At 38.1% G+C, this 72,089-nt stretch overlaps 1 protein-coding gene across 1 annotated transcript; it reads right to left on the bottom strand.

The window, feature by feature from the left end:
• Positions 1–37,761: 37,761 nt before the first annotated feature.
• On the bottom strand, positions 37,762–71,597 carry MOXD1 (monooxygenase DBH like 1). Its single transcript, XM_026705393.2, has 12 exons — positions 71,184–71,597; positions 59,870–60,016; positions 58,366–58,533; positions 57,458–57,541; positions 48,568–48,747; positions 46,813–46,915; positions 45,305–45,471; positions 43,027–43,218; positions 42,519–42,578; positions 41,225–41,367; positions 39,363–39,531; positions 37,762–38,228 (listed from the first exon to the last, which is right to left on the bottom strand). Exons 1-12 carry the CDS (start codon positions 71,595–71,597, stop codon positions 38,064–38,066), a joined length of 1,992 nt encoding a protein of 663 aa, XP_026561178.2. The 3' UTR covers positions 37,762–38,063.
• Positions 71,598–72,089: the final 492 nt, after the last annotated feature.

Raw genomic sequence — 72,089 nt, 5'->3', positions numbered from 1 at the left:
AGAGAACATAGTTTGAAAAATCCTGTCTTAACTTACCCACTTTGCTAAACTAAAGGGATCTTTGTTTCACAAAGTTAACATTGTACATGGTTTGCTTTTCAGATAGAAAGATTGAAAATCCCACTGGCCATATTTAACCTCTTTGGCATGATTGAAACTATCTATTTTAATCTTGGCTGTTGATTATATATAATGTACAGATTTAGTTGTTGCACCAAGGACATTCTGAGTTGAAATCAGTAGCACATTTTCATATTCCTACATGAATCTGGGTTGGTCAACAATACCAGTTTTTGAGAAACATCACAAGAATGGCTTTTTAGCACTGGACCTTTAGAATGGATACTTCTTCATTGGCCCATGGAATTGTCCACCTCCCTCTGAGGATCCATGAGGCCTTGTGTTTCTCTTCATTTTTGGCTACCCTACAGAGCAGCTGAGTTATTCTGTTCCCTCAGATAGCTGCTTGCTTGCTTTGTTTTTTATTGTTTCATCTCCATGGACAGCAAACATGGAGAGGTGAAGTTCAAAGATGGGGCTGGAGGCCAGCTGCCTGCTGCTTTTTGCCCTTCACATTGTCCAGCTGGAGGAAGAATTCACTGGCTTGGTGTGGGAACTGAGTAGATGTAAATAACGTTCAGAGCAGCCTTGTGTGTTACCTCATATTTGTGTTTGTTACAACATTGCTGGAAAGAGCTAGAGTGGAAAAAAAAAACGGGTGATGTATCCATAGTATGCCATTGTGGAGCAAACAAAAAGTTAGTGTCAGTCTTAGGTTTCTCAAGAGGAGCACTGAATACTTCCCATTGAATGAAGCATACAGTTCACTTGCGACTATGGTTTCCCTCTATTCAGGCCTGTTTCTTAGTAAATGTGTTTGCAATTTGCAACGTCTGAGATCACAGGAATGTTAGAACTCCAGTAACAATCTTCAGATACCATGTCCTCAACCATGCATGCTTTGTTCCATTTATGCCTGGATCTTATTGCTTTCATCAGAATAATGGAGCGTGGGTCATGAGACCATGCTGCCCCTTTGATATATGCATACAATGTCACAATGCATACGTAATAGAAGCAGGGCTTGTGTGGCAATGCTGCAAGATCTATTTAGTCAACCCAACTCCTCTTGCCATGTCATAGACTCTGCTGAAAATAAGATGCCCCAATTTCTTTGCAAGCAGTAACTTTACAGGCCTCGCTGCCAGCATGGTAAAAAGGATGGTTGTTGAAGTAGCAAGCTGAAAAACAAGATACTTTCTTCTCACGGAAATGGCAGGACAGCATATCAATGTAGTTTCAGCATTTTTAAAAAGGACAATAACTCTAACCCTCTGTTTTACAGGAAATGCATATAATAATTGTTTTTAAAGCTAACAATCAACTATCAGTTCAGAAATCAAAATACCTTCAAATCTTCTTGGGATAAATGGGCTGTGAAATTGAAGATGGCAGATCTATCCAGTTTAGTTTAACCTACAAGTAGTCCTTAGCCACAATTGGGACCAGAATCTTGGTTACTAAGTAAAATGGTTATTAAGTGAGATGTTCACATGACCTTTTTGTTCAACCACTGTAATCCCAGCAATTCAACTTGCAGTCATTAAACAATTGTATTGGTTATTAAGCAGAGCTTAGGGGTGTGTCGGGGGAAGAGGGTCCTCGAGGAGCTGAAAATCCACCCTACTGAAATCCAAGCTGGATTTTTTAGCCCTTGAGCGGAGAGACACTTGCACCCAGCTGGCACCAGACTTTCTAGGATTTCCCTCCCACTCCACCCTCTGAGGCACCCCACCCTCCTTTCCTTAACATGGATTTCAACTATCTCTTGTCCCTGAGGGCTGGATAAAAGAGCTGCCTGCCAAAGGATTTCAGCTTCTGCCTGTTTGGATTTGAAATCCTCCTGAAAAAGAGTTGCCTCCCCAAAGACTTTGAGCTTTGAATTGTGTGTGTTGCCTAAAGCAGGGGTCTCCAACCTTGGCAACTTTAAGACTTGTGGACTTCAACTCCCAGAGTTCCTCAGCCAGCAAAGGAACTCTGGGAGTTGAAGTCCACAAGTCTTAAAGTTGCCAAGGTTGGAGACCCCTGGCCTAAAGCATGACATGGGCATATTATTAATGATATTATTAATATTAGACTTTCAGATGTTCTCTGCGTGCTTATGAGGCAATTTAATACAGCATACAACTATATTACAGCCTTAGTGAAACAGCTGAATACTCTGTTGGCAAGATATATTGTGGCATGAAAGGTTTTAGAAGAATTTGTTATAGTTTTCTTCAGACATTTTCTGATGTGTTCTTGTTGGCTTCAGAGCTATCTGACCAATACAAGAGCAAAGCTGTCCAGAGCTTATATACTGGATTATAGGAAAAAAACTCTTTTCATATGTTGGGGTTGGACTGTTTATGTAGCCAAAAGTAAAAATTACTGAAAATATTACTGCTGTATTTCAGATATCTCCTGTTAAGGAAACATTGAGAAAATTAATGACCCTGATTATCTTAAAATAGTATTTAAAAGGGTAGCTAATTGAAATAGCATATGAGCCACTGTGGCACAGTGGTTAGAGTGCAGTACTGCAAGTTACTTCTGCTGCAGCCAGCTGCCTACAATTTGGCAGTTCAAATCTCATCAGGCTCAAGGTTGATTCAGTCTTCCATCTTTCTGAGGTCAGTAAAATGAGGACCCAAATTGTTGAGGGCAATATGCTGACTCTGTAAACTGTTTAAAGAGGGCTGTAAAGCACTGTAAAGCGGTATATAAGCCTAAGTGCTATTGCTATTGCTATATGGACAATACATCACCTCTCCCACAGATGTATTCCTGTTTCTTTTCAGAGTTGGCAGAGAAAAGGACATTCTAAACAGCAGCTTTTTCATTCATTCATCACAAGAGCTACACTGCTAGATGTCTCTCCATGGGTGGCACGAGAGTCAGAAGTGAGAGAAATACCAAGCTGTGTAAGAACAAGACAGCAAAAGTCCAATTATTTACTGTATTTTAAGCTCCCCACAGAAAGTAATAGAATGACTCTGAAGTCCCTGCTTAAGAGGTACAGCAACGTAAGGCAAAAGGCTGGTCCCTAAAGCAGAAAATCTTGGTGCAGATCTTCCAGTTATAGTAAATCTCATTCATACTAACCTAAGGGCTGTGTGCTGTGCCAAGAAAACAAATATGCAGTATTGCCCTCAAAGGACATTGTGCTGCTTGGGAGATTCAGCTCCAGAAGTAGTGAGTGTGCACCTTTTCCCCTACTGACCATTAGGGGAACCCCAAAAAAAGAGGATGGTTTTTTCCTTGTTTATTTAATAAAGCAGAACATAGAAGAGAGAGAAAAAATAATAAAAGGGAGCAAACAAAAGAGAAAGGGAGAAAAAACAACAACATGACAATAAGAGTAATCGAATTTTAGTGCTTCTTGTGCATACACACATGCATGCACACACTCACTCACACACATATAAAAGTTTTACATAGTAGTTTCCATAAAAGATCATTATATTTTATTGTAAATCACTGTGCATCAGCTACATCTACGGGCACTGTGTTCATAAGGCACAAGTAACATCAGGTATTCATTCCACAGATTAATTGGCATCATTAATTTTCTCTTAAAATGTTAATGTTGAAGAACTAACCTTTTTGCATAATAATGTCATGAAGAATCTATTTCTGTGTCCAACTGGCAATTTCTTTGTGGGAAGGATGTAGTTGAAAAAAAATATGTGTGTGAGAACATTAAACATTGTCTCAAAGTCAAATTAATAGATGTAATCACTTCTTAGAGAGACGCTGTGGCTCAGTGGCTAAGACGTTGAGCTTGTCAGTCAGAAAGGTCAGCAGGTTGGTGGTTCGAATCCCCAGCACCGCATAACAGAGTGAGCTCCTGTTATTTGTCCCAGCTTCTGCCAACCTAGCAGTTTGAAAGCATGTAAAAATGCAAGTAGAAAAATAGGGACCACTTTGGTGGGAAGGTAACAGCATTCCATGCACCTTCGGCATTTAGTCATGCCGGTCACATGACCACGGAGACATCTTCGGACAACGCTGGCTCTTCGGCTTTGTAATGGAGATGAGCACCGCCCACTAGAATCAGGAACGACTAGCACGTATGTGCGAGGGGAACCATTACCTTTTACCTTTTAATTACTTCTTTTCTATTATAACTTTAGATTATTGCCAAAAGACATATTTTAATGAAGCATTATTCCTACATGACTGGTTGTTTTATAATCATTTGGACTTACATGGGCCTTGAAATGGATTCTTTATAGCAATTTCTGAGAGAAACTAGCACTGGATGACAAGTGACAGGTGATATTTATATTTTAACACAGAAAATGAGAAAATTAATCAGTATCATCCACTAATTAATTCACTATAAAATGATGCACTATTCACTAATTGATTCACTATAAAGATTCATCCAAATCTTCTATAAACAAATTGTTTATTAATTTGCAGTCTGGATTTTCTCTCGGCATCAATTTACCATGAGAAAAAGGATTAAATATAACATTTTTCTAAAAATAATATACCAGAGTTTTCAAACCAACAGTAATACTGATAGGAGATACATATCTATCTATTATATTTTGAATTTCAAATAGACCAATTGGCTAAAGGTGTTTAAATATTTTAATAGAGTTTAGGAAACTGATTTTGCACTAAGGAAGGTGTCCAAAATTTGGTATTAATCAAAGAATGTACATAGAGGTAGAATTCAAAATTCTGAAAACTAAAACCACAGGGAAGCAAAAACATGTCATTTTTCTTAATAAACCTTACATCTCCTTTTTGATAGCAGTTCTGGTTCCTTATTACATGGAAGCTGCACTGTATGTCTTGCTGATAGTAACTACTCACATCCAAGTGATTTTTCTTCTTCTCCAGCAGCCCTACCTTCCTTCTCAGGCTTCTTAGCTGGGTCGCCTTCTGGCCCACTAAAGAAACTTTCAGAGGAATGACCACAGGAAAGGAAGGAATGAGATATATTCAAACTTTATTCTGTTCAATTAAGAAAATATTTATGGGACATTTGCATATTATCTAAGGCACAGGTCAAGGGGAAGTGGTGGTGCCAGAGATGTTGTAGACCAATAGCAATCCAAGACTACGTGGCCAATACTGAGGAATGCTGGGAGATGGAACACTTTGCTTTCTTCTATAAATCTCCTGGAATAATCATCTGCATAACAATTACATACTAGCATACCTTTTCTTCAAATCTGATACAGGCCAGGAAAAAGTGTCCAACATCAACTGCCCTCAACAGAACACTGGGTGGGTTTTGATGGCTCTTTTTGGGATGGGGTGGAGGATATAAATGATAAAATAATGCTGAAAATGAGAATGCAAGATTTTTAGGAGATGGCTTTCCCATTTTTATCCCTATTCCCTCTTCACCCATCCACGACCTGTCCAAAATTGCTAGGGGGAAATATCTTTGTTTTTGCCTCTGCCTCTTTCTGGTTTTCACAGTATCCTTCATGTTGACTGCTAGGAGAGCGAGTTGTGGTTCCCTACACAAAAAATATCCCTCTTCCCCCCCCCCCACACACACCAGCATTACTGGTATTATTTTTTTTGAGCACTGCCAAAAGGAGGGCTAGAAGTACCTCCTGGTTCTTCTTACAGCAGTAATTACCCAACTAAAAGGTACGCTCTACAGCAGTCCCAGAAGTAAACCCACAGTAACCTCTAATACGTCAGCTGTCCCCTTTCAGAAAAGAAACAAGATGTCCTTTGTGGATCGTTATTTGATATGTCTTCTGTACAACCTTTTTCTAGAAAGGAATGAAAGCCAAGGGAAAATATTGATGAAAACTTTTCTTATGCTGATTGTTTTGCTACCTTGAAAAGGAGGAGGAGAGAGGAAAGAAAAAGGAAAAGCAAGATCCAGAATACCTAAAGTAGCCAATCAGCACAAAGAATCTCTTCTGGGCATGGCAAAATTCCCTCTTCAATGTGGTCACTATAATCCAGAGAAGGAATGGAATTTGGTGGCACTCACTTTGGCAGCGTTAATTCCAAAGGGGCACAGATTCCAGAAAGAACAGGAAAATATTAGTCCTATTCATGACAACTATCCTTGCCCTGGCAATGTAGGGAGCTGAAAACACAAGGAACTTACTGTGAGCCTGTGTATCAACAGATTTGTTCTAACCATCCTCACCTTACATTTCAATCATAAAAAGTTATTGTTAAGATCCATGGATTTATAATGGCATTCTATGGGTGATGTTGCATACTACTCAGATGCCTAAAAGAATGGTAATGGTTCGAATGCCAGAAAATTTTCCTTGGTCTTCAGAGAGGAGAATCATCATGCCTAAAGAGCCGTAGTGGTACAGTGGTTAAAATGCAGGATTGCAAGCTAACTCTGCATTCCCACTGCCAGGAGTTCAATCCTGACTGGTTTAAGATTGACTCAACTTTCCATCTTTCCAAGGCTGGTAAAATGAGGGAGTAATATGCTGACTCTGTAATCTGTTTAGAGAGGGCTGGCTATAAGCCTGCCCTCTCTAAGCAGGGACTTATAGCCCGACTATGAGGTGGGCTATAAGTCCAAGTGCTATTGCTAATCATGGTTAGAGCATGAAAGCCTTTCAGGTGGTTTTCAAAAGAAATCATTTGAACCAGGTTGGCAAGGGTGTATTGGGAACACTTATGCAGGGAATATTCTGCTATGAGAGCATTGAATAGAAATAAAACCCAGGCCCCTTTTGAAAAGATCATAGAACAGAATGCAACAACGGAGAAGAAGCTCTTGAAAGGACTTATTTCCCTCCAAATCCTTTTCCTATTGGTTATTAAATTTAGAGTGGGCAAAGTTTGGACCTTTGGCATATCAGAGAAAAATATGCAATTGACCAAGAAATAAATGTAAAGCGGAAATTGGATCTATGTTTACAAGAATCAGTTCTTTCAATTTCAGCCAAGTATACCCTAAAAAGCAAACAAAGCAGAGTTACATCTCTTTTTTGTGAACTTGGCATAAAATAATATGCAAACATACAAGTTATATTGTGTATATTATATATGTGCTATAAATATGGTCAAATATGCATATTATATTAGACCTATGCTATAAAGTAACCGACAAACATCAGAGAGATATTTTGGAGAGCAGCCAACAAGCTGAAAAAGCCTGATTCATGTGTCACACTTTTTGATGTTACAGTCTCTGTGAACGTAAGGAGCTGGGCCTAAATGCCCCTAAAAATTCAATATATAAGGAACCCCTTCAGCTTAGTGTTATCTTTCTTCATTCATTAAATGAAAAGGCAACTGCTCACCAACCCAGACCACTTTCAAGTTAAAGTCCAGTGTATTCATATTATGTATGATACATGTGCGTCACTTGCAGAGCCAAGTGAAATAGTTCAGATGGTTTGTCAACGCTTTTCAACCAAGGCCCATGATTTGTATATGAACATGGCTCACAACAGAATGTCATATTTCTCAGCAAACACCAAGTTCCAGACACCAAAGGATATTCTCTGTCAACCTTCTGCGATGTGTACCTTGAAAAGCTGGCAGTGGATAAAAAGTACGTCAGAAAATTTCCTTTTGGCTGGAAACTGTAAGGATCTGAGGTAAATTGCAACGCTGTGATCAGAAATAAGGAATGTCTTAATTTATAAACAAACAAACAAGCCATTTAAAAAGCATCATAGCAACTACATTCACGTCAGCCCCTCACTGTCTGCTGTCTGAGGTGGGGATTTACCCACCTCAATCAAATCTTCAAAACCTGACAAATTGCTTTGATTTCTTGAGCAGAACAACTACTTTCTCCATCCTGGCAGTTATTATTATTGTTGTTGTTACTTGTTATTTCCCATTAGTAATAGTTAAAAAAAAACCTACACACACACACAAGAATAGAAGAGAAAGATATTTGTGTGCTAAAATCATATAAAATGTGATATTTAATTGTGTTATTTAAATGTGTTGCTAATACTTTTATGTGGTTGGTAACTTGCTTACAGAAAAAGAAGAGAGTTTGCGCTTTTTCAAAATGCCAAGAGCAGTTCAGTGCTGAATGAGAATCAAAGAGCAGCATGTTCAAGTCTACTTTCAACATGGAATTTCCCTTGTATGCTTTGAGTGGCTGTCTCTTGCTCACTATAGCAATTCTAATAGGTGTGGTTATTATAAAGAAACATCGCTTCACACTTGTGACCCCCACATTGATGAGCCCCTTCCTCATAATTGCCTGCAAGATAGATCCAACAGAAAACATGCCCAGATGTGCTAATCCCATTTTAATGTACAGTTATATTAACAGGATCTTGCAAATCTGAAAGTACATTTCTCTCTTCCATCCATCCCTGTTTTTAACACCCCAAAAAACTAGGGAGGGCTTCTTCAGAGTCACTCGGCCCTTCCACGTTCCCCTTTGTGGGCTCAGTTGCATTTTATCTAACTGTTCCTTTGGCTGCGTCTCTTTGTTGTTTTAATCTACAGTAGTTATTCCTGCACACCATTACACTGCCTGAGACAGAGTGTTTCCTTTGTCTAATGGTAGATAAGCTATAATACAAAGAAGTACCATTGACTTGAATTTAGGCTTTCATGTTTCCCTTCAGAGGATGGTTTGGTGGCTGTAAACAGATTGTATCCTTATTTTATTTATTTATTTTGATTTGTCAATTGCTTACAAGATAATAGGTATAAGTATATACATAGTTATGAATACATGAAATGGGTACATATAAGAAAAATAAAAGAAATAATAGGACAGGGACTGTAGGCACGTTGGTGTGCTTATGCACGCCCCCTACAGACCTCTTAGGAAAGGGGTGAGGTCAATAGTAGACAGTTTAAGGTTAAAGTTTTGGGGGTTTGGGGAAGAAACCACAGAGTCAGGTAGAGTATTCCAGACATTGACCACTCTGTTGCTGAAGTCCTATTTCCTGCAATCAAGTTTGGTGTGGTTAACCTTGAGTTTGTATCTATTGTTATGGTTGAAGCTGAAGTATTCATTGACAGGTAGGACATTGCAATGTATGATTTTATATACCATACTTAGATCAGACCGAAGATGGCGTAATTCAAGGTTTTCTAGGTCAAGTTTGGTGCAGTTAACCTTGAGTTTGTATCTGTTGTGTGCTCTTGTATTGTTATGGTTGAAGTTGAAGAATTCATTGACAGGTAGGACATTGCAATGTATGATTTTATATACTACACTTAGATCGGACGAAAGGTGGCATAGTTCTAGGTTTTCTAGGTCTATAGTTTTGCGTCTGGTGGCATAAGGTATTCTACAATGAGTAGAAGAGCAGAGAACTCTTCTTGTAAAATGTTTCTGGACTTTCTCAACTGTGCTAATATCAGATACATAATGTGGGTTCCAGACTGATGAGCTGTATTCAAGTATTGGTCTAGCAAATGTTTCGTACGCTCTAGTTAGTAGTGTGATATTACCAGAGAAAAAGCTACATAGGATCAGGTTAACAACTCTTAATGCCTTTTTGGCTATGTAGTTACAGTGGGCGCTAGCACTTAGATCATTAGAGATGAGTATTCCAAGGTCCTTTACAGAGCTTGGATCATCAACAAGGTCTTGACTATTCAGCTTGTATTTTATTTTCTGATTTTTTTTGCCAATATGTAAGACAGAGCATTTATTTGTTGAGATTTGAAGTTGCCATTTGTTTGACCATTCTGATACATAGTCAAGATCTTTTTGAAGGGTAGCAGTATTGTCTGTGGTATTGAACAGCTTTACATCATCAGCTAAGAGAATGCAGTTGCTCTTAATGTGATCACAGAGGTCATTTATGTAGAGTATGAAGAGAGTTGGTCTGAGAACACTGCCTTGGGGGACACCACTGTTGACAGGTACAGAATTTGATAGGACGCTCCCAATTCTGACCATTTGTTGTCTGTTTGACAGGAATGCTTCTATCCAGTTACGCAGTTATCCAGAGATACCATAAGATTTTATTTTTAGGAGTAGTTTGTCGTGTACCACTGAATCAAAGGCCTTACAGAAGTCTATGTAGATTGTGTCTATTGTTTTGCCCTGATTGAGTTGTGCAGTCCATATGTTTTTGCAGTGTAAGCGTTGTAGATTATAGGATAGTTTTTTTTCTGAAACCAAATTGTTTATTAGAGAGTAGGTTGTTTGTCTCTAAGTGGAGGATAATGAATAGGTCAATAATTGATTCCATGACTTTACAGGTGACGCAGCATAAGGAGATTGGTCTGTACTTTTCAACTAGGCTGGGGTCTCCCTTTTTGAAGATGGGGATGACCGTGGCTTGCGACCATAGGTTAGGCAAGGAGCTGGTCCTGAAAGATTTTTCAAAGATTATGCTTAGAGGTTCTGCTATGGCAGTGGATAGCTTTTTTAAGAAGTAGGCACATATTCCCTCTGGTCCAATAGATAGAGATGGTTTTAGATTACACAGTGCTTTTTCAACATTGTCTTCTGTAAAACTGATATGTATTAAATCATTGTATTAGATCATTGTAGTTATCTGTGGTTCAGCTAGGAAATACTGGGCATGATCCATTGCTGTTTACAAATACTGAACCAAAGAATGTGTTAAAGAGGTTGGCTTTAATGGTGTCGTCGTTGCAGTCTTTACCCTTTGATCCTATTAGGGGTGGGATGGACCTTGAGTCTTTTAGTTTGCTGTTTACAAAATTGTAAAAAGCACTGGTGGAATTGGTGCGTAGAAGGTTTTCCTCTTGTTTAATGTGATAATTGGTGCATTCAGTCTTTATTTGGTGGCATAAATTTTTGTATCGGCTTTTGAAGTTGGCAAAGTGACCAGATTTGTTTTTCCGCCAGAGTGATCTCTTTTTGGATTGAAGTTTCCTTATTGTTATGGGTAATCTGTTTTTTTTTTGGGGGGGGTAGGGGGGGAGTTGTTGTTGGTACCTATAGTTTGATGACTCTTTTGACTTCAAGTAAAAATATGTTGCAATGGTCTTCAACAGTATTGCATCCAGGGAATAGAGATTGCCAATCAAGGGATGAGGGATCATTGTCTATAAGATCATAGTTTCCTTTTTTGAAGTTATAATTGGGGATTACGTCATTGTGATGATTTTTGTGTGGGCGTATGTTGAGACAAAAGTCAATCATATTGTGGTCACTGTTGGAAAAGGGTTCTTTAGTTTGTATTCCATAAATTAAATTCAAACTATTGCAGAAGATGAGATCAAGGCAGTTGTTAAGTCTAGTATTGTTGGTTACTCATTGTTCCAGTCCCAGATTTGTAACAGCATTGTAGAAGGTTGCATGTATGGGTTCAGCTGTACATTCCTTTAGGGTCCAGTTAATATGATATAGATTGAAGTCACTAAGAAAGATATAAGTGTGTGGGCAGGATGTTGTCCATGTTAGTAGTGAATTTAGCTTGTTTACATGTTCAATGTCATAATCAGGTGCTCTGTAACATAGTAAGAATCGAAATGTTTAAGGACAGTTCACAGACGATGGTCTCAGGAAGAGCAAGCTCTTGGGTAACTTGAATGTTCTTTAGATGTAAGGACTTTTTTATGGAAGATACCATACCACCTCCTCTATGGATTTCACCATCTGATCATTAAACATGATAATCTCTTACTGTGGTAATGGAGTCAGGGAGAGATGCATTGAGCCATGTTTCACAGACAAATATGATGTCGAATTTAGCCATATTTAATAAGAGGAGAAATTCAGATATTTTATTCACAAAGCTTCTTGCATTGAGTTGTAGTTGAAATTGAGGTAGTTAGGGGCGTGCATGCCTAGTCTTGGGTGATTGCCTTCCATACTTCCACACTGGGAAACAAGATATATATGTTAGTATGTGATATATACTGTATATATGTGCTATGTATTTATGTACAGCAACACTTGTATTATGCTTTTATGTATGCCATCATACTGCTCACTTCCAGGCATTCAATGAGGTTTACAAACAATGCAATTACAAACCCAATCCATAAACTAATAGAATGCCAACCACCCAATTTCAAGTCTATGATCCATATCTTTTCCTGTGTGTGTAGAAAGAGGCCTTACCAGACCCCATGGTAAGATTTTCCATAACACGGAATAATTTCATGAAATTATAATTAGGGAATTCTGTTGTAGTTCAGTTGTTCTGCATCAAGATTTGCTGGTTATAATTCATTAGCAGAATAAGCATAATGCTTAAATCTAGGAGAATAGGATTCATATCATATGCAAATGATTTTTAAAATAATCTCAATCTACATAGCGGTTTACCAGCAGGTGTTTTTCCATATGGTGGTGGGGAAGTTTGGATAGGCCAAGTGCCTAATATCATTGGAATGGTTTCAGTCACAAAGCTCATTTAACCCCTGGTGGACACAGCAGTGATATGGGTATCTGTCTGTGATCTATGTGATAAGTAGAATGGCTATTTCACAACATACCAGATGTGAATGAAATTGTTTAAATGTAATGCTGTTTAAAGGTGAAGGATTTAGAAAAGTGAAATCCTAATTCTTGTTCTTAAGTTGAAGAGCAATTCCGCTCTTTGTGCTCTTCTACTTTCCTTTTCTAAAGAAGAGACTGCAGAAGATAGCAAAAGACCTGCAAACAGAAATAGAATAATGGTGGCCAAAGAAAACAAAGGTAGTACCAATATTGATAGTAATAGGTGCCTTGCGTGCAATCCCAAAACAACTGAAGCCTTCTTGATGTCAGCACTGACAAAATCACTATCGGTCAATTGCAAAAGGCAGCTTTACTTGGAATAACTTACATTTTATGACAATAACCTTTAACACCATCAAACAAGAACATCTGCCTATCCCAGGTCCTTGGGAAGGACTGAATGTGTGGCTAAAAATGCCTGGGTGAAGAAACAGGTCTTCATACTTCTTCTAAACAACAGCAGAATGGGGGAGCATCCCAATTTCACAGGGAACATTGTTCCAGAGATTAGGTGCTGCTACAGAGAAGGCGTGATTCTGGGGTCCCAATAGATGACATTGTTTAATCAAAGGAACCCAGAGCACACCAACTTTGTAGGTTTTAGTTAGCCGGGCAGATGTTATGAGAGATATGAAATCACTTAAGTCACCAAGCCTGTGACATCTAGGGGTTATAAGTAACAACCAGCACAATACCTTTAATCAGGGGTGGGATTCTGCCAGTTCGGATCTATTCGCTAGAACCGGTTGTTAAGATTCTAAGCAGTTCGGAGAACCGGTTGTTAGAAGAAAATACTGGCCTAATCCTGTAAGGAAGGCAGGAAGGAAACATTCTGGTGTTGCTTACAGAAACTGCCTCTCTCTTAACCCTTATTACTTTCTTGGCAGGACTAGACTTCCCATCTCTGGAACTTCTCTGGAGTTTTTTTCCCCTCCTTTGCGAGTACTTTGCTTGTGTGGAGTGACCATTCAAAGTTACAATGGCACTGAAAAAAGTGACTTATGACAGTTTTACACACTTATGACTGTTGTAGCTTCCCCACAGTCATGAGAGGCCAGGCAAGGAGATGGTGCCTCAATATGAGTAACATTGAGTTGGCCATGCCCAGCCAATAACATGACCACCAAGCCATGTCCACCCAATTACATGACCACCAAGCCACGCCCACAAACTAAGCCATGCCTACAGAACCAGTTGTTAAAAAAATTGAATCCCACCCATGCCTTTAATGCTATCAAATATCAACATCTACCTACCCCTTGGGAAGGATTTGATAGGTGTATAACAATAGCAATGCTAAATTCAGCCTGAACTTCTGGCTGACTAAGTGATGAGCAAGAAACACAACAACAATAATATTGCAACATCTATTCCTGGGAATGCTCCTTGTAATAGTGAGAATGGAATTATATCTCATCAGTTAAACTCAATTATTGTAGGTTTCCTCCCCATAAAATAATTCAATAACTAATTGAATATATTCATTATATTCAATGCATAATTTAATATAAATAATTTAATGCATAATAACTGTAGCAGAGATATATGTCAATAGAGATGCTCTGTTAACATGTATTCTCTGCACATTATACATGTTAACTGATACATAATATGTTACAGCATATTTTAAACAGAGATGTAGTAAACTTTGCACATAATAATGACAGATACATTTAAATTAATTACTCTTTCCTCAAGTGAAGGCATTAACAACACCATGACAGCAATACAATTCAAAAATTAAAGGTCCAATGGACACAATATATGCATTGTTTCTATCACCATACAATATATCAACATACAAAACAAAGTTGAATTTATCACCCTAATATTATCCGCTACATTCTGAAAGTCTTGAAAATTAAATGATCCAGATAATACAATCACTTCTTTCTCTTCCCTTTCAGTCAGTCAACAACATGAAAAAAAGGAGGAAAGAAAATGAAGAAATAAAAAGTTTGCTTGTGTCCTTTCTGTATCTTCTGAAAAATACGATGTGTTCCAAAGATCTGTTTGCAGTTTTGCGTGCCGTCACCCTATCTCAAGCAATGTACCTGCTTCATGATCATTACTGCGTACAAACTTTCTATTCATAGTTTTCCTCGCTGGTATAATTTTTGGAGGTTATGCTGGAATTTCCTTCTGTGGTGTATGGTAATCGTTCACCTGAAGGCTTGCTCCAAATAAAAGTTTACATTCCTCTAGCATCTCCTTTCAGATGCAAAGGCATGAGGTATGTGGGTCTTTTATTGAATAACTGTCCATATTGACATGTTCCAGGCGCAAAAAGAACATTGCGTTCTTACTTTCTGCTGGCAAACAGGAATGCCCAACCCTATTTCCTCTCATAAATATTTTATAATAGACTTAAAAAATATGCCAGTCCTCCCCACTTCAGGTACAAGAACTAAAAAAGCTTGGAATAATTCCCCCAAGTGACTTGGGCCTAGCAGTGGGAGGTCACCTATAGCAAACACAATCTCCTCCATAGACTGAGAGATCGTTTCTTTTGAAGGCTATTCCAAGAGATCACGTGGTGATGGGAAGCAGTGGAAGACCTGAGTATTTTTGAGAAGACTTCAAAGGTATGAAGAGGGGGAAGGATGTTGCAAGAAATGTCCAGGTGTGGGGCTCTCTTTGATGTTTCTTTAGCTAATACATGCAACCTTCCATAGTATTTTTTTTAATGTGGTGGAAGTGTGACAGTAATTTGCATGGTTATGATGCAAATAAAAGAATAATAAATAATGATGAACTTACGCATCTATGAACAACCTAGTTGTTCACTGATATGCAACCACAAAAGGAGCTTGTCTTTTAATCATGATTCATCTTGAATCATCTTGAATTATTACTGCCAGGGGAAAAATTAAAACACGTCTATAATTACAAGTACATAGTTTCTGTCTTTTCACTAAACAATACCTTTGTCTTGTCAGTTAAGAAGACAAGACATATCATTTCATCCCACATCTCTTGAGAATTCTCTATTCATATCTGTTATTAATTCTGTTATTATTTTTAATGTTTGTTAGGCTTGCTAGATAAACCTTCATCTGACCATAAATCTGTTTCAAGAAGCTAAAGTGACTATGCATAAAAGATGAAAGTATTTGTGGATTATTCTAACTGAGCTGCAAGTAATAGGAATTATCTTTTTTTTTAGTTGATTTATATAAGACATTTTATACCATTACAAGAAAGTGGCTGGCTGTGTGGCTGTTTGAAGCACTGCAATGGCTTTCAGAACCAATAAACTTTTAATTTGCAAGGATTTTAAAAGATCCGAGAATGAAAAAAGAAACTTCATGTGCTGCATATGCAAGTATTCAGACTGAATTATTGCATTTTGTACCTTTAGCTATCATGGCTTTATTCACAGCAGCTAAATGTTTTCTTCTCAAATCAACAGAAAAATTAAAGTCTTGAGAAAAAAAGTACTGTGTGCAGTCCATTTTTAAAATGTTACTAACTACTAAAAATATTTTTCATGAACTAAATGTATTTGTTGTAGCTAACATTCATAGCAGTAATTATACAGATGAAAATCTCCTTTGTCAGATGTTTTGCACTTGGCTTCATTTCTTCAGAAAACAATGAAGCACATTCAAATACAGATTTCCGTTATAAGGTTACTATTGGACTGCAGTGATCCGCCTAAAGCTTTTTTTGCTCTGAAACCAGACAGGATAATCAGCTATCAGGATAATTCCATCAGTCTTGAAAAATGAAAATTTATAATTAATTCTTAGGAAGGTTTTTGTCCACAAACATCGAGTATTACAGTAATATGACTATTCAGTAACTATACTTTCTGGGGGAGGTAGGTGGAACAGAAGATGATGAAATATTATTTTGTTATAATATGAATTATTTGCTATAATAGGAACTATGTGATTATTGCACTACAGTTACTTCTAAAAACCTTATAGTACTGATTTATGTCAGGGGTGTCAAACTCATGTCATCACAGCAGCATCATGTGATGTATTGGGACTTTTCCCCCCTTCATTAAACCGGGCATGGGCGTGGCTACCGCGTGATGCACCTGGCTCGTGGTCACAAGTTTGACAGCCCTGGTTATTGTCAACCCAATCTAACTAGCATTATAATTCATTTATGCATTGTCTATCCAATGCAAAACCATAAGTAGTAAAGGAGTTAACTACAGATACTTCTTGACTTACAACAGTTCATTTAGTGACTGTTCAGTGGCACTGAAAAATGTGACATATGATCATTTTTCACAGTTACAACCTTTGCCGCATCCCTGTGATCATGTGATCAAAACTCAGATGCTTGGCAACTGGTTCACATTTATCACGGTTGCTGTGTCCCAGGGTCATGTGATCACCTTTTGCGACCTTCTCATAAACAAAGTCAATAGGGAAGCCAAATTCACTTAACAACTGGCTGACTAATTTATCAACTGCAGTGATTCCAGTGGTGGTATTCTACTGGTTTGGCCCAGTTCTTCCATACCAATAGCACTGAAGTTCACATAGCAGAGAACCGGTTCGCTCTGAGGCTCTCCGATGCTCTGCAGTTGGGCCCACCCACCTGCCCCTGCTCCTAGGTCCTTTTTAACCTCTCAACTGTTTGGCAGGGCAGAGCAGATTGCTGAGCTAAACAACTGAGAGGCATAAGTAGCTTAGTTTTTACTGTTTTAATGCATGCGCAAAGTGCACATTTGGCACGCGTATGTGCACGATTGAGTGAGTAGCGTCAGGCGCACGACCCTACCCCTGAAGCCACACCCACCAAGCCACACCCACAGAACCAGTGGTGGGAACTTTGGAATCCCACCATGGAGTGATTCACTTAACAACTGTGGCAAGAAAAATTATAAAAAGGGGGAAACTCACTTAACAAATGTCTCACTTAACAATGGAAATTTTGGGCTTAATTGTGGTCATAAGTTGAGGACTACCTGTACTGTCATTCTGATTCCAGGTTAACATTAATACAACACAGTGCAATTTTTAAAGTGACTATCCAGGATTTTGTACCCTAACCATAAATGTTTTGGCCAAAAACTGACATCATTATAACTAGGGAAAGAAAAACTTTCTTTTTTCTTTACTTTTCCCCATTAATGTTCATTCTTTACTCCGTTTGCATTTCTAGGTATTATGGGGGGGGGGGGGTAAAGAAAATGACAAATATCAGGACTATAATAGGTCTGTGATACCATCATACTAAAAGGCTTTCATAACAAGAGGCATTATTATCTATCCATCCAGCTGTCCAATGTCAAAAGATCAAAACCCACTCAGTGACCATATTGTAGCCTCTGCCTCTAATCTGCTTGGCCAGATGACAAATCCTTGTTCTCCATTGATAGATTGCAGATCACAATCTCATTTTGCCACAACCCAATATTTTAAACCCACAGTTCAGTCACAGGAAAGGTTGGTTTCTAGTGGTTGCTGAGTTCTGTTGGAATTCATAGCATCAATTACAGTTGTTGTTACGCATCTTATTGCTTTTCCTTATTGTTAGCTGCCTTGGGGGTATAAACCTGCAGAATGATCAGAGGTGGTATTCAGCAGGTTCTGACCAGTTCTGGAGAACTGATAGCAGAAATTTTGAGCAGTTCGGAGAACCAGCAAATACCACCTCTGACTGGAGATTTTACAGTATCCTTCCCCTGCCACGCCTACCAAGCCATGCCCACAGAACCGGTAGTAAAAAAAAAAATTGAATCCTACCACTGAGAATGATGTTTGGAAAATATAAGATACCTGTGGTATTTCTGGAAGCAATAGTGAAGCCAACTGAAAACTAGTTTGGGTTTGTTGTGAAAACATGTCTCCATATGCCTGTCATTCTTGTGGACTGTCTCAAGAAGACATTAAACAAAGCTAGCCTGTGACATGGGTATCATGAATATAGAGTCCTACTTCATTACACTACTTTCTTTTATTAGCAAAATAGTCACCTTTTGAAATAGAAGAAAGCTGGTCTTTAATATGGTAGTGCCAGCCATGTGTAAAATGCTGTTTTTCAAAACAGGGATGGCTTTCACCTCCTGTTTGGCATAACTTTCCTTTTTTACTTTCAAGCATCAAAAAAAAAGATGTTTACCTTGACATGCTCTGATGCATATCACAGGTTAAAAAAAAAATAGAGGAGAACATCTTCTCCGTCCCTTAAAATTGACATCTTTGACAAATATGGGAGAGAAAAGAACTGGGAAAAAATTAGTCTTTATGTGTAAATGCAAAATGAAGATGAGGTAGCCGTAAGAAGCAGCTCCTTTCTGGAAGACATAAAATTTAAAAAGATTATTTATAATTAGACATTGAATGACCATCACATTACATTCATTTTCCATTACGAGTGAAAGTTCATGTTTATTGTTTGCCCAGTGAAACTGTGGAATTTCCATTGACAGTATTTAGGAAAAAAAGCTGTCAGGAATGATTTAAATTATATACTAACACCTCATCAGTTCTGGGTGGTTTTACTAAAAACACCTTTTCAATGTTAACATTGCTAAGTTTTTTTTTAAACTACAATCTTTTAAGCTCGTTGGTTTGTGATTATATATTTTTCCAAATGGGATATTTCAAGTCCTGAACTGTCAAGAGATAATCTTATTCCATTTCTTGGCTATATCAACAGAAGTATAATTTTTAAATAACTGGATTATTTAACTGTTGTACTTTATTCTACGTTGACCATATCCCGCTTCAAGTTCTATGTCCAACTGTGGGCAGCACAACTGAAGGATTCTGAGAAATCCAGACAAATTAAAAGAAGGACAATCATGGTGATCAGTGAAGTAGAAACTTAACCTGAGAATGGTTTGAAAGCTGGGGATATATTTACTTTATTTCTAGGTTTGAAAAAAAGAAGGTTCAGATGACTGTCTCACAAAAGAAGGCCTGTTGTCTTGCTCCAGGGTGTAGGACTCAAAACAACAGCTTTAAGTTAGAGAAAGTCACATTAGAACATTTAGACAAATCTATAACAATAAAGAAAGATTGACATTGGAACTAATTATCCATAAAGATAGTGGGCTCCCCTTCATTGGATTTGTAAAAAGAAAATAAAGCAAAAATAAGTGGGTGTTTATTTCAAGAACTGAATTATATTTATGTGAGATAAATCTTCAAGGAAGATTTGCTGAAGCCATATTAGCAATGGTGAGAATGATTAATGTCTTGCTACCGAAAAGAATATTTTCTACATTTTTTTAAATTGGTATGATTACACCATAACTGAAAAACAATTTATTATTATTAAAAAATTGAGCAAGTTTTCCAAATCTCTGGTGACTTCTGTTTATCCATAGTTTGCACAATTTTAAACGTTTTTAATTGCTGTTGTTTCTCCAGCAGCTGTTTTGCATTTTTGTATTTCAGTGAATTAAAAATACTTTTAATTACACTATTCAACTTCCGGGGGAAAAAAATGGCAGACTGAAAATGGTTCCAATGAAAAGTGGAGCTTATGACTGTGGCAGAATGAAGAGCTAGCAAGTACACTGGCTCTTCAGAATTCCTTTCCAGAAAGGAGAAGACTGAAGATTGCCATGAATGCTCCAGACAACTGCTTCTCACGAGGAGATGGCAAGGTAGCAGTCTCTGAGAGGCTGTAAATTTCTGGGAGATTAGGGAATAGCCACAGTGGTGTGATTCAAAAAATTTTACTACCAGTTCTGTGGGTGTGGCTTGGTGGGCATGGCAGGGGAAGGATACTGTAAAATCTCCATTCCCTCCCCACCCCACTAACCTGCCTTCCAGCTCCATTCTCCTGTGCAGGGCAACAAAAAAAGACCCAGCTGATCAGCTGGGACTCCGGAGGCAGAGAATAGATGGGGGCGGGGCCAGTCAGAAGTGGTATTTGTCGGTTCTCCAAACTACTCAAAATTTCTGCTACCAGTTCTCCAGAACTGGTCAGAACCTGCTGAATACCACCTCTAAATAGCCATCTTGTTCAAACCGCAGGCAGTGCCTTTGAAAGGACACTAGGTTTGCATACTTTCTTTTCTAATCACTTTCATCAATTTCTTATTAACTGCCTTTCAGCTATTAGGAATCTTTGGATCAACAAGTTTTACAGCACTGGCTGATCTTCCTTCAATCCTTAGTGAAAGGAGTTTTAACGACAAGTTTAAGAACTTTAAACACTGTTTTAATAAACAGCAAGGGGGTGATTAAAACTTTACAAACAGACTAATGGCCAGATAAATTTGAAATAAGATTTTAGAATTAATTATAGAGACTCCTTTCCATGGAGAAATCCTTTTGTTCTGAATTTTCCAAAAACAAACATAATAGAATAAGACCTTAAAAACTGGACACCAGAGGAAACCAGAGGGAAATAAATATTATAATTAAAGGAGGAGAACAGTCAAACCTGATTTACAATGACAGAATGAAGCAAAATATTTTAACATTAGGAATAAGATGAACAGCTAAGGGAAATAGGTATGTTTAGCCTAGCAAAGATAAGGCTTAGGGGAGACATCATAGCAATCTTCCAATATTCAAAGGGCTGTTACGGAAAATAAGGTGTCAATTTATTATCCATAGCACTTGAAGATAGTACAAGGAGCAATGGGCAGAAGCTTGCCAGAGGGAGATCCAACCTGGAAATAAGAAGAAATTTCCTGACAGTGAAAATGATTAATCAGCGGAGCAGTTTGCCTCCCAGAGTTGTTGAAGGTTTTCAAGAAAAGATTGGACAACCATTTGTTCAGGATGATATAAGGACTCCTGCATTGGGCAGGTAGTTGAACAAGAAAACCTTCAAGTGCTATGATTCTATGATAGCAAAAAGATACTTTTGAACAAATGAGCCCAGAAGTTAATTTTGTCTTCCTCTATAGATTGTTTTTAAAAATGCTATAGAAGAGGAACAAGTTTTATCTGACAAAACTGATACTGAGTTGAAAGTGGATGTACAAATGGCAGGCTATAAGAATCACATGGAAAAAGATGTTATACTGGACATAAAAAGAAACAATCTAATATCTTAATAATTTAAAGTGATATAAAAATAAACTAAAAGTGACTTGATTAATTTTCCTATATTGGATTTACAACAGAGGCTTGTTAAAGTTTTGAAGAGTTTTGTGAGAAGAGACAAATTAAAAATAAAATCAAATTCTATGACATATACATAAAGGGATAAAGAGCAAGATTGTGAGAAGTAAAAGGAAGGAATATAAAGTTGGTTTATTCAATCAAGTTAAAATAGATATGTTTGTTATCTCTGAAAACCCTTAATGGACTTTTGCTGACATCAGAATGGAAAGGATAAATCTTTAAAGGCAATGTTTCTCAGCCTTAGCAACCTCAGGATATCTGGATTTCAATTCAATTTCCCTAACCAGCATGCTAGTGGATTCTGGGAGTTGAAGTCCACACATTTTCAAGTTGCCAAGGTTAAGAAATCTTAAAGGATTTGCTTCTAGATAAGAAATGAGATATGGGAAGAAGAGATCTTCCGTTATATTTTAAGAAAAGGTGATAAGTTAATAAAATTGTTTATCTTTGTTGTAATGAAGGTGGAAGCAACATCTTTATATATTTCTTTTTCTTTATTGTATTCTTATTTTTCTTTCTTCTCTCTTTCTTCTTTCTTTTCTTCATATTCTTCATTTTCTGCTTTTTCTTTTTAATCCATTTTTTAGTTTGCATTGTTGAAATGGTGATCTTTAATAAAATCAACACTTAAAAATGCTTTTAACTATTATCTGTTGAAAGCCTCCTTAAAGGACAGCAGGATTTTGAATGTTTTACATAAATAATAAATAATTACTGAATTCCTGTGTTTTTACCTTCATACTTGCAGATTCTTTTGGATGCCACTGGGTGGGTTGAACTCTGAATTAAACTACGAGCCTTTATTGAAAGGATGTGCTTGGTGCCTTAATTTTTTTTTAAAAAAACTAGAGATAAGATAATGAGGAAAGGCTAAGGAAAAAGAGACTTCAGTGGTAACATTAAGGTTAAGGAATCAGGTAAAAAATAGAGTGAAAATGTATATTCATTTGATCAAACACAAAGAAATGCATCTGCTAAGATCAAAATAGGAGACTGGTACGATAGGTTATGGTATGGTATGGTGAGCAAATATGGTAAATAATAATACTATTGTTTCCTATATCACATTTTATGACATTCAACAAATCAAAGAATTCAAAAGTAGAACTGTTTAAACTAAACAGAGAATCTGAAACAGAAATGAATCTAAAAGTACCAGTAAAAGTGAGTTTTCTCTGATGTCTAATGATAGTATAGTGGGTAAGCAGATGGAAGAATCACTTGTTCTTAATTTAATGTAAACATTCCAGTTTATGTTTTTGAACCTTTAAAAAATATATGTGTTTAAAAGCCACATAGTAGAATCTTTAGCAATCAGGGAGACATTCTGTAATATTTCTATCTCATAAAGAAAAACTTGCAGCATAATGTCAGAATTACTTCTGGCTTCCTTTAATTTTCTCATATTATTTTCTCAGCTTCTTTGTATGTGAGTACCACAATCCTACTGTTTTAATCAACTGAGGTAGAATCACTATATCTCTAGCGCCCTCCAATGGTAAAATCTTGATTTTTTTCCCCCAAAGTAAAGATTTTGTTCCCAAATTGGTTCTAAGTCACCACTCTCTCCTTTTCATCAGAACTCTGCCAAACACCTTCCTAGACACGATTAACAAAATAATCTCCCCTTTAAAAACATTTTTCCTTTTTTCTCTCCATATAGAGCTTTCTCCATATATCTTTCTGATAGTCATCAGGCATGGTGGAATCTTCCTAAATTAAATAAATTATTCAGCCATAAGCAAGCCACAATCTACTTTTAACATTTCAATGCTGACTCCATGTATATATGCGGCCTTACAATTTTCTTTATTCTTACAATATTTATAACATCTTTCCCTTTTGTAACACTCATAACCAGAACATTTCAACAGGAAACAAAATCACAGAAATAATCAGGTTAATGTTCAAAATCTGGCAGATTCAATGCTAATATATAATAAAGCCTTACTGACTGCCACTGATATCTGTGATATGAAATGGTACATGGTTTATTATCTTATCACAGGTTGCTACACGTGTACATTCCTCTTAAAAACTCAAGCATGACATCCATTCTGTTCTGTACAGACATCTGCATACTCGAAATCCGGCAGCCCGGATTGGCTAAAGCGCACGGCCACCGGATTGGCTGAGTGCGCGGCACTGATTGGTCGTTCGGAATCGACCGCGATTGGCTGAGCCGATCACGGGCGATTCAAAACGACCCGATTGGCCGCAGCACTCAGCAGAAAGCCTTTTAAGCCGCGTTTCTTCCCCACTCTCCACACTTGTGCTTTTACCCCAATAAATGAGCTGAACCAAGTCACTGACTCGCGTCCTTTGTTCGTATGAGATATACGACACTGGCGACGAGGATGGGATCCTAACAAAATCCCACATCGCACGTGGCCCACGGAACCGCAACCGGCAACATGGCCAGCGGCAACGTGCCACCCGCTCCTTTCAACGCGGCTACCGAGGACTGGGAATCTTACATCGACAGATTCCTCATGTTCTTAGAGAGTAGCAATCTCAAGGACGCAAATGGACAGAGGAACGAGCCGTTTTTCTCACACACTGCGGCCCCGCGGTCTTCAAAATGGCAAAACCCTTGCCAAGCCGATCGATGTGAAGATCATGGACTGGGCCGATCTCGAACCCCTGCTGAGGAGCCACTACGCGCCCGCTGTGCCCACCCTCATTCGGCGGCACGAATTCTATCGCCACGACCAGAAGCTGGGTGAGAGCGTCAGCAAATTTGTGGCTGAACTCAGGGACCTCGGAGGGCTGTGCGGGTTTACCGACTTAGACGAGGCTCTGCGGGACCGCGTCGTCCTCGGTCTCCGGGACACCGTCCTGCAAAGCCGGATCATGGCGAAAGGCGACATCTCCCTCGCCGATGCCCTCGCAGAAGCCACAGCGGCGGAAGCAACCCGGAGATCAGCGGCCCAACTGAAGCAAACCGGCACCGCGGAACGGCCCGCCGCAGCCACAACACCCGAAAACCGGACCGACGACAATTACCGGGCGGCCACATCCACGCACCACGGCGACCTCGAGTCCCCCTCCGGATCGGAAGACGACGAGGAAGACGTCCATCGCCTGCAGACGGGACGAGACAGGCGCGAGCCACGGAACCGAAAATCGAAGTTCCAGTGTGCCGGCTGTGGGGGGGGAGCACCCAAGGTCAGAATGCCGTTTTTTCGACGCGATCTGCCGCCATTGCGACAAACGGGGACACATCGCCAAGGTCTGCCGTTTCAAGAGGAACCACAGCCCCCGCCACCGCGACACCACCCCCCGGAGACGCGAAAATGCCAGGCGCAACAACACCCCACCGAGGAACCGCGATCGGGACGGTGAGAGCCGCTGGAGCCTGGAATCGAGGAGCCGCCGCTTCCACGAAGGCCGCCAGCGCGAGGAAACCCACCAAACGGTCATCGTCGGCCATTCCTCCAACTGGGACGGCCGGAAAGTCCACGTGGAGGTCGAAATCGAGGACCGCCCCTGCAAAATGGAGGTCGACTCCGGATCGTACCTGTCCATGGTCGTGTGGCGGGAAATTAAGCGACTGGTACCTTCCATGAAGCGGCACGAGCTGGAGAACCAGACGCTCATCCTTAAGGATTACCAGGGGAATCGCATTCCCGTGGTAGGGACCGGCACTTCAAGGTTACATTCAAAGGGCGCACCGAAATACTTCCGCTAACCATCGTCGAGCGAGACCGCCCCAGCCTCTTGGGACTGCAATGGTTTGCGCCGCTGGGACTAGAAGTGACCGGAACCAACCACGTCGCCAAGGCGGACTGGGAGGAACAGCTCGTGCGCGAGTTCCAGGAGGTCTTCGACGGCAATCTAGGCAAGTACCGGGGCCCCCCAATATCGTTCAGCCTAGACCCCACCATTGCCCCCATCTGCCTCAAACCCCGGCGAGTGCCTTTCGCTCTCCGCCCAAAATCGATGAGCAATTAAACAAGCTCATCGAACAGGAGTCCTCGAAGCCACAGACCATGCCCGATGGGAGACCCCTATAGTCACCCGATAAAGCCAGACGGGTCTGTGAGAATCTGCGGGACTATAAGGCAACCCTGAACCGCGCGCTACAACAAAGCGCCTACCCCGTCCCAGTAGTACAACACCTCTTGCACTCACTGGGAGGGGGCAGGGTTTTCGCCAAACTCGACCTGGCCCAAGCCTATCAGCAATTGCCGGTCGATGAGGAAACCGCCGAGGCGCAGACAATAGTTACCCACCGGGGAGCATTCCGTTGCAAGAGGCTCCAATTCGGAGTCAGCGTAGCCCCGGGGGTATTTCAAAGCCTCATGGAAAGACTCCTCCGGGGCATAAAAGGGGTAGTGCCTTACTTCGACGATGTGTTGGTAGCCGGGGCTGACCAGAAACAATTAGAGGACCGCCTACGGGAAGTACTGAGGAGATTCCAAAGTGCGGGGCTCAAGGTTAAGAGAGAGAAGTGCCAACTGCACACAGCACGGGTCGAGTTCCTGGGGTACTTACTAGATCAGCATGGAATCCACCCCACCGAGGGCAAAATAAAAGCCGTTAAAGAAGCCCCGAAGCCCCGAAACAAAACGGAATTACAAGCATTCCTGGGGTTGATTAATTTCTACAATGTTTTCCTGCCCCAAAAGGCAACCGTGGCGGAGCCGTTGCATAGGCTGCTCGACAAGGCAGCCACCTGGACGTGGGGGAGACGAGAAGAGGACGCCTTCAACAGAACCAAGGACCTTCTCACATCAGACGCTGTCCTCATCCAGTACAGCGAGACACTCCCCATCACGGTAACGTGCGACGCATCCCCTTTCGGAGTAGGAGCCGTCCTCAGCCATACCCTCGCCGACAGAAAAGAAGCACCCATCGCCTTTTTCTCGAGGACCCTTTCAAAACCCGAACGAAACTACAGCCAATTGGATAAGGAGGCTCTAGCCATCGTCGCGGCCGTAAAGAAATTCCACGAATACCTTTACGGCAGGACCTTCACCATAATCACGGACCACAAACCGCTGCTGGGAATACTGGCAGGAGACCGGGCCACCCCAATCATCCTCTCTCCAAGGATGACAAGGTGGTCCGAATTTCTCGCCGCCTATAATTACCGGCTAATCCACCGCCCCGGTAAGACAATTCCGCACGCAGACGCCTCAGCCGCACACCACTGCCAACCCTGGACGCCAACCCAGCACCAACCACGTCAACCCTGAGCATCGAGACTTTACCCAACCTACCCCTGACCGCGTCAGACATTGCCCTAGCAACCAATAAAGACAAACGTCTGGCTCAGGTCCTGAGATGGGTGGGGAAAGGCTGGCCGGAAAAAGACGGGGACAGCGAGTTCAAAGCTTACCGGAACCGACAAACAGAACTGTCAATACAAAAAGGTTGCTTACTGTGGGGGGACAGGGTCGTAATCCCGGAAAAATTGCAAAAAGAGTCCTGAGCATGCTGCACGAAGGGCACCCGGCATCGTCAGGACAAAAGCCCTGGCCAGAAGCCACGCCTGGTGGCCAGGGATGGACAAGGAGATCGAAGCCTGGGTGGCCTCCTGCAAGCAGTGCCAGGAATCAAGACCAAACCCCCAGCCGCCCCAATCCGGGAGTGGGAAACCCCCAGGGGGCCATGGTCCCGAATCCACGTAGACTTCGCGGGACCAACCAGAGGACACACCTTCCTGGTAACCGTAGACGCTTACTCCAACTGGCTGGAGGTAAGCAACATGAAGACAACCACCACAGACTCCGTCATCAGACAACTCAGCAAACTCTTCGCAACCCACGGCCTCCCTGATGTCATCGTATCAGACAATGGGCCCCAGTTCACCGCACTACCATTCGAGAAATTCTTAGCAGAACGAGGGATCCGGCATGCACTAACGGCACCGGCGCACCCGGCGGCGAACGGTAGAGCGGAGAAAATGGTTCAATTTACAAAAAAGACCATTCAAAAGATCGAAACCGGGGACATACAGGACAAGATCAATCGGATGCTCCTAATCCAACACATAACCCCGAGTACCACAACGAACAAAAGCCCAGCGGAGCTACTAATGGGAAGAAAACTGCGATCCCTGCTCGACCGCCTGCACCCCACATACAACCCGGAAAGACCCCTGACTCCACCAGCAAACACAGAACATTCTCACCGGGAGACAAGGTCACGCAAGAAACCTCACCGGAGACCCCCTCTGGATACCGGCAACGATCACCCAAGCAACAGGCCCACTCTCGCACCGCCTCCAAACAACTGACGGACGAGCGTGGAAACGCCACATCAACCAACTGAGATCAAGAGCCACCACGGGAAACACAACCGACACGCAGACACCAGGTACAGAAGGAACCGGCAAGACACCAACCAAGAGGGGAGGGAAGGCCCCAAAGAACAAAAAGAACAAACCCACCCAAAAGGGAACCAGCAATACTCACCACCTGAAGAACCGGAGAGCGACCCACTCGAAGCCTCACCTGGAAGGAGCAGCCGAGCCAGCTCAACCGACCCCGGAAGCCCGAGCGGGAGCAGCCAAGCCAGCTCAACCAGCCCGGAAAAGCCGAGCGAGAGCAGCGAAGCCAGCAGCCCGACCAACCCGGGAAGACCAGGAGGGAGCCGCGGCGAGAGGCCGGACTCACCCTTCCAGGCGGTTCCATCAACGAGGCGGAGAGCGACAGGAGTCCCACCCGAACCGGCCGACAACCAGGAGACAACTGACCAGCGCAAGTCAAATCGGAAAATACGGAGCCCCGCCTACTTACAGGACTACGTCACGTAGGACCAAACCAAGAGGGGAGGGGTGTTCTGTACAGACATCTGCATACTCGAAATCCGGCAGCCCGGATTGGCTAAAGCGCACGGCCACGGATTGGCTGAGTGCGCGGCACTGATTGGTCGTTCGGAATCGACCGCGATTGGCTGAGCCGATCGCGGGCGATTCAAAATGACCCGATTGGCCGCAGCACTCAGCAGAAAGCCTTTTAAGCCGCGTTTCTTCCCCACTCTCCCCACTTGTGCTTTTACCCCAATAAATGAGCTGAACCAAGTCACTGACTCACGTCCTTTGTTCGTATGAGATATACGACACATTCATATTTTTTCTAGGTTAAACTATGGAAATTTATCTGAATCTTATTGTGGATCTAGGAATGAGTCGGCCATCTTGATCCCAGGGTAATCTAGAAAGAAGGACTAAAGGTGACATGATAGGATGTTCTGATATCTCAGGGGTTGCACAAAGAAGAGGGAGTCAAATATTTTCCAAAGCACCTGAGGGCAGGACAAGAAGCAATGGGTGGAAACTAATCAAGGAGAGAAGTGACCTAGAACTAAGGAGAAATTTCCTGACAGTTATAATGGTTAATCAATGGAACAAGTTGCCTCCAGAAGTTGTGAATTCTCCAACACTGGAAGTTTTTAAGAAGAGTTTAGACAACTATTTGTTTGAAATGGTATTGGGTTTCCTGTCTAAGTAGCGGGTTGGACTAGAAGACCTGTGAGGGCGGAGTCAAATGCATCATTAGTCTGGAGTATCTAGGACACTGAAGGATATCTAAGTCCAGTCCCTCCTTGATGTCCATTTATTCTTATCTGTGCCTTGACCATTATTAGTTGATCAGATACTTGCATAGTCTTCCAGGAATAAATTTGCAGTGCTTTTGAATTCCTGGTTTCCTGGTCCGGAAAATTATACACTGCTCAAAAAAATAAAGGGAACACAAAAATAAGACATCCTAGATCTGAATGAATGAAATATTCTTAATAAATACTTTGTTCATTACATAGTTGAATGTAGTTGACAACAAACTCACACAAAAATTAGCAATGGAAATCAAATTTAGCAACCAATGGAGGTCTGGATTTGGAGTTACACTCAAAATTAAAGTGGAAAAAAACACTACAGGCTGATCCAACTTTGATGTAATGTCCTTAAAACAAGTCAAAATGAGGCTCAGTAATGCATATGGCCTCCACGTGCCTGTATGACCTCCCTACGATGCCTGGGCACGCTCCTGATGAGGTGGCGGATGGTCTCCTGAGGGATCTCCTCCCACACCTGGACTAAAGCATCCCCCAATTCCTGGACAGTCTTGGTGCAACGTGGCCTTGGTGGATGGAGCAAGACATGAGATGTGCTCAATTGGATTCAGGTCTGGGGAACGGGCGGGCCAGTCCATAGCATCAATGCCTTCATCTTGCAGGAGCTGCTGACACACTCCAGCCACATGAGGTCTAGCATTGTCATGCATTAGGAGGAACCCAGGGCCAACTGCACCTGCATATGGTGTCACAGGGGGTCTGAGGATTTCATCTCGGTACCTAATGGCAGTCAGGCTACCTCTAGCGAGCACATGGAGGGCCCCCTAAAGAAATGCCATCCCACACCATTACTGACCCACTGCCAAACTGGTCATGCTGGAGGATGTTGCAGGCAGCAGAACGTTCTCCACAGCGTCTCCAGACCCTGTCACATCTGTCACATGTGCTCAATGTGAACCTGCTTTCATCTGTGAAGAGCACAGGGCGCCAGTGGTGAATTTGCCAATCTTGGTGTTCTCTGGCAAATGCCAAACATCCTGCAAGGTGTTGTAAGCACAACCCCCACCTGTGGACGTCGGGCCCTCATACCACTCTCATGGAGTCTGTTTCTGACCATTTGAGCAGCCACATGCACATTTGTGGCCCACTGGAGGTCATTTTGCAGGGCTCTGGCAGTGCTCCTCCTGTCCCTTCTTGCACAAAGGCAGAGGTAGCAGCCTGATGCTGGGTTGTTGTCCTCCTACAGCCTCCTCCACGTCTCCTGTAGTACAGGCCTGTCTCCTGGAAGCGCCTCCACGCTCTGGACACTATGCTGACAGACACAGCAAACCTTCTTGCCACAGCTCGCATTGATGTGCCATCCTAGATGAGCTGCACTACCTGAGCCACTTGTGTGGGTTGTAGACTCCGTCTCATGCTACCACTAGAGTGAAAGCACCACCAGCATTCAAAAGTGACCAAACCATCAGCCAGAAAGCATAGGAACTGAGAAGTGGTCTGTGGTCACCACCTGCAGAACCACTCCTTTATTGGGGATGTCTTGCTAACTGCCTATGCTTTCCACCTGTTGTCTATTCCATTTGCAGAACAGCATGTGAAATTGATTGTCAATCAGTATTGCTACCTAAGTGGACAGTTTGATTTCACAGAAGTGTGATTGACTTGGAGTTACATTGTGTTGTTTAAGTGTTCCCTTTATTTTTTTTTGAGCAGTGTAGCATAAATGAAAAAGAAATAATATTGAGTTTTGCTCTTCGTTTCAAAATATCACTGTAATAGGAAAACAAGACTGTCTGAAGAAAATCTAAACACTCAAATGTCTAAGCGGAAGATACCATGGCAACCAGATTGGTCATTTCAAACCACTTACGGTACATAAAGTTCCCTGTTGCAGGGAAGGAATACTAGTGAGCAAATATTTATTTCCTAAATTTGGGTTATGGTGAGAAATATAAATATTTTTCATGTTGCTTAGGATCAAAACATACAGTATCTGTTTTCAGGATTTGTTCAGTCATGTGAACAATGTACCCAATATTTAATAGCTACTTTCTAAAATAATGGATTTTTCTGTTACTTAAAAAACCGAACATCAAATTAGAAACTCCTTCTGCTAGGCTTCCTAAACACTTTGGCCCTAGGCCAAGTCCATTGATTAATTAGGTTAGATAAAAACAGGTCTGTCAAACAGGCAGCTCGCAGGCCAATGCCTCACGCACAGCCCATGCCCACCACGGCTCTTCAAAGCCAAAAAAACATCATGCTATGTCACGTGACGTGATCAGGTTTGACACCCATGGATTAGAAGATGAAAAACAGGTTACAAATTTTAATGACGTTTCTCTCTGCTGAATCTTTTTCTGACTCTTAACTTTATCACCATTCTATATTGTCATTCTCTATCAATTCTCCCTCACACATAAGAACATTTGTATATATGGGTACCAGCATTCCTATCATTTATTCACCAATTCATATAAAGATACAATAAGTATTTCAAAATTAGCAATGTTCCAGCTAATTCATGCCATCAGAATGGACCTCTCCCTTTGCTCCCTATTCTTCTCCTTCTTGTCTGCAAAAACATAGGGCTATTATTTCAATGTTGGTTGTGCTTCTTGCTTTGAACTCTATGCAGTATTTACTTAGAGGACAGCTATGTTGCAAACAGAGTGAGCTCCCATTACTTGTCCCAGCTTCTGCCAGCCTAGCAGTTCAAAAGCATGTAAAAATGCAAGTAGAAAAATAGGGACCACTTTGGTGGGAAGGTAACAGTGTTCTGTGTGCCTTCGGTGTTTCGTCATGCCAGCCAATGACCACAGTGACTGTCTTTGGACAGCGCTGGCTCTTCAGCTTTGTGATGGAGATGAACACTGCTCTCTAGAGCCAGAAACAACTATGTATGTAGAAGGGAACCTTTACCTTTACCTTGAACTTGCAAACACCCTGAGGTTCCCTCCTTGCAGCAGAGACACAACATTTCAGTAAAAAAGGAAATTTTCAAGAATGTGTTGCATGTGGCTGTGGAGAGGGTTAATCAGTATAATTGTATCCTGGTAAACATAATTAAAACAGTCAAGTTCAACTGTGACAATTTAACCAAGCAACAATATATCAACCTCACATAACCTCTTGATAGTTTAAATCAGGGGTGTCCAACCTTGACAACTTTAAGACTTGTGGACTTCAACTCCCAGAATTCCTCAGCCAGAAAAGCTGGCTGAGGAATTCTGGGAGTTGAAGTCCATAAGTCTTAAAATTGCCAAGGTTGGACACCCCTGGTTTAAATCTTTATGACTTCCTAAATAGAATTAAGAATACGGGCTCACTGGGGCAAGCATGAAGAAGCCAATTAAAACTATCTAGAATCAGACACATAAAGGCTATAAGGACAAGGGTGATTTATTAAGGAATTAACATGCTGTGATCAAAAGCAGGCATCTCTCAATTTTCTTTCCTTGTGGGAGAGGAAATGAAAAGGGCAGGGCGGGGGGAGCAATCAAACAGAGTAAAGGGAAGAGTTGAAGCATATCAGCATGAGAATCTCCAAGGGGAGCAAGGGGATAAATAAAGTCTCACGTCTATTAACATAATTATTGAAAAGCTGCAGCTTATATTCTTGCATCAGACATTGTGGTGCAAGTAGGAAATGTAAGGGTATGTGGGAATATGTATAAATGTCTCAGAAAACTTGAAATTAAATAGTCAAAAATTAAGATAGCTGTGCTAAAGGGTGAGAGGCCCAGTTCCCCATTCAACAATGGGATGATATTAATATGACTATTCTATTAAAACATTTCTGCAGCTTTTGAAATATAAAATGCTGGGGATGGCTTTTCTCAGAAATCAAAATATCTGATATGTTGCTGAACTTATGAAATCAAACCATTTATTTTTCTATACTAACTGCAATCACAACACAGTTCTTTTACAATTCCCACTCCCATCTGAAACGTTTCACAATACAGCCGATTAAAAAAAAGACAGATTTGGAAATACCATCTGCTGAAGTTGAACAATTATTCACACTTCCATTTATGTATTTTACCATAAGGTGGCAGCATTCATTCACAAAACAGTCATTTATAACCTATTTGCAAGGAGTTCTATCTCTGAAGCTAGAAATTTGTGTAACAAGAAAGTGAATGTATAGTGTGTACATAAGAAGTAGAACTATGTATTGATAAAATATAGATAGGTAGCAATATGTACCATCCATATCTATGCCTATATGCATCTCTCTCTCTCTCTCTCTCTTTCTCTCTCTCTCTCTCTGAGAGAGAGAGGGAGGGAGAGAGGAGGAGAGGGAGGAGAAGAAGAGGGAGGGAGAGGGGGGAGAGAAAAAGAGGGAGGGAGGAAGAAGGTAAGAGAGAGGGAGAGAAAGAGAGGGAGGGAGAGGGGAGAGAGAGAGAGAAAAGAGGGAGAGGGAGGGGAGGGAGGGGGAGAGAGATTTTAAACTTAAAAAAATTAGAGGAAGTTTGGTCTGAGAGAAAATGCTGGCCCAAGGTCATCCAGTCAGCTTTTATAACTAGGGCAGAACTTGAATTCACGGTCTCCCACTTTCTCATCTTAACCATAAGACTAAATGGTAAGATAGCACAAGAATCTGCAGTTTTACTTTATGCATGTGTTACATTGTAAGCTCTGAATTCTTGATAATTGTTCTTATTAATAATTTAAATTAGATTCCACTCCTGCTGTAGCAGGGAGGATAATTGATTTATTATATGCCATCATCATCATTATTATTCCATTCCATTCTTAGCAACCACACAAGAAGATTTTCTCCATGAAGATCTGTCACCTAACCTGGTCTTTCAACAGCAAATACATCTACATCTGTACTGTAAATGAGTCCATCCATTTGCTCTTCTCCTCCTCTTTCTCCTTCTCCTTTTTATCTTTCCCAGCATTAAAGCCTTCTCTAGGTCTTTACATGCGGCACCCAAAGGTGGAAGTGTGACACAACTCACTTAACTTTATTATTTAACTTAACTTTAACTTTATTATTTAACAGGCTTTACAGCCTTGCAGAGAATATCGACTTGAGTTGTAAGGAATAGCTGTTTTTATTCACAGTTATGTATATTACATAGCATGAATTATTATTTTAGGTATTTTTCCCCTTGACTCTATGGTGTAAGGCATACTGAATACTTTTTAATTATGTGATTTCATAATTAATGAACAGTTGACCTGTTAACATGAGGTAATATTCTTTAAAATGTAGTAGTTTTCTTGTACATCTGATTTTGACAAACTGAAGAAAATTTATGTTTCCCTGAAAGAATTAGCTACCTATCTTTAAGCAATATTAATTGAAATATTGTCTTTTATTACAGAATCATAACAGATGATAATTGACAAGATGAAGAAAAGCAAACTAAAATTCTTGGAATTAAAAGGTTCATTGGAAAAAAATCTCAATATATCTAGCAATCCTATAAAAGTAAAATATTGTTAACCATGGTTTTAAAATGGAATCCCTGCCTTCAAAAGCAATATGCTATTAATTACTGATGAGAGAGTTAAGCACCTACTTTGCTTATTAGTGAGAAAATCCAGAACAAAGAGAAAATAATGACCCTATAATTATCTATTAAGGCCTGCATTCCAATTACCAGCCTTCTGTGAGGTTCTAGCTTCTTTAAAACAAACCAAGAGTTTTGAAGACCTGAGAAATTAGGCAAAAAAGTAAAAAAGACTGATTCATTTTAAATTGAAATGGAAGAACCCTGGTCTTCACAAGAAAGTTTGCTTAATAATTTCTTTTTAATCTTGCTTTATGTATGAAGAACTGGATGGATAAAAACATTTTCAAAGGAAAAAAGACTCAATGCCAAGAAAAAATGGAAAAATATTAGGGATTACGTAAAGTTTTTTTTTTTAAAAAAATACTAATACTCTAAATAGGCAGGAATGGTAAATGCAGTCTTAGTTTTATTTAAATAAATAATTCACTTATTTTGTCACCTGCTCTCTATAATTCAGAGTGATGACCTGTGCATGAAAGCCTACCAGGTTTGAAATTCTTCTATCATCCTTTCCATGGAAGAAGAGTGGTCGCTTTCAAATAACTAACTGCATCGCAATCATAAATCCCTTCCCTTATTGCTAGTTACTATGGCACTATAGATCCAGCAATTTGCAATAACACAACATGGACTCTCAGCAATCCATTATTTTTCAGTATTCTTGAGAACTCTTTAAAAAATTGCATTATTTTGTTGAGTGTACAATAGTCATGGCCTCTTCAATTTCTTCAGTTTGTTCTTCAGGAAGAATTCATTAGGAGACATTTTTGATAGTTCTCATGTTTCTAATGCCACCAGTACCAGTCAACTATTAACAAAGGTTAGACAGTATGTGATTATCTCTCTTCTTTTAAAAAAATCCACTAAGCCAATTATCAGATTTTTCTTTCCATTCCAAGAAAATAATGGAAGTTCTGGTCTCATGCCATGGAGACAGATTATGTCACACTGCTTTACCAAAATAACTCTGACAAGACTTTTTGTAACATATATAAATGCACTACTTGAGACAAAAGGCTGCTTGTTCTGATTGGTCATCCATCGAGGTTAAATGCCAAGATAGAAAACTGACCTAATCAAATGTCTTTGTGTGTGAGTGTGTTTTGTGTGATGAAGACTTCTTTTCCCAAAGAAGAAATAAAACGAACAATTACAAATATATTATAAGAATTCATTGCCATTCAGCAGTTGTTGAGTTGAGCTGGGGTAATAATCCCCTTTCTAACCAAACTTTGCAGAAAAAAAATGTTTTTCCCAATATTTTAAAATGATTTTTCCAGAGAGTAAGTTTCCTATGGGAACAGAATCAAAATTTGATTTCTTTCTTTAAAACACCCAGAATATCTAAATACTTTCATTGTTGGAAACACAATAGATTTCTGAATATAATTAGGACAATATACTTGCCAAGATTTTAAAAGTTCTAAATAATAACTCTCTATTTGTAGCCACAGTAATACATATTCAATCTTTTCATTCTAGTAGAAAATAAATAGATCCAATCAGAAATCAGAAATAGAGAAATGCCTTTTTATTATAAGCAGCATTACGGTTTTATGGGATGCAGTCTATGCCATTAAAAAATTATCACTAGTTTTTCAATTTCTCTGAAATAGTGTAAGAGAAATTAACAAGAAATCTCTTTCTCTCTTTCTCCATATACATTATACATTTACATATACACATATACAAATGCATGTAAAAAATATAGGAGCCAATATTTTTATACCACTCCATAGGAAATCCAAAGGAATGCCTGAACAGCTTGAAATCCTAATTAGGGGAAAGGGGCAAATATTAAGGTAAATTGTATACCACCCAGAGTTGATTTGTGAGTGAGATGGGTCATCTCTAAATGTTTAGATAGATAGATAGATAGATAGATAGATAGATAGATAGATAGATAGATAAATTTTTGAATATCCATTTCAAACACAATCATGCCTTGGCAGAGTATATCTACTTACCTATAGGAAAAAGAACTATGGCTCTTAAAGAAGAAAAATAATTCACTTTTGTAAATTGCCAGATCTAAGAGAAATCCAGTTGAAGACACCCCCAATGCTTCTGAAAACCAGTGATCAGTTAAGAGTGCATCAGCACATATTAAATTTTTTCTGAATGCCAAATTATTATTAAATGAGAGCTGCTATGACCCAGAGGCAGAGAGGTATGTTACAGAAATATTGACATTTCAGTTGTTTTACAATTTGGTCCTTTACTTGGTCCTAATCAAAATAATTAGGCAGATTTTGAAGTATTTTCCAACTTTTGGGCTGGGAATTTGAATTCTAAATACCTAGAATTGGAAGGAACTTTTCATGCCATGAGGTCCAAAACTCGATTTGATGCTGGAGTCAATCACCCCAAGAACTTCCTACCTGAACTCATCATCTAGGAGCATCAGTTCTGTAGGTTACATTTTAAAAATGCTCTTATTTTTAGGAAGATTTTACATTCTTCAGTCAGGATCTGTCTTAAGTAGTAGTCTTTGACTTACTAAAAGTAAATCAAAATAGTAGTAGTCCTTGACACTTGGGACCAGAATGCCAGTTGTTGAACAAAGTGGTTGTTAAGCAAGATACCCACATGATATCGCTCAATGACCAGAATGCTAGCACTTCCAGTTGCAGTTATTTATAAAGTAGTAAAGGTGGGATAAAAATCAAACAAACAAACAAATAAATAAGACTTAATTTCCATAGAGGAAAGATATTTCCAGAAACATGTTCTCCCTGATTTAACTCCTTTGGAGTGACACACAATTAGTTGTATTTATATTGTGTTGTACTTCATCATTTACATGAGTTCCAGCTTTAAAAGTCATAAAATGCATCACTAGTAGATGTAAAATATTAAGCATAGCCACTAAACCTGTACATCTGATACCTTTTCCCAAAGAGCAACAATTATGATGTCATACTACATCACTAATAGATATCTAAATTAAGGAAAGGAAATTTCAGAGAGACATAGAAGCCCCAGTACAGACAAAACAGAACAATGAACAAATGCATAATTTGATGCCTTTCAAATGTGTGTACTTTACGTATCTACAGCACAGGAACATAGTAAAAATCAATCTCCAGAACTATTTACCACTTCTATTTAAAAGACTAGGAATAATTTACATGCCCTGTTGGGACTGACAAAATATAACCTTATGTCATTTTGTAACTTGCCGGTCTCAAAAGCAGAGGCAAAATAAGAACAGACTTCATGATTAATGAGGTTACATAGGTAAAGTTTAGTTTATTTCCTTGGTATCTAAATACAGAGCAGCTTTTAGAATCATAAAGTGATATGCCAGAATGAAACAAATGAAACTATATATTGACTAGTTTACTGGATGTTGCAAACCAATCGACCTTATATACATAAAAGACTATGCTTTTGTAATACTTTGTTTCAAATGAGATGAACACGGTATTTTTTTAAAAAATTAGTTTATTACTATGTAAAAAAAAATCTACAAGAGTGACAGTGCAAACATTTGAGGACTTGCATGGCACAGATATCACAAGTGAATATAATCTACAATTGTACAAAAGGCTCGTGATTCCTTGAAGCTGAGATAAACACTACAATCAACACAGTTGAATATAAATTGGCATTTAACCAGGAAGATGAGCTACATATAATTGGCTCTGTAGTATAAGGTCTTTCAATTTCAGGTGGTAAAGCCATCATTCCATGAATCTGAAATATAAGTGAAACAAATTAGCTACTTATTTAGACACATGGCTAATTTGAATTTAGCTTCCCTCTCTTCTAATACATTTATGCTACACTTTTCAGGTAGGCATTATCCTACAAATATCAACAATTAAATAATATAAAAAAGAATCCATAGCAATGATTAATAAGCAATTGTTTATTTTTTTTTCAATATGATTAATGCTATCACATTAGAAGGTGTAAGAACATACAATTGCAGGGAAGGTAAAATCTGCAAGAAGGCAAGCCTAGTAGAGCAAGTGAAACCCTTCTTCTTTACTTGAAAGGAAGAATTTAAGGTATTAAGTACATTTAACCTGGAGAAAAGAAGGGTTTGGAGAGAGAGGTGACACCTGTCTTCAACTATCTGGTTTGCAGGAGACAAACAGAGCAGAAAGATTGGACAAGAAAGAGCAGGTTTAAATTACAAGGAAATCGATTTCAGTGGGACATCGAGAAAAAAAATCTAACAGTAATTGCCTCAGGCGGTGCTGCACTTTCCTTCACTGGTGGTGCTTAAGGAGAGAAAAGCATACAAGCTTGAAGATATCATTCTCCCTGCTTTCATTTCTATATAACAAAATGGACAGAACTGCCCTGTCATCCATAGATATTTGCTATTTTTACAGACATTCGTACCGCAGATTATAAGCCACATATTACTCATTACATTTTTACAGTATTTACATATCTTAAATTTTCTCTATTTCATTATCTGTGGTAAACATTCTATCAAAATACACAATTCATCTACATGCTCTATTATTCCATTATTTAAATATAACATAAAATCATTTACTCCGTTTTACCGTCAAACAACATTATCTTGATCTTTGATACATTAATTTTTTAGGTCCACGTACCTTGTTAAACCATAGGGTCTACTTAGCATTTGCCTCACATGAGTTCTCAGTCTCATTACAGTTTCATTTACATTATTCTGTCTTTTAAATATGCACATATTTAAATATGCACATGTTACTATGATACAACCTTTATTTGGAATGATTTTTGCTGATAAATAAAACTGTTAATTCATTGTTTTAGAATGCACATGCTCTACAATCCATGCAATTGATCTCACAATCACAAAGAAAAACAGAGAAATCAACTTACAGTCCACTCTGCATTTTCTGTCTTGGTACACCTTACATTTAATGGTAACTTAAGAACATAGTCATTATAGGAGTGACCTTGTTCTCTAGACCATTTGAATTTGTTCATTGCATCCACGAAAGACAGATTTTTGTATTGTTTTGGACTCTTGATAATGAATGGCCAGGTTCTACATATAAAACAAAAGTACATTTCAGACTGTTACTGAGAGTTTTATACTTATTGGAACTGTTCAAGATGTGACTGCTACCTTCCCCCTTTTATGTTTTTCTACCTAACATCTTCTCTGGTAGTTTGGAAAATGTATCCTGTAGAAGTAGATTTCCTAAATACATGGGAGAATCAAGATGGTAAAAGTTTACAAAAGCTATAACATGCATATTGGGCATAGCCCTAGATTTGTTCAGATTATGAAGAGCAATCATTTTCAAATTGAAGCATAATTAATCCTCCCCTTCCCAGAGCAATCTGTTAGCAGTAGGAGTTATACAAATCCTTTATCAAGAATAGTCCTATAGATATCGGCTCAGAAATCTCATAACATAGTGTATACTATCATGTCCTATGATATTGCAGGAAGACAGATAGAATAAAAGAGAAAAGAGCAAAAAAGCTTAAAAGGAGAAAGGAACCCTACAGCAAAAGCAGAGATGTAAAATTCAATTTTAAGAACAATGCACAGCAAAAGAAGACTTTGGAAAAAAATCATTCTAGATAGAACTTCTCAAGTTAACACATTATAATTTTTTTTAAAAAAATAAGTATATTTATATAGACCTCAAGTACCTTTGGACAGGTTGCACTTTTTCTCTTTGTTAAGTATATTACTTAATAAAATAGATATGCAGACATGTCACTAAATTAAATTAAAGCATTAAGCTTTACTTTAAACTGCAACTCATGAACTTTGGAAGAGTGCAAGCTTGAACTATTACTATTTTTTTTAATTTATCTTAAAAGCAACATTTCCTTTTTTTTTTTTTGAACTCCCTAAACCATTTGTCTTTTCTTGGGTCAAATGTGCATTTTTGTTAACAATGGTATAAATGTTCCTTTTGGAGAGCAATTCACTTATTACCCTGTCTACTTGCAGAGATTAGAAAGATTAATTGTAGGCTCTAAATCAGAACATGTGTTTTTTCCCTTAGCTGTCAGGAGAGATTATAAAAAGACAGAAAAGTCTGCAAGTATTATTCTCTGAGGATGCAACTCTCTGAAAGACTTTGTGCCAATCAGTCTGTAGTACGAGACTCTTGGGAACAGTAATATAAAAACAGCTGTTAAGAGTCAACAGTATATTTTATTCTTGAGACATAAAAATATTAAAACTTTAAACAGTTAAAGAAGCACTACTGAGGTTCTTGTTGTTGCAGCTACTAGAAACTTTCATCATATAGTCCAGCCAACATTTATTATATAGATAAATCCTGATGGATGTACTTCCTCTGGCTTGACTCAGAATAGACAAAAGCCATTCAACAAACATACCAGCCTATCATGCATATTGTTTCCATTTTGAGCCTGTTCCAAAGTAAAGGTCTTTTTATATCCCATTCATCAGAAATCAGAATGAGGTCTGTTCTTAACCCTTCAGGAAGCTACTTGATTAATGAGACGCCCAGTTCCTACTACTCCTCTTCCTCACCCCTGGCTTGTGGCACAGATGCACAAACTGTGGTCCTCCATGTCTCCACCACCTATTTGATTATGAATATCCACCAATTAATTTTCTTATAGACAGACTATTATCTTTTAATAAATGCAATACATTCAGACAGATAATCCTTCCCTAGAAAATAATATCAAGAACAATTTTCAGCATTTATTCAAATGACAGTGAATACTGTACTATGCTTACTTACCTCACTGGTCTGTAAATTTGTTTAACACCAATGAACTGGAGTTGCTCCATTAAGTCAGGGATACTTTCACACCGAGTAAGATTTATTTTTGGATAATACACAAGATAGGATAGGCACATTTCATTTCTGGTGCTAAAACCACCCTGGGAACAGATAAACAAATCAACAATGTAGGCATCAGAAATTACTTCTGAGCTCAGGCTTAAAACTGCCCAATGCTCTTGCTGTTTTCTGCATTTAGCTGTGAGTGCAGCTATTATCTCTATGAACAAATGGCATATATCTAAAATGACAGCCAAGAAAAGAACAGCATCGGCATTGGAAAGTAACACAAAAATGATACACAATTAAGAATAATATGAAATTATATGTGACTAAAGAAGCTAATTTTAGTATAGTCAGTAGCTTTCTGACATTGTCTGGAGATTCAGTTTCTGCCTGCATGAAAAACTATATAGTACAATACATTTACCAGCATTTTAAATAACTTTTGCTTAGCTTGTACAATTCTAATTCTCAGATTCGCCTGGTGGCATTTTTTATGTAAAAGAAATTCAAATGTTATGAGAGATGGGGTAGCACCTTACAGAGAAACAAGCAGGTATTATCTATGCAGAAATCTTGTTTTGCTTTCTTAAAGTTTATATATGCATTAACTCAAGGGAAATAAAGTTTTGATTTTAACATTCCTTTTAAACCGAGATTGTGTAAGACAGCATGGAATCTCTGCCTTAAAACTATAATTTAGAACCCTTAATGTGGAAGCATACTCAATTTTTGAACATGGTGAATAATGATAATTTTAAAAAAAAGAAAATCACAATGTTCATCTTTCACTTAGAGTAGTATATTTAAAGGAATATTAAATTCCAGTAAAATTGCAATCCAATCTGAGTCTACTACTGTGTTTCTAGTGCATGCTGGCTAGGGAATTCTGGGAGTTGAAGTCCACACATCTTAAAGTTGCAAAGATTGAGAAACACTGGTATAGTGGTTCATTTATTCGATTTTATTTCCTCAAAATTTGATCTTAATTAACTTTGCACCCTAGGCATCTTTCTCACTTATTTGAATGAGCAATTCCTAAAGTCTCCAGTAGTGAAGGAATCTGCCATGCTACTGTTGACCAACCAGAAGAACCTGGATGAAATGAAATAGTTCTAAATTTACATAAAAAATCAATCTTATTTCTTAAAAAAAATGCTTATATGTTAACAATGTTAACATTTACTTTAAACATATTAATGTGACTCTATTTTTATTCCACATCAAGCCGGATCATAAAATTTCTTACCCAGGTCATATCCGTTCGATTGAGGGTGCTGTAGTGACATTCAGTGACTAAATTATCGCCCTAAAATGCAATGTCAAGAAATACACTCTTACAAATTTGAGGAGATTCCTGTCTCTACTTCACATTTTACTTACTAAGCAATTAATAACTGTTAACAGTAACAAAAACAGAAAATACCCCAAGGAGAAATATACCCTTTAAAGAAAATTAGATAAAAATGTTGGAGGGGGAAACAAAGTAGATATAAGCATATGAACTTTTAATTTCCTGCTAGATCATATTCATAATAGATGAAAGAAGTGTTTCATCCTTTGTCTACTTGTCCTTTAGTTCTGATCCTTCTTCAGTTCTTTTTCTCTCAGAAAGGGTAAATATGTATGTTATGCAAGAGTGAATATGGGCATTTGAAACTTTGAACCCCCAAATAACCCAAAACAGTGACAATTTGGCCTGAAGAAACAGAAAAATGGCAACAAGGCTAGGAAAAAGAGAAAAACAAACATCATACAGGCAAGATGGTCCTTTCTTCTTTCAAGTACTGAAATTCCTGGAAGTTAAAGTCAAATTCATCGTCATAAGCCAGCAGTTGTAGTTCACTGCCTTTGCGGAAATGGCGCATCCTTAATGCTCTGCCAGCAAGATGTGCATGGAGAAGAACAGCAAAGACATGGATCCCGGTTGGCTTCTCAGCATCAAGAGCCTGGAAAAGACCAATGAGACAATATGTTCAATATTAGCAGAACACATGGACTAAGGCTGGTCAGCATTTCAGAAAAGAACAGAATGGCACAAAAGTAACTTGTCTGAAATCAGCCAAACAGTTTTTCCCCAGGGATCATGCTACAGCAAAGAAAACAGCAGTGTGGTATTCAAAAAAGAAGCAGCTGTTTTTTAAAATATAATTTTAATGAAGAAATCTTTAAGAAGATAAAAACAATACAGATATTAGCAAAGAAGCAAAGAAAATAAGAAAGAATGGTGAATAAGAAAAACTATAGAAAACAGACAGGCAAAAAAAGGGAGGGAGGGAGAGGAGGGAGGGAGGAAGGAAGGAAGGAAGGAAGGAAGGAAGGAAGGAAGGAAGGAAGGAAGGAAGGAAGAAGGAAGGAAGGAAGGAAGGAAGGTGAAAAGATTATAAAGAAACAACTTCTGACCTTTTTGGCAGTGGTTATAAATGCATTTATATTTTACCTCTCTCCAAGATTACATATAATGTCCTTCTTTCTATAAGCTACTCTTTTTAACCTTCAAATTGAGTAAAAACTTTTTTCAGCAAAAAAAAAATCCATAAAGTTTTCAGTTCCTGATTAAAGATGCAGCTGGTTTAATAAATTGAAGGAAATGCTACATGGGCATCCTTGTATGTGAGTACCTTTCTGCCTTTGAATCCAAAGTATTGATACTAAAATTTTAGTCTATATGTTTACAAGGTCTTCACTTGTAAAGGCTCTTCATATTTGCAGATAGAATGTTAAAGTATTTACTGAATGAGTAGATGTAATTCAGTTCTGGCTACCAAATTTTACACAAGAAAAATGTACGGCAATTTCAAATGTGAAACAAATATTTTTCAAATGATATAAAATTCTGTATCTTAACTAGAGAAGAAGGTATCTGTAGATTTATTGAGCAATATTCACATGCCATTTGAAGCACCCTCCTACATTGCAGCATCAGACACAATCATTTTAAATCTGGCTTTCCTAAAATGTCCTCAATCTGTGCAAATACCACAAAATATCAGATTTTAGGGTGAGAGGAATTAAACAAATCATGTCTTACATCTGCTTATTAGGTCTATCTGATAAATCAATTCCATAGTCTATGATGTTTCATTTTCTCCCACCTACTCTTCATTTAAAACACATGTGGATAAGATGGTATTGGACTCAAACTCCTATCATCTCTAACCACATGAGAAAAAAAGTCCCTTTGGTTTTCATTTTTCAAAATGATAATGTCCATTCATTGTTTTCAAATTTCTTAGATGGAAGCTCCCCCACCAACACAAACTAGCAAGCACTTTTAAGCAACAGAACACAGGCACACACATTTGTTCCTGGGTTCCTAATATCATTTATGCCCCTTTAGAGACATTCAGCAGAGAACCTTCTCCTTGCTTAAGCTAAAGAAAGCTTAGCTAAGTACACAATAATATGCTTTGATTTAAACAATGAAAATATCGTAACAAAGCCTACTGCATCTTATAAATATAAAAAATGTTAATCATCATTTGTGTTAGGCTTTAAAAAAAGATTTTTGAGGCTATTTATAATGGTTCAGTGACAATAAAATAAAGGAAATAATTTTATCAGTGTTTGAATAAGCAGATCTAATTTTTCCTCAATGGAATGAATTGCCTCTGATTCGTAGATTAACAATGGATGCTCACATGCAAATACTGAGGGAACGTCTGAGCAAAAATATATGCACAGAAAAAAGTATATGAAAGAACAAATTTTGAGAGTTTTTTTTAAACAGGAAGACTAATGCAGAAATTGGATATATTATAAAATACATTTATGAGCATCTATCCACTTTTATTGACAAACCAAAGAAACTAAATGGCATGCTCAAACATAATTTGCCTGTTCTTATTTGCTATTTTCCAAACCAGATTGGCATTTTCAATTGATGGCACTATCACTGTCCCAAATCTCCTTCTGAACAAATTCCAATTGTTGATCCATGACCACTGAAATAATGCATACCATTTCTTACAAACAAAGACACTTAAACTGCCTATTTTCAATAAAAGGCACAGTTACAATAGTCAGGAAACGTACTTCTTCTAGACACTCCAGAGTGCAGTGGCCCTCCGACACAAATTCAGGCATGCCTGGTGGGATGTTGTGGAACAGGCTGACCCAAAGCCCTGCTTCAATAACTCCAGCATCGTATCTCCTTAAATTTGCAGTATAAAATAGCCTCAGTCCAGAATTATCAATCATCCCTAGAAAGAAAAGAGCAACTGTTCGTTATAACTCAGCATAAAATATCCTATTGGTTGGATTTACTTTTGGAACCTAGTTGCCAAATTGGGCCATAGCTATAACACAGAGAAGGAGGAGTTAAAGTTAAGATGGATCAAACAACAGGGTTTTTTTTTAAAAAATGCCAATGAAGCAAAAAAATAAATAAAATCTCAACAAAATCTCAAGAAAGCAGCAAATTAAAATGAAGGTCTCAACTTTTTTGACCAGCACAAACACTGATGCTCAGTTTCATGCCTCTGTTGGGGCTTTTCCAGATGGCAGCTTTCTAATAACTTAGTTATTGTACCGTTCTTGTGAGAGGTCTTTCAGTGCAGAAACATAGCTCTGCAGGCTTATCTCATTTGTATCAGTCTCCAAGAACAAAAATGCACAAGAATCATGAGAAATTAATTTCTGTTTTGTCCACTCAAGTTTTGGAAATCTGGAAATTTGCTCAAGCAGGAGAATGTGACTTGTGAGCTGCCTTTGAGGGGGAAAGGGATTCACTGTCTGCTGTGACAGAGATCTGGGTACAGATAGTTCAACAAAGCAGAGAAGGTGACACTCTTAACTAAAATATCCCATCACTGTTCAAGGGCAAACAGAACAGCCACTTCTACTCTTAAACAATAACACGCCTATTTCCATAGCATAGGTGTTAGGTAATGCAGCATTCAGTCCTATCCATTTTTCCTCAAAATGCTCTTTTTTACTATATAGCATAAACATAAGCATCTGTTATAAACTATGATAATGGGGGTGGGGGGGAATGAAGGCATGTATGCTACATCTAATGACTGACTTTTTATATTTACATCCTAGCACTGGATGGAAAAACATAACATAGATATGCATCACAACATCCCAAGGCATAGTTCCTCTACCTGCACTCCCTGTGAACAGTTCAGTACAGTTTCCAAAGAACTCAAATGCAAATGAAATGATGGCTTATAACAACTTTTATAGTTGTGTGGGTGAGTGCCAGTTTGGTGTATTGAACACTAGATGGATTTTTCCATGTTGCTATCCGAAAGAAAGAAAGAAAGACTCAAAGGCACAAAAGTAAACAAACAGATTTGTCAGATTGTGGAGCCTAAGGATAGCTAGCTAGATTAAAAAGTAGATAAATATTCCTGCCTTCTTTTGAAATGGAGGCTCAGTGAAAAAGTAATGATTTTAATCTTAAATATCCTACTTAAAATCTTCACGTCTAGATTTATGAATATTGACATTAAGGAAATACAATTACATTGGATATAGATAACTGGCAAGATACATATTTTTGTAAGATACACATTTTAACAGGTGAGGAAACATACCTTCCACATATGAAGGATTATCATAATGAACTTCCATCAGCACATATTGAGGGTCTAATGCTGTTCCAATGGATAAGCCAACATGAGGAGGGTAGATAAAACCCTGAGATTGGAAACATATCAACATAAGTAAACAGATCCAACGGTATAAACATTTAAATCTCATTTTAAATATATATTTATAGCTTTACTGATATAATTTTATACAGAAAACAAATCTCCTAGAATTGGCTCATATCACAGCAAGCATATGTTAGCAGCAAGCATATATGTGCTTTTGGGGTTTTCACCCTGAGCACATATTTAGCTCCAGTTTGGTAGATTTATTTATATTATACTATTATATGTTAGCATTTTTATATTATATGGACATCCTTTTCCATCATTCAACAGAAAACAATTGGCAATCATGCATTACTATTCTTTTAAAACTAATTTATTAAATGGTTTTATACAATAATAAAAACAAACACTTAAAGAAAAAGAATAAAGAAGAATATAAAATAAGTGAATAAACGGAAAAGTAAATTGAAAAGACAATGAAAGAGCATTACTATTCTACTTAAAAATGTAATACCTGTTGCTAGCAAAGATGAAAATTAAGGAACAGTTTTCTGTATCAAGGAAAAATACTAAAAGAGTAAATACAGGGACAAGGAAAACTAAGCGTATTAAATATTTTTTTAACATTATTCAGTTTTGACCACCCACTACAGGTAGTTCTCTACTTAAGACCACAGTGAGTTTTGTCCCATTTTATAAAGTTTCTTGACACAGTTTAATTTAGAAAATTTATCTTGCCTCCTATTTGCACAGGGCGACTGAAGGTGGCTTATAGGAATATAAAAACGTTATACATATAAAAATAAAACTAACAGAAGAAAATAATCAAAGATTAAATTAATAAAATAATATAATAGCCCTCCACCCCAGCCACAACACACCACACAAGCCATTTAATGGGCTCCATCCCACTCTGAGGTCCTCAGGCCCGCTGGCAGAACCAGGTCTTCAGTTGTTAAAAGAATCACTGCTATTAAGTTAATAACACAGTTAAGTAAATCTGGTTTCCACATTGACTTTGCTTGCTAGAAAGTCACAAAGGTGATTATATGACCCTGGGACACATTAATATATGGCCAGTTGCCAAATGTACAAATTCTGATCACATGACCATGGCTATGCTAGAATGGTTTTAAGCATGAAGAATGATCATGTCACTTTTTAAAATGCCGATGTAACTTCAGTCACTAAGCAGGTGGCAGTAAGTTGAGGACTACTTATATATAATTACATCCAGCCTAACTGATTATTATATTGGTGCAGTAAAGCAAAAGGTGCAAATATTCAATTACATTATCACTTATGCATTTGATTTTGTTTATCTTTCAAAACATCAAGTTTGCTCCCCAATTAAAATAAGGAAATAATAGTTCTATAGTCACTCAGCTAATAAAAAAAAACTTTAAAAGCATTTATTGTAAAGAATGTATTCAACCTTGTGCCAAATTTGGCTTCATTTTAAAAAATAAGCAGGGTGCCTCTAGCTAGCACTAGGCTGTAGAAACCACTTCAGAAGTGCTTTTGGCTAAACTAGGAACTCAAAGAGTCCTGAAAGAAGAGAATGGCAGAATCCTGCCAAAAATTCTACCAACCCCCACCCCCCCCTGCAATTATGCAGTCCCCCAAATTAAAGTATGAATTGAAGGAATCTTTACATTAATTGATAGACATTTAAACAAGAATTTATCTTACCTCTCCTCCAATAGCCCAAGCAAAAATGACTGTTTGACAGGTGAGAAATGAATCTGGCATGTTTGGGTGATAGCACTCATGGCCATAATCCAAAACACTGTCATTCAGACTGCTACTACACTGATAGAGAAGAATATGGTGCACTATGCTCTCATGACCCTTCTGAATGAGTGGTTCAACCTGTCAATATAATAAGGGAATATTAGAAGCATTTGAAGCATCTCAATTTCTAATTAAAATATTAAGTCATTCACTAATTATTTTCAATTATAATTTTTCAAAATGCTTAAATAATTTTATGAAGAAGTCAAAATGCAAACTGTACAAACATCCTTGTTGTTCAGTCACTAAGTCCTATCCAACTATTTGCAACATCATGTACCGATGCATGCCAGCCCCCCCCCCATACTACATTGTCTCCCATAGTTTGCCCAAATTCATGTTCATTGAATCAGTGACACTATCTAAGTATCTCATCCTCTTCTGTCCCCTTCTCCTTGGGCCTTCAATCTTTCCCAACATATCGGTCTTTTCTAATCTATCCTATTATCAAGTTCTCCTCCATGGGTTGGCCGGGGTGGGGGGAACAGGACAGATGCCTCCCGCAGCACCCTGCTGGCAAAACAGGGCACGGGAGGGGGAAGCATGAGATCCCCCCAATGCCCCATTTTGGCCAGCAGAGTGCTGTAGGAGGCTGTGCAGGCTGAAAAGAGGGCGCGGGGGGCACTGCAGGCCAGTCCTTTGCTATTTCCAGGCTGGCCCCACGGGCCAGATTAACCACCCCATGGGCGGATTTGGCCTGCAAGCCTTGAGTTTAACATCCTTGATTTAGACGAAGGCCTCCCAGATCTTTCAGTTTGAACTGTCTGAACTATTAAGGTTTAAAATTTGCTTGCAATGTAGCAAAACAGCACTGCAATCAGTGTTTAATGCTGAGTATTTAATTTCTAATTGCATCTCAGCATGATATTATTTTCTAATCCTTCATTCTCTCCTGTATAAAATAAAATGTGTATGACCCGAGAGAGAGAGAGAGAGAGAGAGAAAGAACAAACTTAGAAGAAAGCTGCAGTCAAGCTGCCATAAAATGCATGGTGCTTTTGTTACTGAATGCTATGGTGGAGGAAATATAAACAAATCCACCCACACATGATGTGAAATAGAATTTTTAAAGGGTGAGAATCCAAAAGAATTCCGAACATCTAAACAAAATAAGAAAGGAATCAGTGTAAAGGTTATGGGAATGTTCTACTGATCTCTGCTTGAAATAAATGGGACACTTGTCCAAACTTGTGCAACAGCCACCTGCCTCTTTAGGACACTAACACTTGTTATGCTTTTTGCCACAATCTCAAAAAAACAAGCATTTTCAAAGTGATGACTCATTGCTAAAGTTGGCTATTCATACGCTTTCATTCCCAGTTCCTTAAACATCAAGATTCTAAAAATTATTCATCTGCTTATATCTTTATTAAAAGGAAAATCTCCTTCCCTCCCACCAATGCAAAGGTCTTATGAATAACTTTCTTTTTTTAGATCATTTTGTAGGTTTTATAAGTTAGCAATATTGATTGGTAGAATAATCATTCTAAATAATAAATATATTAATTATTGATAATTATGATAATAAATATATGAACTACTTGGGAACTTGGGACAAGTAGTAAGAACCAAACTTCCTATCTTATGTTGCATGCAAATATATCCAATTTTTAAAAAGAGAGAAACAGGAATTTTCCAGCAAATACTACTATAAAGTCTCACAGGTCACTTTAATAATCACTATTATATGTTATAAGGGAACATTATTCATATTCATCTTTATCAGTTTTTTTTTAATTAAAGAACCATTATCTAGGAAAACTTTGAATAACATAAGAACATCTATCTATTCTTTCTTCACAGATTTAAAGGCAATTCAGTAGCACCATAGAATGAATTGGAGGGCAACAGAAAGGCAGGTAGCTCTCACAAAATTTGGTTAGCTGTGTGTCGACTGTTACTATCAAACAATACCAAGCAAAGCAACTCTTGCCTTTTACTTAATTCATATTTGGGTTACAATTGAATATCTCAAATGCACTTTTCATATAAGCACTTGATATATTAATCTTATATGCATTTCCAGTTTGTATCACATGTAGAATAAGCCATATGGAAAAAGAAACTTGAGGCTATCAACATTGGACATTCTCCAGGTTATATTTCTGAATTGCTTTTCTGTTTTCAATCATATATCCAAATTAGGTTTTTGGGGACAAATTATCTGCATTTAGAAAGCAATGTTGAAAGTATTTATAATTCCCCAGGAAAGTTTGATCTAGTGGTTAAGGCAACAGGCTAGAAACAATGAGATCATGAGTTCTACTCCCGCCTTAAGTCATGAAAGCTCATTGGGTAGCCTTGGGCTAACCATTTTCTCTCTCAGTCCTCCACATTTAAACATGTGGAGGAGAAGTCCACTGAGAAGCATCAGATGTATCACTCTGATTAGATTCACAAAAGAAGTGGCCAATTGGGTGACATCAGCCCAATCTCAATAGGTATTTCATTTATGCAGAACTCATCATACGGAATTGGAGCAGCTTGCTTCCAAAGAGAGATGCACTAATTGAGGAAGATTACCACTGATTTATGTATGGTTGATACAAAGCGGTGGTGGTATTTTACTGGTTCAGCCTGGTTCTGCCGAGCTGGTAGCACCGATGAGCAGCAGAGACTGAATCTCTCCGATGATCTGCTGTTTCGCCCACCCTCCCACCCGGGCTCCATACTAACCTTTATTCCCTGCTCTTGAAGCGCAGCTGTTTCGCACAGCACAGCAGATTGCTGCGTGTCAGCTGCTGAAGCGACAAGGAGAGTGCAGGACTGCAGGAGGTGACTTGGGAAGCCTCTGTGCCTGCGCAAAGTACACGTTTGGCACATGCATGTGCGCAAACTATGTGCAGTGTGCATACGCGCAAAGCGCGCCCACCAAACCATGCCCACTGAATCGGTGGTAAAAAATATTGAAACATACCACTGCTACAAATACATGTGTGATTTAGGTAGACAGTTACCTAGCAGTCCCCAGCTTTCTCTCTGTATTATCCTTCACCTCTTTGAGCTATTTGTAATATGTACAACAGGACCTTCAGATGGTAATAAATATAGTTTTCTCCTCAAGTGCACTTCTTACTGAACTCAAGTCCAGTTCTTACTTTTAATAGGATGGGCCACCATAGAGGACAGGTAGGCCTTGACTTATGAGTGCCACTGAGACTGGTCATAAATCATTACAGTGGCAAATAGAGGTGCCACATAACCAGAACTGATTTTATGACCTTTTTGGTAGGTGTCTTTAAGTGAATGCAGCAATCTTGAGAGGAGGGAAATGGCATGACTGTTTACAACAGGCGGGAAGATGCCATACTGGCCATAGCCATCATAAATGCAAATGATCATTAACTGTCCAGTTGTAAGTTGAGGACTACCTGTAGAACATTCACTTGTAGTCTCTACAAACTTAGTCTCTACCCACTAAGTGGATGACATAATTTACATGTGTGTAGTTCAGGCATATTCACAGTTGAAATAATGGTAGGAATCAAACCCCACATTCAAACCCCACTTTTGGCCTTCACAGCTACATTAGGCCTGATTTTAGATTTACAAATAAATTACTAGATTTTCCATCCCCACGTAGACAAACCCCCTCCCCATTTTCTCAGATAAATATTCAAAATAAAACATTGACAACCGGTCTGTCCAGTTCTTGGATTTCCAGTCTTTGAAAATCAAACTGCTACTTTTTTTTATAACGCTACCCCTTTATCATCTCAATTGATGATAGCATGTATTCATATGGAAGACCACTGATGTGTATATTTCAGACATTTTTGTAAATATTTTCTTAATTTATGCTTCTAGGATCTTCCTCTCCTTTCTGATTTGTGTTTCATTTGAACTAAAGCTCAAACTGTGTATGATTTCTCACTGAAATGTTTTTGAGCCTATATTTGCCTTCTCAGTAAGCATGTTTTCAGAAGTAATTAAGACCTTTGGTTAATTAACTTGGTTTTCAATGAGAAACCACTTACATTCCTGATATTTACCACATATGAGCTAGGATAGTTGACAGAAACATCAATTTTAAGAAAGTAAGTCTAAAAGTGTTTAACTAGTGTGCTCACACAGATTTCCAGACCACTTAGTATACAAGAGGCAATGTTGATAATGACTTCAGTGGCCTGTAACAGCCATATCATTAAAGATGTTAAATGATGTTATATAGCACAGATAAGTTCAAATCTAGCAATGAATGTACATGTGAAGAAAAAGTAGGAGGAAGTGATTGCAGCACGGCAATTAATTCATGTTTGAAAAGAAAATTATCAAAAGAAATTAATTAAAATTTAGGAAGCGACGAGAATGGAAAGCATAAAAAAAGGACCTGTGTACTCTAAGATCAGTATATTCCTATTTTAAGTTTGAAAATGCACAGCCAGAAATTCTGGAAAGTGGTTCAACCCTCGGGATGGAATGAATGCTTCTCACTGGTTTTTTTGCTAGGGTTTCATGTGTGTGCACAATTCTTACAGCACTTAGTAGAACACATACAGATTCAAAGCCTGTTCACTGCTAACAATTTTATGAATGTTAGTACTCATGTTGCTGTTTGCATTATCAGTCACTCTTATTTTGCAATGAACCACTTTTCAACCACTGATGGATTTTTGTGAATCAACTCACTTGCAGTGAACACAGGGGTTGATGCAGTAAGTGAAAGCTGTGCTAGAAGTTGATTGGAAATAAACATAGAGAGGCCACAATGACTACCCATTGATTATCTGCACATCACCAGTGATCAGTCTTTGAGAATGACATTTTTAGTAAGAATAATGCAAAGGACACCTATCTGAAAATCATGTTTACCTAGAGTGTTTTCTTGCTTGCAGTAATCAGTTACCTATAGTAGTATTTGAATACATTTTGATAATCTTGAAAACATTTTAGCACTGGTTTACCTACTGTGAAATACAATTATATATCCAATTACAAGGGATTTGATGTTTCTTGCAAAATGGACAACTGAATAACACAGTATCTGTTTTATACTTTATTGCTGCTCATTGATAACCTGCATCTTTAAATATATAAGAAATATATACATGTAATCGATATGCACAATGGAGAGCAAAACCACTAAACAGCAAGTCACAAATATAATGCAAGCATTGAAATTCTTATTAAAATCCAGGGAATCAACCAAATTACTTTATTCCATTTCTATCAGCAAAAGCAAACACATGTCTGCTAACAGTACAGAGGTTATTTAAGAATTGCAATTATTGGCCACCTCAGAAGTTTAAATGGTTTAAGCACCGATCAGTTGTATAGATTATAAATGGAAATTTAGGGGTTTCCTGATGTTGGTAGGGTATACAAGGAAAATCTCATTCAATCGGTGCCTTTGCATCCCAGGATTTATGTCACTGAAAGAGTTACCCCAGCTGCAAAAGAGTCATCCATAAAATCAATGGTTCCCACAAAGCTAGGGTAACATACAAGGGCCCCCTATTCCAGCTGCATTTACATCAGAGGAAATTGATCCATATCAAGTATACAATATATATTACATGATTGACTGCCCACTAATCTTCTCACAGGGAGAATTCTAAATAGCTATTGTTAGCAATATGATTCACCCAAAAGTATTAAAAATAGGGACAGTTGTGGTTTTTTTCCCCGTTTTGCTCCTTTTCTGTAATTCAACACTACAGTTGGCATCATTGTACATTTAGAATAAATTGTTAGAGATGCATGCTCACAAGCAGCAATACAGATAAGGTAGTAAGGCAAAAGAAATGCAGAAGCAGAAACTAAACGAAGAAAAAGATAAAGCATGCAGAACACAGTCCAGATTTCTTTCTAATGCTTTGCCACCAATGGCCCAAGGTTGATGTTTATATTTCTGTATTTTCCTTTTTGTACTGAAGAGTGTGTTGCATCTCTCAGTGATGTGTGCATTTCTCCACCTGTTGTATGTTTGTTCATGTATGTATGTACACATGGGGAATTAAGAGGTATGTGTAACACTGGAAAGGAGGGCTGAGAGAAAGGAGTTTAGAACTGAGCAATTGTCAACAATCTGAACTATTTTCCCCAAGTGGTTTTCTTATATCAGGGTTCTAAACCTTTTGCCATCATAACTATCTTTAGTGAAATCTTCATATATACATCTCTCTCCAAAATTCAAACACCAAAAACAAACACAAATTAACAATGAAAACAATACAATGAAAATTTTGGGACAGGTGGATTTACTATTAAAGATTCTTCACACTTCTCCTAGACTCTGTCTTCTTGTGAGGTGAAATACCCCACAAGAAGAGAGACCCTGCCTATATATCTGCATGAGAATGTTTGGGATTTTTTCCCTGTGCAACCTCTGCTCATTTTCTAATTAAATCATTCATTTGCTAGGTTTTTGTCCACCATACCAAATTTGGTCCTAATTTATTCTGTTTTCAATGGGTTGTCCTGTTGAGGGACAGGCAGGACCTAAGATAACAGCTTAGGACTAGGAGCAATTATGCTATCTGTTGATTTTGGAAATTTACCAGATCTAAATAGATTATCAATTCTGGTAAGCAATGTAAACTTTTTTATATTTTTGTGATCAGATTTTTCAGTCATGGCATTTGGACTACAAAATTAAGTTCTTGATAAAAGCCTTTTGACTGAATCATATTTTATGTTTTTCTTTTTTTTTAATCAGAGAAAGGAAAATAATTTGTTTCTTGACTTGAATCACTCAATCTGGAATCATGTGCTAACTGAAAAAGCTATTTGAAAATGATCTGCCAAAATATTTCCTTGAAATTTGCATTTCTCATACACTGTGTCCCACATTAGAATGAAATTAAGATTTTGCTTTCAGCATCCATTAACATTAAAATATATATATATATTGATTCAACAAGGTGATGTAGACTGACAAACTAAATATAATGAAATTATTTTTTTAAAACTTCTTAAAACAGAAAACCAATAAAACTGTAATTAAAAGTATAGATGTCAAATCATTCAGTTCCCATTTATTTTAAAGACTTTATGAATTTTTAGATAGTGTATGTGTGGACATGTATTTAAATGTATATTTATTTATGCAGATGTGTGAAAACAGAGGAAAATAAAAATCTTTCAACATACAAGCCTTATGTGCCAAAAACACAATACCTTTACTTTTCCAGAGTGAGCAGCACATCCCGAACAGGAATTATAGCTTTTAAAAAATGTTCATACAGGTATTCAGTTGATTCCTATGTATCCATTCCATCTTAATGAATTGCCTTTGTCTATATCTATAAGCATCATGCAATTATACCTTCCATGTTTTTATTTAAATAAACAGAGAACCAAGGAAGAGATTGGAGAAGCAATCATCATATAGCAATTATGAATTACTTTAGAGAAGAACAATAAGCTCTCCAATCATCAAATGAAACTAAATCAAAGGCAGCATTTTAAAAAACGCTGAGCTGAGTATGTAATGTATAGGCTTGTACTTTCTTGTCTTTTAGAACACCTAGGGCTTTAATACTGTGTGTCAGCAAAAACAATATGCAAGGAATTTTGCCTCTGGCATAGGTTATGTAAACAAAGCAATATGATGCAAAACCATACTTAACCACAAATCAAATTTCCTTGAATATAAAGAGCTATTGGCTACTTTGTGAAGACTGCATATAGCTCAGATCTAAATTTGTAAAATTTCATAATCTATTAAGAATTATTTATTTACTTAGCAACATCTTATCTTGGGGTTGTTCATTCAAAATGAAAGCATATAATTAAAATAATTCTGAAAGGTATCTTATATCTGGTTGAATCTCATGTTTCTCTCCTCTTTTGCATGCTGGTAATGGTTCATTAATTTTCTATTCCTTAAACCATTGTTGCTGAAATAAGGAATAGTGGCACAATGCTTTTAATACTGTATAAAAAACAGTTTGATTCTAATTTAAAATCAACTGACAGTGAGAACAATCAACCAATGGAACAACTTGCCTTCAAAAGTTGTGGGTGCTTCATCACTGGAAGTTTTCAAGAAGTGACTGGACAGCCATCTGTCAGAAATGGTATAGGGTCTCATGCTTGAGCAGAGGATTGGACTAGATCAGGGGTATTAAACGGGCCAGATATGCCATGAGCAGGCCATGCCCACCCCAGTTCCGTGAAGGGGAAAAATATTGCAATATGTCATGTTACGGCAACACGTTTGACACCTGTGGACTAGATGACTTTCAAGATCCCTTCCAACTCCGCTGTTCTATTATTATTAATATTAAACTATCAATTGTTATGAGTTATTAAAGAAGTGATAATGAGGAAAACAATAGCACAGTTCATTAGATTTAGAATTCTTATTAGAAATGTTCTGAAAATAAAACTAGGGAAATAACTGTTTCAGCAACATTTCAGCAACATCAAAACACCATTTTTTTTTATTTTTTTTATTTTTTTATGAAGGAGGATGATGCTTTTGTTTTATGTTTCATGTTTTATGTGTTTTTGTTCGTTGTTAAAGTCAATAAAACTTTTTTTTCAAAAAAACACCAAATTTTTATCCAAATTAGAAAAAGCTGTTGGTCGCTAGCATTTTCCCTAAATATACCAGTTCAAATTCTTTAAAAAAACATCTTTAGCTAGGATTCAAGACTACACCAGATCATTAGCATGACATAAGAACTGAAATCTATTGCAACAATGCTGATTGCTTTACAGATCAATAAATATGCTCTAGCTCTTAAAGTATATTTTTCCAAGTTTATGTGCTAGTCACATCATGAAAGAAACAGAATTACAAACAGAAAGTTTTGTATGCATCACTAGCTAGATCACATACCTTTATCACATGATGCTTTTCATTCAGGATAGGTATCTTAAACATTTGACACCAATAGGTTGTATCTTGTTCTGGTATAGCCACCTGTCTTAATAAAATGGAAAGAAAAGACTAATACAATATGAAGTTTGTTTTTCCCCAGACAATTCAGCATACGGTTGCTTTTGTGATGTGGAGACAATAACTTGGTCCTCAACACCAATAAGACCAAGGAGCTTATAGTGGACTATAGAAGGAACAGATCAGACATCCAATCCTTGCTTATCAATGGAGACCAAGTGGCCAATTTTAAGTTTCCTGGCGTTGCCATAAAAAAGGACCTGACCTAGGGTGCTCACATTGCAGCACTGATCAAAAGGGCCCAGCAGAGATTATACTGAGAAATCTCAGAAAACAATTGAATGAAAAACTGCTGGTGACCTTCTACTGCTGCACCATAGAGAGTATCTTAACTTACTGTACCTCTGTATGGTTTGCCAATTGCACAGTGGCAGATAGGGCAGCACTCCAGAGGGTTAACGTCATTGCCCAGAAGATCATTGGTTGTCCTTTCCCCACTTTGGAAGAGCTTTATAGCTCCCACTGCCTTAAGAAAGTTCAAAACATTCTTAAAGATCCGTCTCATCCTTTATTTGAACTATTACCATCTAGCAGATGGTACAGAATAATAAAAACAAGGACAAACAGGCTGAAAAACAGCTTCTATCCCAGGGCAGTGTTGGTGTGGTGTTGGGGTTTTCAATTTAATGTGTGAAGTGTGAAGGATGTGTGTTTGTGTTTAGTTTCATGGTTATGATGTGCACTGAAGATGGTGTTTGATTTCATTGTATGAGGTGCAATGACAATAAAGTAAACTAAACTATACAGTTCTGTTCCTCTTTTACTGATACTTAACCCAAGTAACTTACGTTTTGGTTTGCCAAGTCAAAATATGGCAATGAGGATGGGATTACAGCATTCTTCTCAGGGTTCAATAAACGAAGACTCTTTGTTCCACGATTAGAACCGTGGTAATTTTGACCTCCATATTTAAAGTCTTTGTCGTGATAGGCCCATATCACTCGTACTGTGCTTTCCTGGAAGAAAGGAAAGCTGCTGCTGAGTTTTGTAAAGAAAAGTCTAATCTTATGATCACAGCCTACCTGAATATATTTTCCACCTTGCAAGGGTTTCGAGACATATGGCCCTGCAGATGTTGCCAAATTAGAGTTGCTTGTAGTTCAGCATGACCAAAGCTGAACAACACTGGTTCAGAAGTTCAGAAACTTCACATTTCAAATCCTGCTGATCACACTTCTATATTAATAGCAATAGCACTTAAAATTATACACCGCTTCACAGTACTTTACAGCCTTCTCTAAGTAGTTTACAGAGTCAGCAATTGCACCCAAAAATCTAGGTCCTCATTTTACCCACCTTGGAAGGATGGAAGGTTGAGTCAACCTTGAGCCTAGTGGGATTTGAACTGCCAAATTGCAGGCAGACGGCAGTCAGCAGAAGTAGCCTGCAGTACTGCTCTCTAATCACTGTGCCACCATGGCTCATATTAATATATGTTTTAAATGAATATTGTTTTAACTCTGAATGAGATTATTATTTCTCCCTTTTTAATTTTACATTTTGCTTTTGTATTTTTACTGTAAACAATTTTGATACAAATGTTGATTTACTATAGCATACTGTACACAGGCCAATATGGCTATGAGGCTGTTATCTAGAACAGCCTTCAAAGGCCCTGTAACTTTGGTTCTTAACTTGCCACATCATCTATATATTCAAATTCTGTCCCAGAAAGTTCCTCAGCCTTCAGCACAGTTCTCTTGTCCAGTCATTTCCGACTCTAGTGAACTGTGCTCATCTCCATTTCTTTAGCCAAAGGAACCAGTGTTGCCTGAAGAAACATCCATGGTCATGTGGCAAGCATAACAATACACCAAGGCATATGGAACACTGTTGACTTCCCACCAAAGTAGTACTTATTTATCTAGTTGCATTTGCATGCATTCAAACTACTAGGTGGGCAGGAACTGGGGCAAGTAAAAGGAGTTTACCTCATAGTGCAGCGCTGGGGTTTCAAACCTGGGTTGTTAGCTTTGCAGCTGGCAAGCTCAATGTCTTTAACCACTGTGGTTAAAGACATTGAGCTTGCCAGCTGGAAAGCTAACAACAACAAAATAAACAAAATAACAACAAAATAAACCCTCACAACAAAATAAACCCTCACTGAATTACAGATCAGAAGAGACACATTGTATCTACCCTAATCAGTACATATAGCAATACAGACTGTTTATTATGGCATAATCAGCATAATGATTAGACTGAGAATGAGAAGCTAATATTTAAGTTCTCTCTCTTCTTCATTCTTTTTTCTAATTTAGGTTCATCATTAGGTTTAGCATTTCCCTTTACCGTTAGGCTCTTGTCATTTGGGTCACAAGTATGAAGCTGCCGGGTGAAAGCTAGTATTGTGTGAGTACTATTTTCCATAGCATACTCCAGATGGCAATCCTGCTGAGAATCTTTTTTCAGTACTCTGTCTGCATTTGTGAAGCAATCCTGTTGAAGATAGAAATCAAAACATTATCCTGCTGCTCTTCTTTTTAAATGTTCTGAACTCCACAACCTTTTCAATTTTGTGGGAAATAATGTATAAAGAACATGTTATTACTCTCCAAATAAATATGTTACATTAACCAATGAATGAAAATCTAATTATTTTCTGATTCTACCCTTTGGATTTTAATTAACATTGCATAAATTCCACATTCAATAAGTGTGATATAATAAAAGACCCTTACTAAAGAGGTATCTATTTTGCAACCATAAGGGTATTAGTGGACATAGCAAACATATATTTGAAAAAAATATGATCCTCAGGAACAAAATGTATAGGTAGTTTATCTCTGTATTACACACTTTCAACATGAGTTCATAGTGATTTTCTCTGGCTACTTCATAATATATACGCTAATTTTTGTGTACTTTTTACTGTATTTCTCTATTGGATGGTGGGTAAAATCAAGAAATATGATATTTCTACTGTAACTCTAAATCCATTTTCTTAGTTCCCATGCACTTATGTATAAGGGAGTAAGCATACCACTTATTGTGATCCTAATATATACTCTCTAGAGAGGAAACATTAAAATGGAATATGATATTGTATACCTCCTCATTTTGTCAAACCACTATAGAAATGTTTTAGAGAGTCTCCCTGCTGTTTCAAGGACAGATTATCCTAGTCCTCATTGTACCAAAAGATGATATTATGAATAAGCTGTGTTAATAATGTACTATCATTAACCTCTTCACCTCTGAATTCTGTGTTATAAAGTGCAGTTGCTTTTTTGACCATCCAGTTCACCACAATTTCAGCAACTTGTGACTGCCATTCCAAAAACACATTCCATTGAGATTAGGATGATAGTATTGCTTAATATTCTTTCTAAGACTTTTCTAAGAATGTTATGCAATTGTTTCTAGTTTGCATAGGGACCACACAGAGATATAAAATTTGCAAATGTTTTAAGGAGGCGGCAAAGTTACTCTTTAAAGGAGTGTTTTCTTTTTAATGGAAATTTGAGTAAAATTAAAATATATCTATTTTTTTATTTTTAGATGTAATTAAAAGGATACTGCTGTAAACTCCCAAAGCTTTTAAGCTAAGTGGAAGACAGTAATAGAAGACAAGATTAATACCTAAAATCAACAGAATGGAAATCTATGGGAAAGATGAAATTTCTAGCAGCTCTTTGTGGTAAGGAATTATTTTACTTTAAAAATTGTATTGCAAGCTTATTTTTATAAGAAATAATGTGATATCTGTAGTAATCAGCAGTTATGTGACACTACTGATTGGTAGAGCTTTGGAGACACAACTGTTTATTTTGTTTGAAATTTATTCACCTCTTTGGTAAGGAACCAATTTATGTGGGTCTATTTTTAATCTACCTTTAATTGGACAAAACTAAACTCAATTTATATATCATCTTGAATGGAATATTTATTGTCACCACCATTTTGGTGCTCAATAATATGGGTATCTTCTGTCCACGACATGGCAACCTGGGTCACTTCATTCCAGATATTTTGAACAATTCTCATTCATTGCTGTCTTCATTTTATAGGCTGGAAGATGAAACATCTGGAAGACATTGGGCTATCTATTTTGTGAGTCAGCTATCTCTATTATGGTAAAGTTAACATGTTGTGTAGTAGTTACTGAAATCAACCTATATACACACATTCACATACAATCACACCCTTCTATAGGCAATTCTAGGCTGCTGGATAGAATGAATGGATCAGATATGTTTCATTCAATAGAAGTCATTTAGAAACTGCAGTAATACACAGTAAGATGATTTTACAGATCATAATTCTGGTGTATAATTTCTTATAGATGAAGGCATTGAGGCTGAATTGCTTCTCACATGCTGTGACCCTGCACTTGTTCTCTTAAAAAGGATTTGCAGTTGATATGGTTTCTGATTACTGCTATACAAAATGGCAAGGAGTAATTTCTTAAGGATGTAGCAAAAAGATGCAAATAAGTTTTATTTTATCCCTTAAAAAAAATGAGAGCACAGCTGCAGAAGAAACCTTGAGGGGAAAAAATGACAGCTGTCTTCATAGGCCTGAACAGGTGTTTTATACAGAGAAGAAATCCACTACATCCATGCAACCTACAGTAGATTTTGCCTTCTTTTAACAATGAATTCAGTAATAAGAAAACACTGTTTAAGGCTCTCTAGCATAAAAGCTTACCAAGTTTATCTGAGACCTTGATTAATGCAATTGTATGTAGCATGCAAGCTTTTATGCTAGCAACATTTTAATTATTGGAATGTACAGTGGCTGCTATGCTGGGTATGGAAGCAAGAAACCTTTATGAATGTAAAGAAATCTATCCAGCATCATACTTTTCTCTATCTCTATAAACCAACATTCTTTTTTGCAAGGGTGAAGCAGATCCTAAGCTCATAGCAGGGTGTAAACTGAACTGCTTCTTTCTTGTGTTTTCCAAAAATTGGTGAGTAACTCTGATATCAGTAGTTATTTTTAGCTTCTACAACTTGTAGCCAATAGTGTATTTCCCTGAATATAAATGAATGTCTATGGAGATTCTCAATCATCCAGATCATGGTTGACACAAAGGTGCTTTTCAAAAGGCAACTGGACTTTCTTGATTCCTCCGACACCCCTGGAAACGTTTTTGCTTCTCATCCAAGAAGCTTCTTCAGTTCAGTGAACTGAAGATGCTTCTTGGATGAGAAGTGAAACATTTTCATGAACATAAATCCATTTTAACTTTTTTCAGATTTAAACCTCACTGTATAATCTGGCAATACATTTCATATTTAATACATAAAGAAATGTAAAATAATTTGTTTTATTTACTGGGAATCCTCCATTCAGTTTCATATGTTTTTACATTCCAGTATTTTAAATCAGATAGAAAATTTGTGCATGCCAACTTTCTCCACATTGTGCAAAAGTGTATGTATCTTACTTATCTGATTTTTTTTTTAAAGTACTAAAAGTTTTTGAGAATGTAGGATTTCTAACAGAGCTAAATTGCTAGTGGGGTTTTACACATTAAAAAAAACTGCCAAAAATATAAATAATATATGTGAAGTATAAATGGAATGTACATAATTATGATAAAATATGCATACTTTTTTCATACTGATTTATCAAACAACAGACTCTGTTCATTGGGGGAAAATCCAAATTGTGGGTTGGAGACTGAATGAAAAAATAATCCCATCAAAAACCTATTTGTTGTACTGAACATTCTTTGGGCATGATCCAGAGCCTCAGGTGATGGTAATGACAATGGAAAACTGAAGTGCACCTACCAGCATGTTGTCTATTCCATGAGAATAAAAATTTAGTCAAGTAGAAGTATTTATTTATTTTATTCAATTCTACATCATCCATTTTACCTAAGTGACTCTGGGCAGTTTGTTTCAGTTGTTACAATGCATTCTACATATGGTTGCTTCTGAAAAAGTATTCAAAAATTCCAGTTTGCCCTAAATACAGCAATTTTTGTGCTAACTAAAATTTTCATATGGGGAAAATAAGTTATCTCAATTGCAGTGACTTCCAATTTGTTGCCAAATAGAATCCAAAAGTCAAAATATCTCTAGTTGAGCTTGATAGTTTACAGAGTTGGAAGAGACCTTGTAGGTCATCTAGTCCAATCCCCCACCCAAGCAGGAGATCCTACACCATTTTTGACAGATGGCAGTCCAGTCTCGTCTTGAAAGCTTCCAGTGATAAAGCTCCCACCACTTCTGAAAGCAAGGTGTTCCATTGGTTGATTGTTCTCACTGTCAGAAAATTTCTCATTTCCAGGTTGAATCTCTCCTTGTTCAGTTTCCATCCATTATTCCTTGTCTCAAGTGCTTTGGAAAATACTGTAGCTTGACCCCTTCCTCTCTGTGTCAGCCCCTTAAATATTGGAACACTGCTATCATGTTTCTCCTAGTCCTTCTCTTCACTAGACTAGCCATGCTCAGTTCCTGCAACTGTTCATTGTATGTTTTAACATCCAGTCCCCTAATCTTGGTTGCTCTTCTTTGCACTCTTTCTAGAGTCTCAACATTTTTTTATAGTGTGGTGACCAAAATTAGATGCAGTATTCTAGGTGTGATCTTACTAAGGCTTTATAGAGTGGTATTAGTACCTCACTTGATCTTGATTGTATCTCTCTGTTAAAGCAATTTAGGATTGCATTGGTTTTTTTGACTGCCGCCGCACATTGTTCATTCATAATTAATTAGTTGTCCACTAAAACTCCAAGATCCCTGTCACAGTTACTGCTATTAAGCCTTATTTCACCCACTCTATAAGAATACTTTTGGATTTTCTTGCCTAAGTGTAAAACTTCATTAAGCTGGTCACTTAATGAACACATTCATGAGATTTTCTTGGCAACAATACAAAGTATCTTATTATTGTCCTTTTCCTGGACTAATCCTCTACTCTATAGCCCTGATCTTTCAGGATAGCCCTCTATATCAATCAGGTCAACTTAGGTTTTCATAATCCTAGCCAAGAAAACTCTCTCTATATGTCTTTATGTAAATCACCAGAAGTGAACCTCAACCAAAAAGCAATTTTACATTACTTGCATTAAATAGTGTTTGTGGTAATGACATTCAAACCACCGAAACATCTAAAACCGTGATATTTGAAAGGCTGCTTCTTATTTATGAATTGGCCCTTGTTTGTTCAACTTCTGAATCAACATGTTTAAAACTATAGAACAGGCCTTTTGGTACCAGTACTTAAATATGAAATTTGTTTAATGAAAAGCACTTTTCATGTCTTTCTTAACAACTTTCTGGAAGTTGGTTAAGAGTTTCCTTTCTGGCATACATTCAGTCTATAATCTCTCTAATTAAGAGTGTGTGTGTGTGTGTGTGTGTGTGTGTGTGTATGCATGTATGTATGTATGTGTATATACATATATTTGTTCGTTTTTCAAATATTTTTTTCTGCTTCTGTTATTTACAATAAAACTGCTAGAAATCTGTGGAGAATAAATGATGATATTCAGAGTTTTATTTTACATTTTTCCTAATAATCCCCAATTCAGAATTTGCCATTTAATTTTACATTAGATTGATTTTTCACTGAGCAATCCAAATTATTTTCTGTCATTAGTTACTAACGAACTACACTTCTTGCACATATTTTCCAAAGTGGGCATCATTTGCTGACTTTGGATATCATCATTTTGAAATATTCTTTGGAAGTTTACCACTATCCATTTCTAAAACACCCTTAATTACTTTATTTCAATGTTACATGGATTTTGTTTTAATGAGCCAAGAATATTTGTTATTGATTCGCTATTAATGAATAGTTAATTATCCTGAATAGAACTATATGAATGAAAGCAGAAAGATTTAAGCCCATGATATTTATTTGATTATAGTATTAAAATATTTTGACAGAAAAAAGCCTGGCCTCTAATAATAGATTAGCAGATAACTTTTAAGATTATATATGTCTATAATCTAAACAAGTTACATAATACTGACATTTTCTTATACAATGAAGGTTAATTTAATGGATCTAAAGAAGGAAAGTATGGCCATTAAATCTGAGTTTACATAACTGTTGCAGTTTTTTAAAAGTTTCAATTTGCATCATTTTACATAAATGATGTAAATTAAATGCAAATAATATAAATTAAATCAATTGCCTGGGCAGAGTTTGGAAATCAGTTGGACCATAACCTCTTAGACATGACCAGACAAAATAAATAATGAAAAGTCTTATGAACCATTCTGATGTTTTTCTATTTTTTCTATTTTTAGCATACGCATCGGATTGACTTTTTCTTCCAGTTAATTATGCAAATAGAATTCAGGGTATGCAAATACAGCTTTACTCTCTGCTTCCTTCTGTGTTCAAAGGAATGTAGTGAATTGCCTTGTGGTCTAATTGGTCTACTACTATGAAATTAACTTTCTCCTCTGCAACATTATTGCTTCTGTTAACACGACAGCCAAACTTAAAATGTAGCTGCAACCAAACTCCCCAAAGAGTTAATCAAGGGCTTTAACTAAACTTACATGGCAGCCTTTCACAGCTATTACAACTGTGAAATTCAGACCTGCTTCTCCCCCTGGTTATGTGCATCAGATAGACAGAATTGTGTCTTCTTTTCACTCCAGATATCTACACCAAGTAGATAGAATTGGGTCTTTTTCTCCCTATGGAAATCTGCACAGCTTATATGAATTCTTCATTGTGTCATTCTCCTCTTTTGTGACCTTGTATCACCATGGAACATGCAGTAGCTTTCTTCAGCGGACTGGTGTTCCTTAACTTGATCTTTGGTTACTAGATGTTTTGCTTCTTCTCTGGTTCTGAATCCACTCAAGTTAGCTCATTTCCTTTTCCCTCCGTGAAAAACCTTACCTGCATTTCTCTCAGTCTCTCCCATAAATACAGTTTGTATGTTTTGGAGAGCCTAAATAGAACGGCAGGTGTTTACATTTTCCATTCTGTCATAGATCTTGGTTATTTCTGGGCGTGGGATCTAAATACAAATTTCGCCATTACATCCAATCACAATTTTACTATTAGCAATATTACAAATATGAAATTCTATGTAGTTCTAATATACAGTTCATAGCGGGTAAGGGGCTGATACAGAGTATTGAATTGAATTGACAAGAGAAAGAATTGAGTGATTAAGGAATGTCATCATGTTTAGAAATATACAAGTTGGATACATTTAAATTAAGCAGAAGACAGGGTCTGCCTTTGGGGCCAAAATGCCCAAGATCTCACACAGGTTAAGAATGACCTGTGCATACGTTGTATTCCATCTGTTCTTCAAACATTATGTGCAGGAAAGCATAACAAATGATGACTTCTTCCAGAAAAACCCTTGCACTAGCAGAAAAAAAAACACCCAATAGCTAAGCAATATTAACATGCCTTAGTTGGTGCTTGGTTGTAAATATTGCACGCCTTTGGGGAACGCACTGAATTTTTAAGAATCTTTTTTTAACCTCACGCTAACATGCCAGAAAAGATTCCAAAAAATACAGTGAGTTTCCCAAAGGCTACAACCATCTACAACCAAGCACCAGGTGATATTTAAAATGTGTGCCACTGTGACATTTCTCCTTGTTCTATCTTTCTGTTTCTTTGCTAACAAATTCTTTGTCAAGAGTATGTTTAAAAAACAGCAAAGAGTTCCATTCACGGCTTTTCACTATTTAAAATCCAATTACTCTTTCCTAACATATCAAAATGATTTCCATGCGTATACTGTATTTGATAAGCAGATGTTCTTCATTTGGGGTACCAGCAAACTAGTGAGTGTGATGAGTATAGCATTTTTCATATACTAATGAAGAGCTATTCACAAAATAATCCTCAAATGTATTTTGATGTTAAGAGTTCAACAGAAGGCCCTTACAATGCAACCTTCTTAAATAAATCACACAAAACCCGCATTCATAAAGAAGGATTACTCTCTGCAAAATGGATACTGGGAGCTACAGTTAGGGATGCACAATTCCAGACCAGAAGAAAGAGGATATGACAACTAAAGAGAAGGATAAGAATTGAGCTGCTCAAGGAGTTTGCAAGTAAGGCCTAAAGGCTTTTTAATAGTAAAATAAAAAAAGATGCAAAGGTTAGAGCTGCCTTAAGCGTTCTTGTGGCAAGTAGTCTGTAAAAAATTTACTTTGGCAATATTGCATGTATAATATAACTACAAGCCTGAACAAATTAAGCAGTTTTCTCTGAGGCAGCACGCATATTTATCCAGCCAGCATATTTCCATCACTGCAATGCTGAAGGTTGGATTCTCCATACTTTAACCTCACCAGTCTCTGTCATATAATGACCTTAAAACGTGCTCCTGATTGGCCTTATACAGTACATCATTCTATAAACTTCCACAGTATTTTCCTGTTTGCTCAACTCTGTGTTTTTCTTTGTTATACGGTTCACAAATCTATGAATCACATGTTTGACAGACTCCTGCTATTGAAACATGGATCTTACATTTCCCAAGTCCAGTAGTGCTAGGTTCCACTCTATATTCCAGAATGCTTATCATTAATAGGTCATCCTCTGCTCCCCAACTCTCAGCCATACCTTTGAAGAGTGTGTCAGCCCTTTAGAAAGACCCTTTTTGTGTTTCAATCTTTACAATATAATTGAACCCTTCAACCTGATTGATCTATTTGCAGGAGGCAACAGAAGAATCTTTTAAGTTGTACTCCATCCTAGCAAATTTTAAAGCAGCAACCTCAGATAGACTATAGTGACAATATAAAAAGGCCAAAAAAAGTGTTATTTATGTTTTTATCAGAATCTTTGTTGATACCTAGAAAATAGATTCCTTTTAAAAGAACATTCTGGCTTCTTTATGTAATTGGTATGTATCTATTTGTGTTTCTATATGTGCATCAACTATATTCTTCTTGTGTAGCAACTCATTATCTGGTCATAAATGACCAAAAATTACAGACACTTATACATATTCATGAATTTATGTATTTATATCCCACCTTTATTATTTTTATCAACAACTCAGGGCAGGAACCAGTGGTGGGATTCAAAATTTTTTTCTACCGGTTCTGTGGGTGTGGCTTGGTGGGCGTGGCAGGGGAAGGATACTGTAAAATCTCCAGTCAGAGGTGGTATTTGCTGGTTCTCCGAACTACTCAAGATTTCCACTACTGGTTCTCCAGAACTGGTCAGAACCTGCTGAATACCACATCTGGCAGGAACGTACCAATTATTCCTTCCTCCTCATGTTTTCCCTATCAAACCCTATGAGGTGAATTGGGCTGAGAGAGAATGATTGGCTTAAAGTCACCCAGCTGGCTTTCATGTCTAAGGTGGGACCAGAACTCATGGTCTCCTATGGTTTCTAGTCATATTTCTGTACTAACTGACTTTAATGAAAGGAAAAGTCTCTTCCTCCAGAACCAGCATGAATATTGGAAGGAAAATATTCTCTTCTATTAGTAAACAGAAGAAATTTTTTAATTTAAAAAGGTAACTTGCATCTCAAAAAATATAAATTGGCCTTCTCAGTGATATAGATATTTTATTTCAGAATTGATATGACCTGCAATTACCTTGAGCCAAAGATCTGCCTTTTGTTATTCTACCGAAACAAGGAAAGCACCACAGATATTGATGGCATTATAAGTAGCAATTGCAACTAGTTGCTTGGCTTAAGGATAGAAATAAACATATAACTAAAGAGAAAAAGCGATTAAATATTTAGAGACACTATAATCAATGCCCATTCTGAAAACATCTGGAAGCTCATTGTGAGCACTCAGTGCAGAACTGAATCACTAAAATAGATGGACTGAAGAACCAAATTTCACTGCTGCATTGTATCAATATTTGACTTTCAAATGACATTTCTAAGGAAACAGCATATATTTTCCTTTAAAAGTTAAATTTTCACAAGTCTAGAATTTAGTTTTTATGCCATAGGTCTTTTTAAATGGTCTAGCTTTTGAAGAAGCTAGGACCTGATGTTCAGTATTTTTTAGGAATCATTAACATCACTGAAAATATAGATAAATTCTCAGATGCTAAATAGAAAAATTGATTCATTAATGCCAACTACTATACATCTTAATTCTGTTAGTCTAAGGTAGAGTTGTCATAGAGCTAGGTAGACAAAATGCTTGTCCAGGTGGTGCTTCTTGTTAGGATTTCTTGTGAGAATCTCACTTTTTAGGAATATATCCAATCAATCAGCTCTTCCCACTTAAAACTATGAACAAAAATATGTATTTAATTATTGCATGGAGAAAAATATCGATCAAAATACATAACCATCCAACTTGCTTTAAGGTAGGATCAAGTCAGTGCTAGTATGATTCACTCTTTCTGGAAGAACTTAGCTGCTAATTGAGCTATAACCACAGATCATTGCACGAACTATGGAATTGGTCTGAAGTTGCATCTATATTTGCTACTTTTCTGCCTAGAATCATTTAAATAAATACTTAGAGATTACATGGTACTTTATAGTATGACCTAAAAGCAAAAGTTGGACTAAATGATCTTTGTAGTTAATTCCAGCTCCACAGCTACAATTCTAGGATATTAAATTATGCATTAATTCAGTCCACATATGTATTTATTTATAAGTTTCAATTATAAGTTTGAATGCTAATTAACTATTAAATGGGAAAGGCAGGCATTATTAAGTTAATTTGCCCTAGCCCTGGAGCCACTACCAGAGACTTGGCAAACAAAAGTATTTTGAATTGTTGTGCAAACACCTGGAAGCGCAAAGACAAATATTATTAACAGTACTTATGTTCATCTGCTACTTCTGAGAAACGTACACATGAAGATAAAATATATGTCAGCTTAATGCTAAACTGTGTATTTCAAGATGGCTAAGGTAAGGCTGAAATGCATCTTTACTGACTGAAAACACAAAAGGGGCACAATTATTGCCTGTAGCTATGTGAAATGGACAAGAAGCATTCCTGTAATTGTGGCTTTGCTAGGTGGCATGCTGGTCACATTGCAATTAGACTTAGCCAAGTCTGAAAGGCACCACTGATAAAAGGAAATGATAAAAGAAGCCAGTTGTTATTGTTAAAAATTGCTTTCACTCTTTCTCTGTATCAGGTAGCATGGGATTGCAAGATCTTGCCTGCAAAGAGAGAAAGAGAGAAGCAGAAGCAGGGGAGGAGGGGGAGGGAAGGAAGGAATGAAGGAGAGAGAGAAGGAGGGAGGGAGAGAGAGAAGGAGGGAAGGAAGAAAGTGGGGAGGAGAGTCATCATAATAGTCAAATGTAGCAGTGGTGTTGTCTTTTTTATTGACCGTGCAAGAAACTTATTGGATTTGCATGCCTGTGCTTGTTCAAATGTCTCCACTCGAAATCTGCTTGACACTAAACGAATAAACGTACTGAGGGAGGATGCTGGACCTGCTGACAAACTCCAAGTCGGAACGTCGGAATTGAAGGATGTCCCACAGTTCCGTTGTTCGCTGCTCTGAGTCCAATTCCAGTATTAAGCTTTACGAACGAATTTCAGGTGGAAACAGGAGTTTATCTCTGAATATACTCAAAATGCTAGCAGGGTATAATAAAAAAAAAAAAACCCACGACCGAGCGGCTGACTCTTCCTTCGCGGCTTACGCTCGCCTGGAGAAGAGGTTGCCCTCTCACGCCCTCCCCCCGGCTCACCTGCAAATAGGGCTTGCCCCGGTCAAGGCCGCCCACCACCATATCCGCCGAAGCCATCGCTCCTGTGGAAGAGAAGCCGAAGCCCACGTAGCCCCGAGTGCGCACCTCCAGGCGGAAGGCGATGGTGTCGCCCTGGTGCGCCCACGAGAGCCGGTAGCGGGACGAGCCGTCCAACATGGCGCTGTGCGGGTAGTGGCGCCCACCGGGCACGGGCGGCAAAGCCCAGAAGAAGAGGAGCAGTAGCAGCGGCAGCCGCCAGCAGCGCATCTTACCCTCCGGGCGCGCTCCAGGACGCAGAGTCGGACTTGGCGCCAGCGCGCCCTTTACTGAGCGTCCGAACTGCGTTTCGGCTTGAAGCTGCCGCTCTTGCCGTCGCCGCCTCTTCACGCCTCCCCAGTCGCTGAGCTTCTTCATTGGCTGGGGGGATGGAGGGGGGGTGTCTCGCCAGGCCTGGAAGGCTGAGGCGCGCCTGGAGGTGGAAACCTAGACGTGAAGCGGACGGGGTGGCGAGCGGGAGCCGAAGGACTCAGAAGCCTCCTTCTGAGAGGAGAAAAGCGGGCAGAAGCTGAAGATGGGGCGGATAGCCCACCACGAGAAAAGCTAGCTGACTGTCCTCGATTCTGGAGAGAGTCAGCATCTTGTACAACAATAGAAGCTTTTCCCCCCTTCTCCCGGTCCTGACACTGGGACCTCTTTCCCAGTTGCTGAGGAAAGGCTTTATTTTGCTTCTTAAAGCACAGTGCAACGGGGGCATCTTTATAATTTTCCTCCTGCACGTCGCGCGGGCCCTAAGCCCGATCCCCGAGTAAGGCGCCCAAGTAATTTTGGCACCCGAGGCAGAAAATCCTGCAAGCTCTTCTCCTGTTGCCCGGCAAGCGAATAATCCAAAAAATTAAAAGCAATTTT

Source organism: Pseudonaja textilis, chromosome 1 (assembly GCF_049901715.1).
Source record: "Pseudonaja textilis isolate UNSWEBS1 chromosome 1, rPseTex1.2, whole genome shotgun sequence".
Lineage (NCBI taxonomy): Eukaryota > Metazoa > Chordata > Lepidosauria > Squamata > Elapidae > Pseudonaja > Pseudonaja textilis.
Note: the sequence above shows the minus strand (reverse complement) of the source record. Positions and strands in the feature narration are given on the sequence as shown.

Bases quoted from the DNA above. Each gene is read 5' to 3' on its own strand.
- MOXD1 (XM_026705393.2), bottom strand. From the start codon at position 71,597: ATGAAGAAGCTCAGCGACTGGGGAGGCGTGAAGAGGCGGCGACGGCAA. The intron at 57,542-58,365 runs GTAAGTTACTTG...TTATTAAGACAG, and splicing joins TTGACTTGGCAAACCAAAAC to GTGGCTATACCAGAACAAGA. The intron at 41,368-42,518 runs GTAAGAAATTTT...ATCTGTTCCCAG, and splicing joins ATCGAACGGATATGACCTGG to GGTGGTTTTAGCACCAGAAA.